Source organism: Gordionus sp. m RMFG-2023, chromosome 1 (genome assembly GCF_954871325.1).
Source record: "Gordionus sp. m RMFG-2023 chromosome 1, tfGorSpeb1-WG-v2, whole genome shotgun sequence".
NCBI classification, from domain to species: domain Eukaryota; kingdom Metazoa; phylum Nematomorpha; class Gordioida; order Chordodea; family Parachordodidae; genus Gordionus; species Gordionus sp. m RMFG-2023.
The window spans coordinates 28,296,492-28,349,981 of record NC_088775.1 but is presented as its reverse complement, the minus strand read 5'-3'; the positions used below and the strand labels follow the sequence as shown (position 1 = coordinate 28,349,981).

Below are 53,490 nucleotides of genomic sequence, written 5' to 3'. Positions count from 1 at the left end.
TATATATGAACAGGTAGATACAATAAGAATGAATGTAGAGGAATAATTTCATAATATTTATATGGACGTTGAATTGAAGGCTAAATTTTATGATATAACACTAATTAAACCTCGTCTAACACCTGGGCAATTATTTAGATGTAAAATAAATATTGGCTCAACTGAAGAATATTATAAAATATCCACTTTCATCCTATTCTTAGATACTTATTTATCGCAAATAAAAGTACGGTTTTTAGATAAAAAACAAGTCTTTAGCAATCTTCAAGTTTTAATACCCAAAGATCCATTTTCGTTTTCTAATGCCACTATTGGTAAAATTAAATATTTAGCAAAATTTTATTCCTATGATATTGATACTGAAATAAATTTAATCAGTGAATTCGAATTGTGGTATAAATATTTACTACGTTTAGCTATTTTACCTGAGCATGCTATTGATGCGCTAAATCGGTGTAAAAAAACCTTCTCAAATTCCTAATATTTTAAAGTTGTTTTATATTCTACCATGTTTGCCTATTATAACATGTACGAATGAAAGGACTTTCCAACTTAAGAAGGTTGAAAACATATTTATGAAGTACTACTTCCGAATCTCGGCTAAATGGGTTAGCTCTGTTAAATATCCACAGTGATTTGATTCCAAAGACAAACAAAATTCTTGATTAATTGGCAACATTCCCACGAAAATTTAAAAATCACATTATAATTATAGTATTTAATAAAAATTTTTGTATAATATTGTATTTGATAAGAAGTTTAAAAAAACTTGTTTTTTAAATTATTTTCTAGTCAATATTTTATAGTGTTGTTAAACGCCTCGTCTTGAGCCAATTTTTAAAAACGTTATCCAGAAAAATATTATGCAAGCCTGAAAATTTTGCTCATAGAAGGAGCAAAGGTCTAGACATAAGTATCGAAATTTCGAGGCTTAGTTAATATTTTTCTGGCGAAAATATTGAGTTAGCCGTTTTTAAAAATCGGCTCAAAACGAGCCGTTTAACAACATTAATATTTTATACACACTACTATTAGTATTTTCAATAAAAAAAATTATATTATACTTATATTGTATGAGAATTTAAGCTGAGGCTAGTTTTTAAAGCAAATTTTATAAAAAAAATGACATTGAACTTTATTTCAACTTTACATTTAAAAAACTTTAATAATATACCTAACTAAAAATAATAAAAAATAGGCTTGTAATATCCATTAGCACGTATTAGTAAATAATAGTTACAAATATAAATATAATTATTATTAAATTATGAATAATTTAATGGAATAGCTAAAACATAAGATGCGGCCGAAGGCCGGGGGAAAGCTGGTCGAAGGCCAGATAAAGAGGGTTTGGAGGCGAAGCCCCTCCCCCCCAACCCCTCAACCCCCCATTAGAAAATCCTGGATACGCCACTGCCAGATCACAAAGGTATAGATATACAACATATTTTGCATTCTAGATATTCTGCTTTGTTAATAATATATTGCCAAGGAAATGCAATAGAAATTGTAAATAATATTACAATCGAAAATTTCTACCATATTGATGAATTTACTAATTGTCAAATAAACCGGCATTTGTTATTTAGGTAAAATTGACATTGATCCTATTGGGGATGATCCTATTTTTAAATATTTAACTGGAATCGAAAAATGCAAAATTGGCCATACCTCACTGGATCATCTTAAATCCGTTGGGTTTTCTAAAATTTTTGCATAAAAATTAGATTTCTGTTATTAGTAGTGGTACCAGTGTCATGACAAGCAACACATCTGATGTAGCAAATGCGTCCCTTTGCAAGCAATTACCGACTATCATACTTTAGAATTGCTTAATTTATCATTATAAATTAGAGATATCCGATACAATAAAAATTGTTACAGGCGTTAATCATTTTAAAGTCTTTATTGATATAATATTTAGTTATATAGCTTGTCTTACAAAAATTTGGCTTTGGATCATATAGCATTTGAATTGGACATTAAGTTGCTGAAGATTAGAGGGGTACTTGATGTATGATAGGTATCTAGCATTTCGTAATGTTAAGGCAGTTGGAATAACTATGAGGCCTGTAAACGTATTTCAAAAATTCTAGCAACAGTACAAAATTTAAAGGGCAGCCTACTTGAGTAGAAAGTTGTAAATCTTCAGATCTAGCTTTACTGTATGATGTTCTGTTTGAATTATCCAATCCGGCTTCAGACAAGAACAATCATATAACGCTGAAAAATCAATAAAGTAAAGTGAAAGATAGGTTTTCTAAAATCGTTTAAGGATATGTCTAATAGGTTCTAAATTTTTTTTAAAATTTATAAATGAATGTTTATTTAAGATTTCTATAGGAGAACATGAAATATCTCATGAATCAGGGAAATAAATAAATTTGGATTAATAATATTAAACGAAACATAAGGCAGTCTGGTATAAATATAAATGGAAAATCAATTCATTACTGCTAATAGACAATATGCAAAATAGGTTATTAGATGCTATTGCCGATAATTCTAGTAATCAAAATTACTAAATTAAATAATGAAGTTTTAACGTTTTAGCTATCTTATATAATATAGTGTTGTTTAAAGGTTCGTTTTGAGCTGATTTTAAAAAACGGCTAACTAAATATTCCATCCATAAAAATATTACACAAGCCTGAAGATTTTGCTCATAGAAGGAACAAAGGTCTAGACATATATTATCAAAATCTCAAGGCTTAGACAATGTCTAAGCAATGATCCCTTATATTTAAAAAAAAAATTTGCTAAGTGGGTTGAGATCTTTCCTCCCCTTCTCTCACACGCCATCTACTCCTTAAAAATCAAAAAGAAATCATATAAGCAACCATATCTGATTTATTATACCAAAGTATACAGCTTCAGTTAATGTGTGAATAAGCATCTATATGAGAAAATAAACACTGGAGGCAACCGTTACCTCAAAGTTCTATAATTTCCTCCCTAAAAAATCTTTCACCACATTGGCAACGATATTCCCATGTTTAATTACAAGTTTTAACTATAATGGCAATCTCTTCATATATTTTAAATAGAGCAATACGCTATTACAAACTTTCAAAATAGCAAAGGACTTATTTTTTAGAATAGGAATTAAAAACTTCCCCTCATTTATCATGAATGCTAACCCTGTCATAAACTGTTGATCAATCATCTGTCAAATCTGAGGTTTGAAATCAGTAGTCTGAATTCAGTAAAAATAGTGTTCTATCCATGAATTTAGCATGGATAAAAATTTTTATGGTCATACTTTACAGATACCCATCTTTTGTCATTCCTAATCTTTACCCCATTAATGACTCTGTTTTACTTTTAGACAATACTAATTTTGATAGCGAAATAAATAACAAATCTTATGCTATGGTAATAAATTTCTATGCTAGTTGGTGTGGGCATTGTAAAGCATTTGCTCCAATTTACATATCATACTCTAAAAATGTAGCTCGTAAATATAAATTACATAATAATAAATTATATCATAACTTTAGGATGGAAAAAATGTGTGTATGTGGCTGCAATAGATTGTGCTCTTCCACAGCATAATGACATCTGTACCCAATATGAAATAATTGCATTTCCTACATTAAAGGTAAGCTTTTAAATTAAATTTTTTAAATTTTTACAAAGTTTTTTCCACCAAATGCAAATGGTTCTTATTATTCAATGTTAGCTTCTCATAATATTTCAGAGCTAATTGAAGAAACCCTTGTAAATTTTGGAAAAGTTCTTGTAAAACCATTGTCATGGCCAGATTATAGTCTCCATTCTTTGTAAAAATATAATTTAATGTTATATATAACCTAATATAGTGATGAAATTAAATATTTGATGAAACCTGCAAGTTCAATTAAAATTTTGGTAATTGCCCAAAAATACAAAGAAAACATTATAGGAATTCAGGTATTTTATTTGATGAATCATACATATTAAGACTTTATTATAGCTAATATTAGATTTTATGGATATACCATCTCTAAAAATTATAAGAATTCTTTATAGCAAATTAAATATTAAATTTGACAAAGAAGCAAATCTAACTTTATTTAAAATTTTAAGTCCCTTACAACTCACAACATTTTTTAGGTAATATATTTTATTACACTATATATTTTATAAATAAATTATCAGTCTAAACCCTATGTTTAAGAGATGCATAATTCTATATATTTTTTAATTTCATTCTTATTTGTTATTCTGATATTGCAATTCCTCTTATTTAATAAAAAGAAATGCTTTTTTATTTTTAAATTCAAGATTGATTTTAATTAATTGTAGAGTCCTATTTTATTGGGGTACATAATTTCTCAAAATGTCCATTTTAATAATAACATATTTTATCAATAATTAATTATGGGCATAACAGATAAAAAGAACCTTATAATAATTAAATCGACCACCGATTTGGCCGACCATCTCAAAAATGAATGAAACTTGGCATGTTAGTTATTTATGTTGTAAATGTTAATAAAATCAAAATTTAAGAGTTCTAGCACAACCAGATCCAAAGATAATCACCTTCAAAGTCGAAAATCACGAAGTGTGTGATTTCATTAAATCTTGTTGTTTTAAAAAATATTTAAGATAGAGTTACAAATTATATATCATTTTATAGCCCTTAAAATTTTATGTTGAAAAATATAAAAAAAATAATTAAAAAATTTCAAGTGTTTTCTAATTTCAGGTAAAAATATTATCATTGTTAGGAAGAAATTTTTTTTGGGTGTTAATATTCACTAAAAATGTTTATTACCTATATATTAAACGATTTAATAAAAAATCTCGATAATTATTTTTGTTTTTTAATTTTAATTTTTATTATTTTTTAAATAAAAAATGTAATATAGATGGCGTTATATTAAAAATTTTTATAATATATAATTTTTAATAAAAATATGAATAGTATTTTGATTAAAATTAAAAAATCAATTGAGTATAACCAAGAATGATGTACTGGGGCGATATAAACTAGTGCTGTAAAGTAATGTTAAAAACGAGTCTAATGTGTAACACGTTTCTTTTTTTTGAGTAACAGTAATACAAATCGTTACTTTTAATTTTTTCTTAAAAAATGGGATAAATAACCTCCATTTTTATTTTTATTAATTTTTTAAATTTTATAAATAATTTAAGTCAGATCAACCACTAAATTCCTTCTTTTATATTTTAAATTTTCAGTCAAGATTGTTGATCTTAATATTTATTTAATCAAGTTATGTTAATTTATATTCTTATTCACTTCTTCTTTTTCTTCGTTTTATGGTGATTTCCAGGTTTACCTGGGTAGGCCAGTTTTCCCTTTGATTTTTCTTTTCCATTTTTGACGGTCCTGAGCATCAATATTTGTAAGATTCATGCTTCTCATATCCTCCGCTATCACATTTGTCCACGTCATCTTGGGCCTTCCTCTAGGTCTTGATCCCCATACTCCCATCAAGGTGCATCTCTTTACCCAGTCATCTTTTGTCATACGTTCCACATGCTCAAACCATCTTAGTCTATTTTGTCGCATTACCACTCCAATCATTTCTATACCCAATCTTGCTTGCAATTCCTTGCTAGTTTTTCTCTCTCACAGAGATACCCCACACATTCATCTAATCATCCTCATCTCTGTTCTTTCTAATTTGGTTTCGTGAGTCGCTTTCATTGCCCATATTTTGCCGCCATAAACTAAGCAACTCCTCACACAGCTTACGTAAACTTTCCCCTTTAACTTTAGAGAGACTTTTTTTTTTGTAAGAATAGACGACATCTCTCTTAACTTCTTCTAAGCTTGTCTGACCCTTGCAACAATGGCAGAATCTACACCACTATCTGCGTTTAGCATATCACCCAAATAACAAAACTTATCCACTTTTTCTAGGGTTAACCCATTTTCAATATCTAGACCACCATTTTCTACATTATCGTTATTATGTATCAATTTCATATATGTTCTTTAAATAAATGTCATTTTTTCTAACATCAAACTTCCTTTTTTCCCGCTACATCTATTATGTACCCATTTTTGGCATCTGGTGCATTGGATTGAATTTCTAGCAACTCCTTTCCCACATACACCACAAGGCCCCTTACCGGATTCCTCCATCTTTAGATTTTCCCCACCAATCATCACCTTTGTCTTTGATGCATTCATTTTCAGACCCTTTGCTTCCATAGTCATCTTCCATATACTAATTTTATCCCTCAATTCTTCCTCAATGTTTGCCATTAATACAAGGTCATCTGCATATAATAGCTCCCAGGGAAGTCCTTCACACATTTCTCAAGCCACCACATCCATTATTAAGATAAATAATAATGGACTCAGCACGGATCCTTGATGAAGTTCTACTTTCACCTCAAAGCTTTCACTATCACCATAATCCGTCCGTACTGCTGTTAGTGCTCTTACTTACATTGCCATCACTGCGATAACCAACCATTCCTCCACACCTGATTTCCTCAAGGCCCATCTAGTAACTTCACGCGGCATCCTTTCAAATGTTTTCTCTAAATAAACAAACTCATAATAGAGGTTTTTTTCCCTCGCAAGATACTTCTCCTGTATTTGCCTCACCACAAAAATTGCATCTGTCGTGCCTTTTCCCGATGTAAAACCAAACTGCATTTCATCAATTTTCCCTTATGCGCTTCTCTAACACCCTCTCAAATACCTACATTGCATGTTCCAAGAGTTTAATAGCTCTGTAAGACTCGCTATCTAATGGATCACCCTTTTCCCTGTATACTGGGATAATTATACTTCTTCGCCAGTCCTCTGGAGGAATAGTTCCTTCTGTAACAATTTGATTTGCCAAATTCATAAACCATTCAATTGCTAAGTAATTAAGTCATCAGAACCTTTAAACATCTCTGATACCACCATCATTAAACCCGTTGCCTTCCATTTTTTTATCTTTTTCACTGCTTTCTTTATTTCATCCTTGCCAAATTTACATCCTGGACCTTCTACCTTTGCACAACTAACATTATTATCCCATTCATTTCTTCGTTCTAACCTCCTTCCATGTAGATTTTCCAGGTGTTCTTAATACCATTACTATCAATTACCATTTTTCCTTTCAAATTTTTCAAGCATTTAACACCTATCACATCTTGCCTCTTTTTTGCCATCTGCTTTGCCATTCGAACCACATTTCCCATTCCTTCAGCACATTCCATTTCTTTAGCAAACTCCTGCCTTTTTTCTTTTTGCGCCATCGCTATTAACTTCTTTTCGCCATCTTGTAAATATCGTTATCACTATTATCCTTACTATTATACCATTCTTTAAAACACCTGCGTTTCTCATCCACAGCTTTCGATATCTCCGGGTTCCACCACCAAGTCTCCTTATGTCTAGGCGACCCTTTTGTCCATCCACATACCTCCTCAGTTGTCATCACCCAGGCTTTCTTCATGACCTCCCACTTGTCATTTACCTCAGATGCTTGTGCCACCTCTGCCTCCTTTATCGCCAATGTCATATTGAATTGTCGTCTTGCACTCTCCTCCTTCAATTTCCAGACCTTCAGTCTTGGCACAAACTTTCTTTTAGTGATCCTGGCGCCTATAAAAGTAAGATCTCCTATAACTAGTCGATGCTGATTAATACATTCCTCTCCCGGTATCACTTTCACATTTTTTACTATACATCTATCACATCTTCTTAATAACATATAACCACCGCAATTTTGGTACTACCTAACTTATAAGTTACAAGCTTCTCTACTTCTTTCTTAAACATTGTATTACAGACAATCATATCCATAACATCACTAAAATCTAAAATCCTCTCCCCTTCCAGATTCCTCATGCTATACCAAAAACGAATTATTTGCTATTCGAAATTTGATTCGATTCGATTCGTATTTTACGAATACGAATAACACAATTATTCGATTCGAAATATATTATTCGTCGAATAATTTTTTATCTATTATTCGATCGAATTATTCGATTAAAATAATTTATATTAATAAATATCGAAAAATAATCAAATATTATTAGTAAGAATTATTAGCAATTATTTCTAGTTAATATAATTTCGTAGTGGAGTAATGAAGAAACATTTTATATTTCTAAATGTTGTTAACGGCTATTTTTATTCGAATAATTCATAATACAAAATTAACTTCCGAAAATTGTTTTATGATGGACGAAGAAAGTATTTATTTTTATTCGTAATTTATAACACATATACAATTATAAATAACTAGTAGCTATCCCGTCAAGAATGACGGGCGAATCAGATATTTCTCATTTGTTTGATGATGGAGAAATCATAAATTTGACTTTTTACAAAAACTTTGTGTTTAAAAAATTTGTTGTTGGTATATTTGTCTTCTACATGTTATGAATATTATATTGATTTTTCAACATTATATATAAATATATATGTATGCTTCTATATTATCTTACTAATAAAATTTGTTTGTCTTTTATCCATAGTTAAATTTACAAAATAAATTAAATATGCTATCTTTTTTAATTTACGATTAAATAAAATTTTCGAATTGAATCGAATATTCGACGAATCGAATCGAATAATCATTTTATTATTCGTACAAATAAGAATACTAAATTATTTGATTTAAACGAATACGAATAATTCCTTTTCGAATACGGATGCAATTATTTGATTCGATTCGTATTTTTGTAGGTATACTACATGCCATAACTGTACCCTCCATGTACTCCTTCATAACCTTCACTACTCGCTCCTACATGTCTATTCAGATCACCAGCCAGGATAATCCCCACTTTATTTGCCAGTCTCGATGTCACCCCCAATAGACTGTCCCAAAATATATCTTTCTCTTCTTCACTTCTTCCAACCTGAGGAACATATGCCGAGATAATATTATATAGCTTTCTACCAAAAATCATCTTTATAATAATTATCTGGTTATTTAGTCTTCTCACTTCGACTACTTTGTCTACCAATTTCTCCGCAACCAATACCCCGACTCCTGCCTTACCATCATTACTTCCTTGCCAAAAGAATTTATACTTTTCACTAGTCTTGCCAATCATTCTTGTCCCATTTCCTTTCCATCTGGTCTCCTGTATACAGCACACATCTATATGCCTTCTATGCAATACATCGACCACTTCTCCCGCTCTTCGCGTCATACTCTCAACATTCTATGTCGCGACCTTTACTCGATCCGCCTTAAACTGGTTTCTCCACTTTTTATCAGGTCGTTTATGGCCGTCATAAGTTTTATTTCATGAATTGCGGTTCCATCAGGTTTCCCATCCTTATTTTTGTCGTAGGCAGATGAGGAGGCCCTTGGGGTACTTTGGGCTGTACCCCGCCCACGCTTTGTTGTAACCATAGGGAAATTTTGTAGCAATGTTTTTACAATCGGATGCCCTTCCTGACATCAACACCTTTAAGTGGTTTTTACACCCCGTCAAGGAGACGGTGATCCTATTCTAGACCCAGATCACAGGGAACCTTTTAGACCTCCATTATTCACTAGTATTAGAATTTATTTTTATAAAAAATATCATGTCAATTAATGAATGAAGATTTCTTTGAAGATGATCTATGCTTTTTTCAAAATAAGGATTATTAATATTTAACAAATTCACCCAATTAAAATTTTTATTTTATTAAATATAATACAACCATTCCATCCTTTGTGTCAGTAGAACATGTGTTTAGCATGGCGAAAGATGTGTTGAACACTTGTTTATCTGATCAAAATTTTGAAAATCAATTGTTAAAAATCAATTAAAAATTATAAAAATATCTTATCTAATAACTTATTGTATAATTTTATTTATATATATATAGCAAATTTTTATATATAATATTTAATTTTTTAAGTAACTAGTAACATGTTCCCTTTTTTGACGTTATTAGCTTCTTTTTTGAGTAACGTTTACAGTACTATTATAAACATGTTTTTTTATCATATGATTTAAAAGTAAATGAAAATTCTGATCATTAAAAATAATAATAATATGGAACTATATACATAATTATTCTTTAATAACCTTTTAAAATAAGACATTATTAACTATATATCTTATAAATACAAACCTTTATCTATAAATTTAGAGTTATGATATATTTTGTTTAAAGCTTTGCCTTTTTTTTGATTTTTAAAAGCCAGAAGTGAATATTATGATTAAAACTCCTTTTTAAAACATTATACACTGATTTATTATTCCATTATCTTATATTATAAAAAATAATGTTATTATCAAATTTTAATTAAATTATCATTTAGGCTTATTTATTTAGTAACCCCGATTTTTAAAAAAAAAACAATTTTAAATCAAAAAATAAAATAGTGAAAGATAAGGACTTAGATAAGCAAAATCTAAATTAAATAACCAAATTGCACTAATAATCACCACTTGTTAGACAAAAAAATTAATTTTTTATTTCAATTTTTAATAAAGTAGAAAAATAACTGCTTATATTAATCGCAATAGTGAAAATAAAATTTAAAAATAACGTATAATAAAAATCACAAGTAATATCTACATCGTCGACATTTTCGATTTAATTGCTAAATAAAAAAACTAATTTTCCTGCCTTTTCTGTTCCTAACCGATTCTTTAGCTTCAAATGAATAACTCCAAACTACGAGAATACTCTCGACTGCAGCGCATAGTTTTTTTATATTATTTTTAGAATATTTACATCCTTCATCAAATATCCTCCCACCTGCCATTCAATTGTGTTTACTTTATTTACTATATAATCTGAAAACATAATTTTAGTAAATAGCTCTGATATTGCTTGAAGCTTTACTAGATAAAATGTCGGTGTTTGGTTACAGAAGCCTCCCGCATTCCATTGCTGTTTCCATTTCATTGGTTGTTAAATTTGAATGATATTTCGGATTTAAAAGGTAGAATAAGAAGTGTGCAGGAGTTAAAGCTTGATTGTATTACTTAGCAAAGGATGAGAGTTGATTACTACTACCTATTTTTTTATTAGCATGTAAGGTGGTGAAAAACTTTTGCGAATTCTTTCAACAATATACTCTGTCTGAATATTTGATTTATTTCTTTCTAAAATTTTTAAACATTTCTTAATTGGTCTTAAGATTTCAATCATATCTCCAGCAGCTCTTTTGAGTGTGATATTTTAAATTGCAATGTCGATTTTATTCGCATATTTTAGATAATTTTGCCCACTAAGTTATAGAGACATCTAAACTACAACTGAATTCCAACGAATATTTTGTGGAGTGTCAAGAGATGGCCTTTCCTCTTGTTTCAGTTTGAAACTTTTAAAATGATTATTTTTGAAATAGTTTACCGCACTAACTATTTGTTCCTGTACTTTTATTATCCAATTCTTTTATAGTAGATTTAAAAAATGGTTATTATATTTTTCATTATTTATTTTCAAATCATTCTTCATTTTTGTTATTAGCTGCATTGATCAACTCTTTATTTGAAAAAAATATCAAATTATTACATATATCATTACTTAATTTTTCAACAAATTCCTGACTTGTTCCCTTGAGCATTAGTTCTTTACTTGCAAGATAATATAACTGAAATTTAAAAAAACGATGTTTTACAATTTTAGTCTATAATTCTTTAATTAAAATTTATATTATTTTTATTTGGTAGATTTACAAACCCTATTATCTAGTTATATCTACTAATGTGAAAGTATGTCATTGATAAATCATTTATTTATATAGTAAAATCGTTTTAATATTTTTTGTTTCGAAAGTTATTCTATCATATAATAATTAGATTCCCATCTAGTTTATTCATGATAAATATAAATTGTTAGAACCTTTTTAAAATTATCTAAGCTTTAAAATTACAATAAATTGTCTAATTTAGACTCTTGATAATTCAAATAGTTCCTTAATTTGACCAAATTTTGAGTCTCAATTAAATTCCTATTGGCTAATATTAGAAAGTAAGTATTGATAAATTGGGTAACTCTCTAAGTTGGACCAAAATCTTTTCCAATAGTGCACAAATTAGACAGGTTTTGCTGTATGCTTAAAAACAAATTATATATTTTAATACATTTTTAACATATTTTCAAATATTCAATTAGTTTTTTTTAAATGATAACTTTAAAAGAATATTCCTAATATATATGTCGTATTGGGATATGGAATCATGTGGGATTCGGATATTCCGAATCCCTATAAAAATAAAATAATATAATTACTTTTTCTTCCCCTTTTTGCGGCTTTTTTTAAAATCTCTTTTTAAATCCCTTATTTTGGTCTTTTAATTATATAATGCCAGCTGCAAAAAGGGGAAGAAAAGTATTTATATTATTTTATTATTTTTTCATGGGGATTCGGAATATTTTTTATATATTTTTAAAAAATATATTTAAAAAAAAGAGTCCGAATAAAACGTGGGGATTCAAGATCTCGAATACCCACGTTGGGATTCCGAATCCCACATGATTCTATATCCCAATAAGACATATACATAAATATATTTTCTTAAATATTAATAAATTTAAAAAATTTTAAATTAAGACGCTATTTTATCGGATTTAAACGGTAAAAAAATGGGTCTGATTCGATAAAGAATATTGGTACTCCCTACTTAAAATATATGTCGAATGATTAATTAATTCTATTTCATGTGTTTGATATAGAAAGAAATTAAGATCCAATTTCAATATATCTATAATTATTTAAGAAAATCCAAAAACTTAGTTATATTATGAAAATTACAGAAGTAAATAAGTATAATTTCCAAATAAATTAATTGATATAATTTTGGTGCCAAATATAATCAATTGAGATGGAATTATTAAGATTGAAGATTTTCATAATATTATTTACTTGCTCAAATTTTCATAATATTATTTATTATGACATATTTTATTAACGTTTTCTTAAAACTTTTATTATATTCTGACTTATAATCGCCTACTGGCGGGAAAAAAATTATTCCTACTTTCATTTTTTTTTTAAATTTCGAAAATGAAACCCTGCCGGCCCAAATTTTTTAAAATAAATATAAAGGAGATGTTTATAATGAATAAATAAAATTATGTAATTTTAAGTTTAGCTTATTCAATAAATAAAATGACCGACAATTTTTAAAAAATTTTTCCTAAAATATAATATCTGAACGATTTTTTTAATAAGACTCGTTATTTTAAATCGTGTAGTTTTTACATGTGCCAATATTTTTTATCTGATCAGATGTTGGCTGATTATTCTTTTTTTTAAATATCGGTTTGGCTTATATTATTAGATTTTTCGATCCATTAAAATGGCAACTTAATTTAAATATTTTTTAGAATTGATGATTTCTACACGATAGAAAGACTTTTGGAACAAAAAAAATTACGATTTTACAACATGAATGATATAACCTAATATAAGTTAAAATATTAGACTAATTAAATTTGATAGTTATATATTATAACTGACTTATGTTATAGTTATGTTATACCTATAGATGGTAGTATACTATAAAACTAAATATGTATAACGATAACAAACAAAATCTGATTAGTGATATCGGATCTGTGGCCCATATCAATATATTGTCAAATCGGCCTCCAAAAAGTGGTAGTACACTAGTATTTTTAGTAATATTTAATTGAATGATGACCAATAATGATGAAAATAGGCCATTTTTCCCGCTTTGACTGCGAATATTTCCAAAAATATGTGTTTGAAGGCTAAAATTTAGCGTAGTATTGGCCTCATCGACCTTGCATTTTCTATCAAATTTTATGAAAAACTTAAGGGGTCGGTCGAAACGTTATTGATTTGACATGGAGTTACTCAAGGAAGCTTTGATGTACATTTGCGACGAAATGCCCGGCATCTCGTGGTTGTAAAAGTAATTCTTTCATACTCGATAACAGCTTTATTGGGAGAAGGAGAAAAAAAATGAAGCCTTATCAAATATTTCTTTCGAAAGATAGAATTACTCCTGTTTGAAATAAATAAAATGCACAAGTGCTATGTTTTAGACATTCTGTTATACTTATAATTACGTGATTTACCGTTGATAAGTCTTAAATAAATGAAGTGTCGACTGATTATTAGTCCAATGGAAACCCTGAGCTTGATCTTGACCTACAAAAGCGTAGTTCTCTGTAGTATACGATTATTCCCCATTTCGAATTAGATTAATGAATTAAGAAATCAAGATTGTGGAGACCCTGAGCTTGATCTTGAACTACAAAAGCGTAGTTCTCCGCAAAATACGATTATTCCCCATTTCAAATTAGATTTTAATGAATTAAGAAATCAAGATTGTGAAGAAAATAAATCAGAGAAATTATTTCAATTAACAAAGTCGTTGGCAGACTTCTCGAGAATAACGTTTTGCCATCTACAACATAGATATCAAACAAAAAATTAAGTATTTCTTTAAGTTCCGAGGTGGGACGGTAAATTTTTCATTCCATTAAATACGAATAACACCGTGGTCGAGTTGGATTACAAAGATTTAAGGCAATAATGTTTATTTATACGCTTTTATGAAAATATGCGGATAGTTAATATCGTTCGCTATCAATTGGTTCAATTTTCCACCAATTTTAATGAATTAAAATTTTTTATTAGGCCTAAGGAATGTAACTTGCTAAAACTCATGTTTATATCACTTTATTTAAAATGAGTAAATGATTCCCATAAAATTATTCTTTTTTTCGCTCCATTTTGAATTTTGAATAATTATCATATTAAATATTATTTGTACATTTAAATACATGAATCATGCATTTCTAGAAGCCGTCCTGGGTCACTTTTTTAATGCGGCGTTTAAAACGCTTTTAATATTAAGGTCACGTGGTTACCTTAATTTAATATAAGGTGTGGCATTTTTCTTTCAGCCGGGAATTTAATTTTCAAAATCTACATTAATTATAGACCTGAAAAAGTATCTTAATATAAATCTGCTTTACTCTACCTACCAATATATTTTATGTGGGCTTTTTAAAAACTTAAATTAAAATTATTTTTAGCATAAATTCCTGCCGTTCTTACGAGGACATATTAAGCCTGCACTCGGCAATCATCAAAGAATTTCGGCTCGAAAATGTGAATGTTGATCAATATCGCATCAAAATATCGGAACGGGAAAGAAATTATCGCCTCAGCCAATCACTTAGTCGCCATTCCTATTCGGACATTTACAACGTCATTTTTATCGAGTAAATAAAACTACCCAAGTCTCATGTAATTTTATAGTGCGCGTTTTCTATTTTTGAAACCTTTATAGAATCAGCTGTGTTTAAACTTCGTCCACTTGTTAGCAAATTTTGATTCACACGGGTCAAAACTTTGTTAGAGCTTTATTTAATTCTTTGTTTATGGTTAACTTTTTATATTATATTCAGAGATTGGTAATTTTTATGTTGGTTATTAATTTCTGGCACTAAATTATAGATTATTATACTATATTGCTACAATATTATATGTCATAAAGACTTCCCTCATTATTGGCCTAGGGCTCGAGATAGAAGCTATGGATAAAACGCTTAAAATGTTTCGTCTGATTAAATTTGTAAAAAGGAAATGTTGAAAAATTTTTTAAGGAAAAAAGGAACATTAATAAATAGTTTATTATATGTAATGATTTTTTTAAAAAATAGGCATGACATCTAAGATATACCTAAATTAGGAAAATTCAAAATTTACTACATAATTGATCATAATAGCTCCTACAGTACAACAAGTAGTTAGTTACACTCAGTGGCGTATCCAGGATTTTCTGGAGGGGGGAATTTTTCTGGCTGGTCGCCCTCCAAACCCCACTTAGGGGTCATATCTTTGAGCTATTCAATTAAATTATTCATAATTCAATAATACTTATATTAATATTTTTAGCTTTTATTTACTAATTCGCACTTATGGATATTTAAAGAAGAAATAGTTATACCCCAATTTTTTATTATTTTATAAGTTAGGTATATTACATTTAATGAATTTGTTTTTAAATATAAAATTGAAATAAAGTTTAATATAATTTTTTTTATAAAATTGGCTTTAAAAACTAGCCTCAGTTTAAATTCTCATACAATATAAATAGAATAAATATTGAAAATACTAATTGTAGTGTGTATAAAATATTGACTAGAAAATAATTTAAAAAGCAAGTTTTTATAACTTATCAATTATAATATTATACAAAAAATTTATTAAATACTATAATTATAATGTGATTTTTAATTTTCATGGAAAATTTGCCAATTTATCAAAAATTAGGAAAATCCTGTATATGTTACTGACTGGAAAGGAAATTTTAATAAAATTTATTATAAAAAATAAGTTTTATATTGGAAAATTGATATTCAAATTAGAGATCTGCAAAAGTATTGGGCTCGGGCCTAATTTTTTAAAAAAAATTGCGTTCGGGCCGGGTCGTGCCTAATATTTTTAAAAAAGATTCGGGCCGGGTCTTGGAAATTTTTTAAAATATATTTAGATTTATCAATTTTATATTGAATTTTTTATGTAAAAGAAAAATATTTGATTTTATTTATAGAACGTGACGCCATATAACATATGTCTTTTATTTTGAGTAATTATTAAAATTAATATCTATATTTATATAATGTCGAGTAATTTTTTAAAAAAATTTCAGGTTCGGGCCGGGGCCGGCATAACTTTTTTTTAAAAAAATTTCGGACCGGGCTGGGCTTGAAAAATTAGGCCCGATGCAGATCACTAATTCAAATATTTGCAAAATTTTGATTGGGGGGGGGGGGGGTAAAATTTTTATTAACTTAAATTGATATTTAAGAAAACAGTCAAATTTTTCGATGGAGGGATTCCCCCCCCCATTGGTTACGCGCCTGGTTGCACTTTAAAAAAAATAGATTTATAGTTCTGTTCTTGTTTTGGTTATAAATAAATTTAGAGTAAAAATGCAAAATAACTGTCTACTCCGCTTTCTCCTACAGTACACGCAAAAGTAAAGTAATTATTAAGTACGAAAACGTACATAAATATATTTTCTTAACTAAATTTTTGACTTTTTCTCCTATTTTTCTATTTCCTTTATAAAAAAAATAGATTTAAAAAATACGTACATTTTTACTATGAATATATTTTTCAAATTAAGAAACATTTGAATAAATAAATAACCAGACAAAACGTATCTTACATACTCGATATTGATCTATCAGAGACCTGCAGAGGTACCATTTGTACGACCCAGCCCAAATTAAAAAATTTCGGCCCGGCCCAGATTTTTTTTCAAAAATTTTTTACGGCCTGGCCCGGATATTTAAAAAAAAAATTTTGGGGCCCGGCCTGGCCTGGATTTTTTTAAAAAAAATTTTTTAAGCCCGGCTCGGAATTTTTTAAAATTATATTCGACCTGTTATATATAAAAAATGATTATTTCATATTTTATCATATTTTTCGGCTAGTATTATCATTTAGTAAGCAAGTATATAAGCTAATGTTGTTAAACGGCTCGTTTTGAGCCGATTTTTAAAAACGGCTAACTCAATATTTTCGCCATGGCTAAGCCTCGAAATTTAGATACTATATGTCTAGACCTTTGCTCCTTCTATGAGCAAAATTTTCAGGCTTGCATAATATTTTTCTGGATAAAAAACTGAGTTAGCCGTTTTTAAAAATCGGCTCAAAACGAGCCGTTTAACAACACTATCATATTTTTATTCTAAACAGATATTTAGTATATTACAAATTGATACTATAAAAAATTTGTGTAAATAATATATTGATATAAAAAAAATAAAAATGATATTTTAATTAATAATGTATTTAATCCTTTGCGTATTTATTCCATGGCAGGAAAACTATAATTTTATTATGTAAGAGATACTACGAGTCTTAGCTAGTGTTAACTTTCACCAAACATTATATTAATCATAACTATATATAATCATTATAACCATATCTAATTGACGAATATAATAATTCTAGGGGAAATGTGCCATAAACGGCCATGGTTGAAGACTGGACTCCACCCTTTAACTTTTTATCTATTAGACCAATTTCTCTCAAAAGTGGTCAAAATGTGTATATTTATGATATGTACCTTACCTAAGTTCATTTATTGAATATAGCAATTCAATAAAAAAATATTTCAAATAAACTGTTTTTAGTACCTCTTTCTGGAAAAATCACCTTACACATTTTTTTTTGTGAAAAAATTACTAATTTAGATTATTGATATTTTATTGAAATATTATCATTAGGCATTTAACATTATTCACACAAAAAATTAGACTTTAAAAGCTTTATTTAATAGACATATGAGACGCTTAATAATAATAGAGAGGTGGGTATTGACTGGCCATGTATTGATTGGCCACAATTCGCTCATTCACATACTCATATTAAAATTAAAAGCTCTTGCAAAACAACATTTGGTGATATAAAATGATGAACAAGCTTAAGAATGTTTAGTAAAATGATAATTAAGATATTAATTTATAATATTATCATTAAATAGATGTGGTAATAAATTGAGATTTTAATACTAATTAAATTAGTGTATAATTAATTTTTTATATAACTAAAAAATGTAGAAATATCAATATAAGTCTTTTACAAGTATTTCATATTGTATTATTTTATATTTATAATAAAATTCTTAAATAATATTTTATGGCCAATTAACACATAGTATATGGCCAGTCAATACATACTATGTTTTGACTGGTCAGAAAAACAACTTTCACATAACCTCATTTAGCTCATAAACTATTATACATAGAGCTTTGATTCTAATTTTATTTTAAAGATTAATATTTAGGCTACACATTGATATAAAATTTGTTTGGTTAAACATAAATTTTAATACTTTTTTTTCAAAAAGCAAAAACATGGCCATTCATGCCACATTTCCCCTATAAATTTTTAAAAAAAATACGGCCCGGCCCGGGTATTTTAAAAAAAAAATTTTCAGGCCCGGCCCGGGTTTTTTTAAAAAAAATTTTCAGGCCCGACCCGGGTTTATTTTAAAAATTTAAAATACGGCCCGCCCTGGTACCCGGGCTTAGGGCCGGGCCTGCAGGTTTCTGATATCTATAATATCACATTATATGATATTTATGAAAAACTTGACACTACTATAATATCACTAAGAAAATGGCTTAAAATGAAAGAATACTTAAATTGACGAACAAAGGACTCTACTCAATTAACCCTAATTTCCTCTATCTCCGAAGACCCTCTGGGCTAATTGTTCAAGTTCTAAAAGAAGATTGTTATAATATTTGACGATAAAAATAAATAATGTTATTAAAGAAAATTTACATAGAATGTGAGTCAAGGATCAATTATTTTTAGAAAATTAAGATAGAAATAATTTATTTTGACTTAGATACTGCGATATGAAAAAATAAATATTTAATTATATCTTTTAAAAATGACGATAACAAATACACGAAACAAATGGATTAAAATGTTGAATAAGATTAATTATAATCGATAGTTAATGCAGGTAAACATTCAGTGGCGTAGCCAGGATTTTATCATGGGGGGGGGGGTTTAAAAAAAACCTTCAATTTTTTTTGAACACTTAATTGCTTATATTTTTGGATTTGTTAAAATTGTTTTATTTTCATATAACAAAATTTTAGGGTATTTTATTATATATTTTACATTCCTTTATTTAATCATGTATATATTTTTATTAATTAAAATATTTTCAAAATGTTGATATTTTATATAATACAGATTTTAATATTAAAAATTATAATGTATAAATACTATTTAAAAAAATGTAATTTTTTACAATTATATAAAATATGTGTAATTCTTATGCAAATAATAGTATTTAAAAAAATATGATGATATTATCTTATAAATAATACTTTTTTTACAAAAAAAAATTGATTATATATTAAAACTAATAAAATTTTATTGCTATTTTTTGATTTGAATTTAAAAAGAGAGATCTACTTTTCTCTGAGATTTTGCTAATTCATCTAGAATCAAATTTTTATCTAAAATAATCTCCTTATAAATATTCAATAGGGCTAATCCATTTAAACGTTTTTCACCAGTTGTGTTTCTTAAATAGGTTTTTAACCTTTTTAAAGTTGAAAAAGACCTTTCATTAGTGCAGGTACTAATTGGCAAGGTAGCTAGAATAATTAATAATGTTTTGATAATAGGCAGGGAATCTAAAATTCAATTACACATGGAAAGGGCCTGCAGAGCATTTTTTGGTCTCAAAGAATACCCTATTCTGTCAAGATTTTTATACAAATTCGACATCACAAAGTAACTTATCATATGAACCTACTAAATCATCAGCATAAAACTGAGATTTTTTAATATCCTTTCGTGTTTCAAGTGTAATCAACAGTTTAGACTCAACCGGCAAAAGAAAATAAAAGCTTTTTAAAATATAATTATGACTAATAAATTTTTCTTTTAATTGAAATAAAAATGCATCAATAAGGGGAATAAAAATGTTTATTTTATAAAAATCCTCTATCGTAGATGCATCAATATTTGATCGATTGGATTGTCTAGAGACTACTCTAGGTTTAAAAATTTCAATTCCAAACATATTAGCAATCTCCTTTACTTTTTCATATATTTCATGAAATTTTTCATCCACATTCTTTCTGATATTTGTTAATAATTCAACAATATCCTTTTCTCTATTCATAATCTCCCTTAAATCCAAATCAATTTTTTATAGCATTTTGCTAAAATCATATGTATAATTAAATAAAAAATAAACACATTGAATTGAAATTAAAAACTGTGGCTTAATAATAGCCTGCAAAAGATTTTCGACATCTGCTGAATCTTTTTCTTGCTTGATATATAAAATTCTAGTGCTGCAAAGACAACATCATATAGTTCAATAAAGAGTTTCACCGACTCTTGTCTTTCGATGAATCTGGTCGGACAAAATCTTTTTAGTTTTTTTTTTGATTTTTTGAATCAATATCATGATACGTTTGATAAATAACTCTTGGGTGGTGTGAAATAGCTGCAAACCAAAAATAAAAATAATCAAATGTGTATATCTATTATTATTTATAATAAATTTAAAACATAAAAATCAGGGATCCAAACCGAAACGAATATCGGTTCAGGTTCAGGTTTGGATAAAAATAATGGTTTAAGGTTCAGGTTCGGTTCGCAAAAAATAAAAATATCCGTTCGGTTCGAACCTCTAAAAACCGGTTTGAACACATTTGTATTCAAACCTACATTAGGATTATGTATCAGGAAAATTTTTTTTTTATTTCATAATTAAAATAAAAACCATCATTTTTATTAATTGCACATTATAAAATAATATTTACTTTAATAACGAATAAATATATCAATGATTAATTTAAATATGAACAATTACTTAATTTTTTTTTATTAAGCTGCACAATTAATATATTTTCAAAATTCGTCTCACTCAAATTACATCTATAAGGAGATAATATAAATTTAATTGTTGAAAAACATCCTTCCACACTAACTTGGGTAGCTGGCATTGCCAGTATGATATCAGATTTAATGTGTCATTTATAATACTATATGTAAATAATTTATATATTAGATTTAATTTTTTTCATTATAATTTATAAGCTTAAAATATTTAAAAAATATTGCAAAATGGCAATACACTAAAGTTTATAAAAATTATGACTGACGTTTACCAATCAAATGTGATTGATAGTAATTTTTAAAACAATTTGAATATAATTAAAATATTTGCAATATACTACTAGTAATAACTTACACATTATTTTATAAGCATAAAATTATGAGACTCGAACCGGTTCAGAGGCATTTTAGCGGTTCGGTTCAGGTTCGGCTAGAAATTTTTTAGAGGTTTAGGTTCAGTTTAGGTTCGATAAAAAATACAGGTTTTTTAGCGGTTTAACGGTTCGGTTCAGGTTCGGTTTGGATCCCTGATAAAAATCAAGCGTTTATTAAGAATTTATTAAATTAAAATTAAAAAATTTTTTAAAAAAAATTAAAAATAAAATTTAAAAAAAATAAAATTAAAAAAAATTTTTTTTTTCCATTTTTCATGGGGGGGGGGGGGGGGAGGGTTGAACCCCCAAAACCCTCCCCATGCCTACGCCATGTAAACATTCCTTAAAATCATTACTTACTAATATGTAATGTTAGTAATTCTTGAAATATAATTTTATTTATTCTTTATCAAAATGCATTTTTATTTGCTATTCAAATTCAAATAATAATATAATAAATAAAATAAACATTTTACAAAAAATACAAAAATAACAATTCAATAACAACCTCTTAACGTTTAAAAAATAGAAGCATCGACCGTGTAGTCATTACAAAAAATATATAAATAAAAATTATAAATTTATGTAGGTTTATAAATTATACGGGTTATGAATTATATTCGGAGTTTGGAACCAAAACCTGGAAATCCCTTCATTAAATTTATAGGAGCCGGAAATCCAGAACCCGTTAAAAAAATTTCCAGCAACTAGTTCCAGAACTGGTTATAACAAAAGTGCAAGTAATTTATATATAGTATAATAAAAAATAGAGTTATACACATATAATAAGTAAACTTATTTAAAATATAGAAATAAATGATTTGGAATTCACCAAACAGACGATAAAATTTATTTAGATATATTTCAAAATAGTATAGCTAAATTACTCAGCATCGTTATTGGACCGGGTTTGAAGCCGATAACTCCAGCCCGCCGCGGAAGCCTACCCGAGTCCTCCAATTTTCGTCGTCTACAGGCCACAGAATTATTTATATTTTTATCATTATTTTGTTTTTACTATATATATATATATATATATAGTATAATTAAATTACTCAGCCGAATCGACTTAACCGTTATTGGACCGGGTTTGAAGCCGATAACTCAGCCCGCCTCGGAAGCCTACCCGAGTCTTCCAATGGGTCGGCTTATTTGTTTCATCGTCTTCAGACCACAGAATTATTTATATTTATCATTATTTTGTTTTTACTAAATATATATATTTATATCTTGGCGTCAATGTGTTTCTTACGGCAATGTGTTCACGTTTAGAATACCTATCTTATGAATTGTAGAAAATTATCTCAGTCTTTGAGACATTTATAATGTATATAATATGTATGGAAAAATTAATTTAAATAATATTAAGTTTAAAAGTTCATGGCTAATTTGTCTGAAATTCACAAGGTAAGTATTCCAGACTAGATGGAATACTTCTGATAAAATCAGATATATATTTAAAAAAAGCACTTAAATAATGAATGAAGAAATAACACTTTTCCAAAAAAAATATATTAACGCTAGAATATATAGTATATTTTTCGAATGAATAAAAAATATATAGGCAACATATATAGTATATTTTTTAAAATTAATAATAAATATAGCCATGCCAAATGTTAATTTGAATTCTTTTTTTATAAAACTTAAATTTGAAATTATTATTATAAAAATAATATATTAAACAAATAAAAGCGAAATAAATAAAATTAATATTTTATATTTCGCTTCATTAGCGATAATGTTGAATTTAATAATAAAAAAGGATTCCTTAGGTTTTGTAGTGGGCTAAAAACTTCTCCTAAGCCTAATTAGGCTTAGTCTGAAAATCGACTAAACCAATATTAGGCTTAGCTGAAAAATCGGTCAGCTTTACGCAACACTAAACCTAGTCTTAATGATTATTTATAGTAACGCAGATTATTAGCCGATTATTAATTTTTGACTAATTAGTTTTATCCGATTTTCCTGCTAAGTCTAATTAGGTATTGGTTATATTAAATTTGCAATAAAATATTGGCAAATTTCCTTAGGATTATGGTAGTAACAATGATACTACTAAATGGCCGATTCATGCATTAAAGACATTTAAAGATGTGCATACATAGGAGTCCGCTGTAGCTCATTCTATGTTATGCATACGTGCCTAATGACGTTAATTTGCATTGATCACTTTTATAGTAATTAGTTTTTAAAAATACATTTCCTTTTATGTTTTTCAACTCGTCCAAACGCTAGAGCGCCTCGAGTATGACCTTAGCGAGCTAATATTTTTCGATTTTTTTAAAAAAAAATTCATACTAACTTTTATTTTAAAGAAAAATTGATGGAAGAAAAAATGCAACTTTTCAAAGAAAGCGAAAACATTATTCATTTAAAAAAAAATTTTTTTGTCGAGGTCCGGCCATTCTGTGCCATCATAATTTTATATATCCGTTTTTACGGGGAAAAAAATGGCCCAGAATTTATCTAGGAAATGGGGTCTTTTCCCCTTTGTTATACCTTTTTAAATTAACATTTCCAAAATTCTCTTTTTTTAAATCTAAAGTTTACCTGACCTATTTTTGTTATTTTTTTTATTTATACAAATGACTGAAAGTCTTTTTTATGAATAAAATCGTTAAGATTTCTGAAAGATTGTATGCAAATGACATAGACCATACCGGTTCCAAAGTTTTGAGCTAAAGAGTTTATATGGTCCAAACCAGGAGGAATGTAAATCTTCCACTTATTAAAAAATCACAAAATTGATTATTTTTTATTGTAACTATTTTTTTAAAAAATATTTTTAAGTATCTATTATAAAACATTGAAAATCCGATTAATTAATTTGTAGGAACGATTATATTCACTATTTTAATTTTATTTAAATGAAGAATATAAAAAAGAAAGCGGGACTTTGTGCATGAACCCTAAGGTCCGGTAAAACTATAAGAGTAGGAAATGTTCACAGTTTTTCGCCTTTTTTGTTATTAATTTTAGGTTTGGTGATATTTAATTAAGAAAATATGACTATCTATCTATTAAAGGGGACACTGACATGTCAGCTAAGTTCATAAAACTTTTTTTGATCATCTAATAAATAAGATGAGATAGAATGTCGTCTAGATAATGGATAGATCTAGGCTATAGGTATGCCATCGAAAACACGAAATGTAAAAAAAGCGAATATCTGAATATTTCTTTTATATTATCGAAAATAATATACTTATAGATGACAGGGAATGTATTTCTTAATTTCCTTTGAAAGGCTGTTGACTGGGTAAATAATAAATAATCTATTTTGGGGAACTCAATCGAAGACATTCCCTATCATTTTTTATATATAAGAAATATTTATTCTTTTTTTTTCTAATATGATATTTAAATTCAAAATCTATAAATGATTACAATTAGGAAAGAAAAATATATTATCCTTTTTGTCGACGACGCCGATAATATGGGAAGTCATTATATACTCTTTTCAATAATTATCAAGCTAATTTTTATAATTATATCTTTGATTGTTCAGCTTCATAATTTCTTTAAATAAATTTAATTCATTTTAAACAATCTCACCATTTAAATCAATTCGATTTTTATTCTATCCGGATCCAAACTATAGAACCGCACCAATAATATCACACCTTTAATATTATTTCACTTTTCGGCGCGCCTTATCGCCTGCCCCTATAATATTTCGACTACCTCAAATTTCATAGACACCTGAAGCGGGTATACATGGAAGACTTGGAGTCAACTCTCTACCACTTCTTCCGAGAACTTCCGCGTCACGCCTCGCTCAATTTTACTCAAGCTCTCGCTTTACAAAACTTTGTCGGGGCATTACTGGAATATTTGCCCAAGCATTTCATTGTGGACGGGAAAGAGTCTCAAGCCGGATCCTTTTTATCCAAATTTCAAGCGTCGTTTAGAAAAGAGTTTCGCTCCAAAAAAATGGTCTCCGGCAAACGCATATCTCAATTTTATATTGCTCAAGTTTTGTTTTCTATAACTTTATTTTATAGCCTTTTTTTGTTAAAATTTAATATTTTTCGATTATAATTTTCCAAATTATTGCGAAAATAAAATATATGAATTTAAGTATTCAAAAATCTTAAAATACAACTAAAATACACGATAAAGGGAAATACCTAGAGGGGGTATATAATATTGTTTAAAACTTTTGTTTTTGATTATTTAATTTATAAAAACGAATGCCAATTAAATCAATCAGGAGGTGAGATATTAACTAATAGTTTATCGTTTTTAGCGAAAAGCAAGCCCATAGCCACAGAGGGGGGGGGGAGTCACACCCAAAAATTTTAGGCCCCAAAACATGACATCCAAATTTGTTTCTAGTGATTTATGCAAAAAAATGATACCCCAAATAGTATACCCCCGCCCCCAATAAACTAACACATTATGGCTAAGGGCCTGGAATAGATTTGTACAATCAACCCATTTTATATATTTGTTAATGCTACTTTTCAATAAATTTTTTTTTAATTTATAACAAATTTACCATAAAAAATTAATTTTCCGTGGACATGAACCAAGATGTAGGGTTACAAGTTTCTGGAAACTATACCCCCCCCCCCCCCACCCTAATAATCTCGATTTGCTCTTCTTGGCATATGAGCTGGGGCTTGTTATTGGACTACGGGTTAACTGCGAAATTTTTTTGCCTTACCAATGCGAACATTGTGAAACCAGTGTTGATAGCAAGGCTAGGCATTGCCTCCACTATTAACTTTGTCGAAGCTTCCTACGGATTACCAAATTCTATGATCTAATTTAGCGAGCTATTAAACCAGTGGCTATCCGCTTTAGACTCTAACTAACCGGAATCTTTAGACCGATGGAAAATATCCAGACGAATTGTCTTAAATTACATGATCAAAGGGCCAGCTTCTAGCTTATGATTTCATTTGCATTGATTCAAATGTTCCATCCAACCAAAACGCCTATGCTTTCGCATTTGCCGAATTTCGGAAAATAACCAAAGATCCTTACTCATTAATGCCCATTGTCTGCTCTACTACTTTAACCTATTTTAGTAGCATAGTTTTTTTAGAGAATTTGGAAGACGGATCATCCAAAAACCAATCAATCTAAATAATCTCTTCCCTTACGACAAAGGCATTACCACAATATCTAACCCTTCTTATCTCTTCCATCGGATGATCTTTCTTATTTATTTAATCACCTTCTCCTCTTCCCAAGATTCTCTTTGCCATTACTTTTTAGACCTCTTATATTAATTTTATTCTCCTCATTTTTTAATTTTATATTCAATAAAATATGTACATTCACTTAAATAGAGAAAGAATGCACGGGAAAAAATTTTTTCTTTATTTGACCTTTAGTTATTTACTAAACTTTTTTTTAGTTTAATAGCATATTCATATATTAATAATAAAAACATCCTTTGTTTACCTCCTTTTATATTAAATTAAAAATAATTGGTGGTTAAGAGTTGATGTTCGCATTCTTGACATTTCGATTGCCAGTTATTTTGATTATATCTAGATGCACCAGATAGGATTCCAATTTGAAAAAGAGTTACCCTACATGCGAGCGACAAAATTTGTTCCCCATAACGAAGAGGAAAAAATCATATTTTTTGCACGATATTTGACATAATTTTTATATCTATATTTGTAGGAAATTTAAAAAAAAACAATTTTTGGTTGCAGCTTCTCTCGGGGGGCTTATTTTTTTTATATTACTTTAAAAATATTCATTTAAAAAAAGAGAAAATAATATTAAGTTATGGAAGGAATCATATTATATATACATAATCTAATAATTATCGAAACTAAGAATTATTTTTAAAAAATTTATAGGCAAAATTCTCCTACTCTCCCCCCTCCCATATATAAATGCTGTATACAAATTTTAGAAAAAACTATAAAATATCTTAAATAATAAAAGATATATTAATTTAAAAATAAAATAAAAAAAGTAATCAATCACAAAAAGAACCAACAATATTAATATAAAAAAATAAACAGAAAAAACATTCCCCCCCCCCCCCGAGAGAGGGAGCAACCCAATTTTTTTATGACCACTAAAATCAAAATTCACTTTTTTGCCTAAGGTTAATAACATGATGGGCCCAAGTTTATTTGAAATTTTGCATTTTTTTAAAAAAGGGGGATATAATTGAAAGAACAAGAAAAAAGTTAAAAGAAAGTAGAGATCTGCAAAAGTAGGCCCGAACGGGCTTTGGGCCGGGCCTAATAATTTTTTAAGAAAATTCGGGCCAGGTCGGGCCTTAGAAATTTTTTAAAATACATCTAAATTTATAAATTTTATGTTGAATTTTATATGTAAATTATATAAATTTTATGTTGAATTTTTTATGTAAAATAAAAATATGTGATTTTATTTATAGAAATAGACGCCAAATAACATAAAGTTATTATAAAAATTAATTTATATATTTAAATAAATTTGGGCCGGGCCGGGCTTGAAAAATTAGGCCCGATGCAGATCACTAAAAGAAAGTATAAATATATTTTAAAAAACTAAAGTGTTAATAAATTGAAAACAAGAAATTAATATTAATTATAAAATTTAATTAACCTACTATATCTTATAGCATATTATATTATCACAAAATTTATTTATGCAATTATTAATCAATTAATTAGGCCAGAGTTCAAAGTTGAATTTTTTTTAAAATTTAGTCGATATAATAAATAAAAATATTTGTCAGGCGTATAAAAAGTTGTATTAATTATTATTTTTTAAATAACGAATAATAAAGGAATGGAATTTAGAAAAGAAACATTTCAAATATGTTACCCGCAAAGTATGTGCCTGATTAATATTCAGTCATTCCGTGTTTTTATAATTTCTAAAAACAAGTTCATAATCAAATTGTCGGAAACTTATAGGATAGACATTTTAATTTTACTTTACAAAATGCATTTTTCGAAAAAATTAGATCTTCATATTTTAAAATGCGCTCAACAAATTATTTTCCATGAAATCATTTACTTGACGCGTTTTTTAAATTGAAAAAAAATCTAGTTTTGCCAGACATTTATTTCAGCATAGTAAAATGTAGAACTTTGAGTAACATCGTTGTTACGTTGATATATATATATATTAGGTTATTGTTAAAGGTGCAAATAACATCTTTTGTATTTTATATTTTTTTTTTATCATCATTTTTTTTTACTGGAAGGTTATATTTACTTAAATGTTTATTCAAAATGTAATTTTTTTTAGTTAACTTAATTTTCGTAAAAAATGTAAAGTTTCTTTTTGCCTTAAAATCATTTGTTTAACTAAAAGAAGAGACTTCTATATTTTTTGAGCTATTATAAAAAATATATATAAACTCAAAAATTTTGAGTTAAAACAGAAATAAATTATTAAAAAATAAAATCATTTTATAATATAATTTTCCAAATTAAAATATTCTTTTTGCCCTGCCTTCATCTTTTATAGTTATAAATATAATTATAATTAGTTTTAACGATTTTGATAGGTTTTTTTCATTAATTTTAAGATAGTTTATCTCATTCTTAACACCACATTTGCTCCATTTAATAGGTGTTGAGGATGGCAGGTTTGTATTATATTTTTAAACGGAATCAATATTTAAAAATTATTACGGTTTTCTCTTCCATTTCGAAAGTTCGTCATCCGAGTCATCAATCCTTTTTAAAAGAAACTTGAAATTAAAGAGTCTCTCCGTTCCTATTTAGAAGTCTTATCATTGTAAGGCATTTTTGGTGTGATAGTAGGTATATTTATATTTGGAATTTGTTTCCAACTAATCAATTTATTTTTTAGTTCTCCATCTCTTTTTAATTTATCAATTCCCAATTTAATTTAAATGAGTGAGTTAAAGCAGCAATAATATCATAATTAAGAACACTTGAAAAATCTGCAAAAAAGTTATTTTTAAATATATAATTTATTTTTATCAAATTATAAAGAGTTTAAAAACCCATATCCATGTGAAGCTGATTTTCAAGGGTTTTGCAAGAGCTCAACTTGAAATTTATTTATTATCGCAAAATTAACGATTATATTGATATTAACTCGATTTTTAATAAATTTACATTGCTGAGAATTAAAGCTCATATAAGCTGTGTGTCATCACATAAATGATAAATATTTCGTATTTTATCTAACAATGTCATGGATTCATAATATAAATTCAATCCTGTGTTTGGTCTTATTCCCAATGTTTTAATTAATTTTCCACCATATTTATAGACATATTTCGTTTATTCACAAGATTGACATTTTTGAAAGGAGTTTTAGGATATTATTTAAAAGTTGCGATTTTCTAAAGCTTTCTCTACATCAATTGTGGCCACTAAAATTAATATTATAGCAATATATTTTTTATTCTGTGGTAGAAAATCTTAACTTTTTATTCTGTTAGTCAGGAATCAGGATTTCATTGATATCCACACCTTGCAAATCTTCATCCGTTTTAGAACTTATATCCTCAAACATTCTAAATGAAAAGAAATATGTATAAATTATAAATAATTAAATTAGATAACCTGAAAAGCCTTCACAAAGTTTTACCATTGTCTATTGATTTTTTATTACTTTATTCTTAAATTATATCATGGTCAAGACATCAAAAGTGTGTGTACCTTCAACATGTTTTGAGACTAAGACTACAGGATTTTTTTGCATCGAATCGTTGCTGTTACACTCAGTAAGATTATTTTATTAAGATCAACCGCTTTTAGAAGAAAAAAATATTTGTAAGATGGAAATGGAAATTTTATACATTCAAATAAGTATCTTCTACATCTGATAACACTATATCATCTTCTGTGTTTCATGATTTGAAAAGGAGAATAAAAAAATAATAAAATAAAATTAATAACTTAGCTCAACATTTAATTTTATGATTATTTTTTTAAGCAATTTATGCAATCTCTATCCCAAAGAGGAGCTAGCTCCCAAATGTAGCCGTCACTCTTTTACAACTGCAAATAAGCGTTTTTTTCTTATTTTGGGAATGAGCCTTGGTACTAATTTTCTCCATAAATACATCCTAGTTTTATCTATATTTTTACAAGATAAACCAAATACTGTTCCTTTCAGTGGAGTAGCTACGGGGGTGGTTTTCGGGTTTGGACCCCTCCCAGAGCAATTTTTTTTTTGAGATTATACGTTCAAAAGACTTAAAAGTGATTTTATATGAATTATATTTTTCTGATTTTGATGTTTGTGGAAGGATATTATATTATAAAGTCATTGAGAATAATCTACTAAATTATAATAACATATTATTGATGCATTTAAAAAATATATTTATTATATATTATCGAAGATATGGTTATGATTTGTAAGATAAACCCGGCCGAAAACCGGTAAAAGGGCCGAAGGCCCGTTAAAGGGGGTCTGGGGGGGGGCGAAGTCTCCCAGATTTTATATGTATGGACCCCCTCTAAGGAAAATTCCTAGCTACGCCACTGGTTCCTTTTATTCATTTGATTTTTAAGGTAATGATGAGGATACTTCACATGATATATTATCCCTACTAACATTACTCGAAGACACCCAATAGACCAATAAAAATAACTACTGAAATAATAATGCTAGATTAGATATAACTTGTTTTAATAACTGGATTTTATCCAGGGATCTAAACCGAGCCGCTAAAAATGCCTGTGAACTGGTTCGAACCTCATAATTTTATACTTATAAATTGCTAAAATTCTAATTTATATTCCAATTGTTTTAAAAATTATTATAAATCAATTTTGATTGATAAGTTTTAGTCACAATTTTTATAAATTTTTATATTGCTATTAAAAGCATTTTTTAAATATTTTTAACTTAAATTTTTTTTATATTAGTTTAATAAATAAAAATGTGCTTCTTTATATAATTCTAATTTGAGTTTGTATACAAAAGATCATATCGGTTTTTAGTGGTTCGAATATAACCGATATTTTTATCTTTTAAGAACCGAACCTGAACCCTAAACTGTTATTTTTATCTTAACTTGAACGGATATTCGGTTCGGATCTCTGATTTTGTCTTTGTTTTTTTTAATGATTAAAATTAAAATTTAATAATAAAATTTAAAGTAACGCTAACTTTTAACTTAAAAAGTAACACATTACATTTTATAATAGCAACCTTGCTATTTGATTGTTTGGGGGAATAGTAACTTATTCTTTTAAAAGATATATGATTAATGGTAGTCTGTATTATTAATTCTTGTCTATATATACTGTTTGAATAATAAAATTTAATAGTTTAATTCAATTGGCCTTTTAAGTTTATAATATTCAAATAATATCTTATTACGAATACGATACATAATATTCAAATAATATTGTATTACAATTATGATAACCTATTTGGATTTAACAGTAACGACATTACCTTTCTAACTAACGCGTTACTATGCAGCACTAAAATACATATTCTAAATGTTGGTCCCTTTTTACAATAAGAATATTACATAGATTATGCACAGCATTTATCTTAAGATATAAACTTTTCTCAAATTACCATATCTTTGTTTTGGTCAAAAATTAGAGTTTCGAAAATCTTTTCAAATACAAGGAGCATTGGATCGGGTGTAAAGGAAGTGCTCCATCTTTGCGCGGCTACCCTTGCGGTCTTTGGACGTTGTTTCATACTCTTACGGCTGGATTATACCTGAAACTTAATAATTCTAAAATTTCACCCGGTAATTTTTTGTTTTATTTTTGAATTTCATACATTCTCGCTTTCACTCTTTTTCCAATTTATTTTTTCCTATTCACAGGGCATAGTTTAAAAAAAAATATTTGACCATAGTTTTAATTTTACACAAACTAGCTACGATGAAACATTGAAAGACTGACAATATGACTAACAATTGATCGTCGTTTAAAGGAATGTTAGCCATCTCACTTTGATTGAGAAACCCAATTTTTTGGTCTGGTATTATTTTAAAAGTCTTGTCCAGGTTTTTAAAATTTTGAATATTTTAAGTTGCTAACAGATGCAATTTAAATTAGTTTTTATTTTAAAATCGTTCTGATCTTTGGTTTTTTTTGTTGGTAGAGATGAATTGGTATTTTTTTTTAAAAAAAAATTTGTTTATTTCATGAATAGGAAATATTATTCAACCATTTAAGTCAAGTTGAATAACTTTTCGAATTTGATGAAATATTTAAACAAAAAAATTTATATTTTCTTGCTAAGTAGATTAAATTTTTTATAATTTATCGGGTAAAAATTTCCTTTTCCTTAAAGAAGTTTCTTAGGTTATTAAAAAGCTCGATTCTGGTCGATTTTTAATAACGACCCGATTAAAATTTTAGCCAAAATATTACTATGTAAGCCTCAATATTTGGCAAGTAGAGGTCTAAATCTTTCTGCCATCTATGAGCAAAATCTCCAGGTTTACATAATATTATTTTGGCTAAAATCTTAATCCGGTCACTTTTTAAAAATCGACCCAAATCGGGCTTTTTAACAGCATCTACTCAGGTTTTTCCTATTTTTTTCAGACTAATATTTAATTTTTTATTATCTTTTCGTTCTCTCCCGAGAAAGAAAATTTCGATTATATTTTATAATTTACGTTTGGTTTCGCGCCTAACTAAGCACATTCAAGAAATATTTTGAATTCATAATTTTTACTTCATCATTTGCGTTATTTTTGAAGTTTTTAGGCAGGGAACCATCTCGTTAGCATCTATGATTATGGCCTTAACGTTCAACAATTTTCACCAATTTATATTTTCTTAAGTTTATCCTTAAATTGAAGGCTATTAGTATGACAAAGGGGAGATAAAGATTAAACCAGTTCTCCAAAAATATAACCAAAATTAAAATATCGTTTAAGTATGTTAATATTTTTTTGTAGTCTGGCCGTTGCTATATCAGTGATCCTTTGGAAAATCATGGATGCTGTGGATATCCATATTGGACGACGATAAGAACGGCCTCAGGTCTGTGCTGATGGTTAGGGATGTAAAATTTCCCGGAAACTATTATTTGGGAAAATTTAGGGGAAGCAAGAAATTTTCTTTGAAAAATATATTTTACAGGTCTATATTGATTTTTCTTCTTTATATTTTATTGAAAACATGTAGACATTAATATATTATTTAAATAAATATCAAATTTTGATTATTTTATTCGTTATCTTCATTTGAAAATGAAAACGATTCTAGATAAGAGCTTGAATATCGGAATCTAGTAATTTGTCATTTGTTGCTTTCCCTATCCCATAAACTGAAAATTTGTTCGTATAATAACCAGTTTCCTGACCTTACCAATTTTTTCTGCACTATTTCAAGATTCCCAATTATCATTAATAATGCAAAGTACTATTTATATCCAGCTAAATGTTGTTATTTTTTAACAAGTTATTAATCATCTACCTGCCCAGCAAGTTGGGCTAGGTATCTTTGAGGTAGCTACTCTATTTTTTATCTCTAAATAGTTGTTTTTCTTTAAATATGGATAACAATATTGTCCGATTTTATAAATTTAATGAATGTTTTATTGGTTTTCGATTAAAATTTGAATTAGCAATATTTTATTTGATATATCCTTTAAAAGCAAATCAACCCAATGCATTCGATATCTTACAAGTGTCCTTGCTCTCTTCTTATTACGTGCATCATCAATTATTATGGTGTTAATTTTTGTATTTCCTATTTCCTCAATTACTTTAATAAATTTATTAGATATACCCCCCCCCTTCCTATGTAATGCTGTTAATCGGCTCGATTTGAGCCGATTTTTAAAAACGGTTAACTCAATATTTCATTTAGAAAAATATTACGCAAGCCTGAAGATTTTGGTCTTAGCAAAATCTCGAGGTTTAGGCAATATATTTCTGATTAAAATATTGAGTTTCCATTTTGAAAATCGGCCCAAATCGAGCTGCTTAACAACACTTTTTGTATGTATATTGGTCACTGTTTAATTAATTTATAGAATTTGGGGCTGAGGTTGCTATGAAGAAATTTTTAATATATTCCCCTCTTATATTTGTCTACCCATCACTAAAAAGATAAAAAAAATTTTTTCTAATCTTACTATTTCTATATTTTTAATTCTTTAATTTTCATTGTTTAACAATTTTTACTGAGTAAATATCTAGAAGGTAATATAAATGTAGGTTTTATTTTCTACCAATACACACATTGAGTTATGGAAAATAGGCATTTGCAATTTCAGTATCTAGTATACTTTGATTTTCAGATGATTAGGGCCATAGCCAGGAATTTCTAGCTGGGAAGCCAATTGCTTACTGGGGGGGGGGGCACCATTCTTTTAAAATAAAATAAATAATTTAGCATTCATATAAATTTTTTGCTATTTTTATTAAAAAATTTGCAAATGTAATATGAATACAAAATAATACTATAATATGAATATAAAAAATAATAATATAATATTATACGGCGAATTTTATTTTTATTTTAACATAAATGAATCAAAGGATAAATTTTGTGTTATTTTTTTTTCATAATCCATTATTACTAAATTTTGTTTACGTTGATCTGTCATCGATTCTCTGGTGCTTGTTAGAACTTTCTTTAGTGTAGAGAATGAGGCCTCACGTGATGCTGTTGATACCCCAATGATAATGTCTGCTAAGCAGCATTTATACAATTCTTTAAATGCAAAATATTTTTTTATGCATAATATTTAGGATATTTTCAAAATTATGTGTTTCTTTAAATTCTGCAGCTAATAACCCTTTTGCTTCTTTTCATGATGTAATGTTTCCACATTTAAGTTTAATAATGAATCTAATGGGGTCATTTTATCTGATATAAAATAATCCGGGTCAAGGGGGGGGGCACTGTATTAAAACATGATAGAAAATTATAATCATCTTGTGTAAATCTAGATCAACAAAGTAATAAATAATTTCATAATAATTCTTTTCTTTTCACAATCAAATTGTAATTTGGTCTCGACTAAAAAATCTTGAAAATTTGTAGGCGTTTTACGTACTCTTGATGATTTTTGGGGGATGAGATTAAATTTTGTTAAAAGTTTTTGAGCCTTAAATCAAAAGAATTATCTCTTCTTTCATTTTTTAATATATTGATCATGGAATCAATACATTTTTTAGCGTCCACTAGATTTACCTACTGACTGTAGATACTTATTTAGTAGATCTATTGTTATTAATATCTCAAATCATAATGGCTAATATAAAGTAATTTATATTAACACGTTAAGTTAAAGTCTTAATTCTAATCAAATCAAAAGAATTATCGCTTCTTTAATTTTTTAATATTTTGATCGTGCAATCAATACAATTTTAGCATCCACTAGATTAGTACCTACTGACTAATTACTTATTTAGTGGATCTATTGTTATTAATATCTCAAATTATAATGGCTAATATAAGGTAATTTATATTAACGCATTGAGATAAGACCAGAGACTTTGACTGAATCATGAGTGGAAACCTCTGAGTTAAAATTCTATTAGTATAGTAAAATAATACTTCACCAATAGCCTCAAAATTCTCATAAATGAAGCCAGATATGGCCAGTTCATCTCTGGTCTAAAAGTCTCTTAAGAGTATGGCCTGTATATTCACAAGATACATTAAAATACTTATAAAAATTATACAATGGGATAAATTAAAAAAAATTAGAAATGATAACAATATTATTATATCAATTTTAAACCACAAGATGCATTGTAGTTGTAGCAATGTATAAAAGGAACTTTTTTTCAAATTTTTTTTTGAAGTAGGGTTTACACTTCTACATTTGGGACAGACATGACGTTTGCACCATCATATCTATATTTATTGAATTAATATTTAATTCATTAAGTTGCTTTAAAATGCAATCAGTAATGCTTTCACCAGAAAGACAATGTAAATTAATAATTGCAATTTAAAAAAATATAGCGAATAATTAAGCTCAGGTTTTCACAACCTGATGCATCTTTTGTCTCAACAGCCTTAAGACAAAAAAAGACTTTTCACTTTTGTTAAATTTATCTGAGATATATTCAAGCACCAAATCTACTATAATAGATATTACCTCGTTTTGAATCTGGGGCGATGTATATTGGGCATTTTTGGGTATTAATTTCTTAATTTTATTTAATTCAGGATCTTTTGGGATGGTGTATGAAAACATTGCTATAAATAATCCAAAGTAATAAATTATGTTTTCATCTTTTGCAGCGTACGTAATTTTTGTTGAACCAGTCCCACTAAAAGGTCTGTATGCTAATCAAATATTGATTTAAGATAATAACGATTACGTTTAATTTGTTTATCTCAGTATTCTTATTATATTAAGACTTTTACCATGCTAATTTGTTATTGAATTTTAATGAGCTTTCATGTTTTAACACTCCCTTCTTTGCAGCTGACGCATTTTCCCAATTGCTAAATCCCTTATGTTCAAATTCATCACTTGGGCTACACAAATATTTCCTACATCATTTAGTTAGGTAAACTTAAGTAAAAAAAGTTGTAAATATAAATAAATAGACTTTAACAAACGTATTTGCCTTCAACTTCTTCCTTCCAAGTCCACATAATGGTGTGTACTCTCCGCCATGTTTAATAAGAGGTTTGTCTTTTTAACGAGGAATAAAAATGTGGAAATAACTTGCTGTTTTTTCATGAAACGAGTGATTGGATATTTTTTATTAAATATTTTTATAGGTATGTTCTTGTTTATTAATTTGTATAAATTAAATAAATAATATTTTTCTAAAAAATGTGTGTATTATCATTTAGATTTAATATAATGGTAACTAAAATTAAATAATTAATAATTTTTTTAAATTTGGAGGCCGGAATAATTTTTGGGGGCCAGGTTTGGAAGCCAAAAAAAAAGTTTTTGGGGGAGCGGCTCCTAGCTACTGCCCTGCAGATGATACACTATCAATAAAATGCATTGTTTTCTTATAGATTTAGCATAATATATTCTATACTAAAAATTATCTTTAAAATTTCTTATATTATGTATAAATTTTACTTATTGATTTTAAATATATTTGCTAGGCTGGGTAATTAATTAAGACGATGTATTTTGTAAAATTTTTATCCAAAATTGCAAATGAGATAGAATAATAATTAATTTAGAAGAGTATTATGTTGTAAAGTTTTACAACAAAAATTAAGAAATTTACTTTCAACTCAGGGAAATAGCCATTACCTCATTAAAATTTATAATAGTCTGTCTATAATCACATGACCTGTCATATTTGTTTATCAAAAAAATGAATTTACCCTATCTAATCCATATCTATTTAGTCTATAATCCTACTCCTTATACCTCAGTCATGTTTTAACCTGCGGAATATTTCTCTAGGATACTAAGTTGGTTCCGCGCCGCAATCTCGAATTTTGGGAATATGAGGGTAGCATTTTTGAAGGTTTGTGGATTGGGGCCTTTTGTCGGTGCCAAGGTTTTGGATATCCCATGTGCGTAAAAGTGTTTAGATATTAGCAAATGGGAATCACCAATCATATCTATACAAAACTTAGACAATTTTTCCAAACTGAGGATTTAGAAGGATACAAGAAGGAAATATTTTTGGTAATCGACTTCAAAAAGGCATATACTCAAATTCCCGTCATCCAAGTAACCAATGAGATATAAAATAATAAGTAGGGGTAACACAAGGGAAATTTCCGGGAAAAGTTAGAAATTTCCCCAATTTTTACAATGTGTTTTTTTAGTTGATAAATCATAATTGTGTATTGTTTCCATATATGTATAAGTTCATTCTCAACCACGTAAAACCTTCAAAAATGCTACCCTCAGATTCCCAAAATTCGAGATTGCGACACGGAACCAATTAGTATCCTATAATAATATTCCGCATACCATCACCTAAACAGGGTCCCCTTGTACCAGACCCGGATATCCTATCCCCGGAATATCTAAGAGTCGATTACTTCTACCTACCGTTCGTTACGCCCGTGCCTTTGGCCTTGAACATAAAAACTTTGAGGAGCTACGGGCAATGAACCTAGCTAAATGGCAAGCTAACTCAGTAAAGTATTTACCAAATCTAATTTTGTTTAAAATTTATGATGATACCTATTTTAATTTTTTTTGTTAGAATTTTGTGGTTAGGGTAAAAGTAAAAGTAGCTTAAAATTAAAATTATATATACTTGTGCATTAATTTATTACACTCCGATCCAAAATATTTGTCTAAAGATTGGCAGATATTTTATCTTGTTTATAGGGTCACTGTATGTAACAAACCAAGCACGTGTTTTTTTATATGCACAGATAAAGTAACTATTTTATTTCCATAGGAATTTTATATCCCCAAAAAATTCTAGGATTTAACGCAGCACAAGAAGTTATTTATAATAATTAAATTAGCTATGCATCATAACTTTTATGCAAAATATAGTTAAATGTGAATAAAAAAATTATTTGAATAAATAAACTAATAATGATTTAAAATACCGACAAAAGAATTTGATTTAAATCTCGATTTTAATCACTTGATTTAATCATGGCAAACCCTATTTATTAATTTTAAAATTTTAAGTATTATATAGTCATACTCTTATTAGAGTCTAAATTGCAACTGGCATTATGCTTAACGCAAAATTATCATTACCTTGATCCCCAAAATTTAAAGCATTATCAGCTCTCCAAAAACTCGAACCGTATAACTTGCTTGTAACCATTCGCGAATTCGTTCGACACTACTTTAGTTGCCATGAGTGTTCAATGAATTTTGCCCGGGCTGCCTCTCACCTAGCTCCCCCGCTCACTTCGGCCAATCATGTTACCTCTTTAACGAATGAAAAAGATGATACAAACAACGTCGAGGACGTCATTTCGGACGCAGAATCCGCCGTACTTTGGCTTTGGAGCACTCACAACGCTGTCAACGAGCGGCTTGCGCGGGATGCCTCCGAAGACCCGCTCTATCCTAAAGGGCGATATCCACCACGCGTGCTCTGCCCGGATTGTGTAGCGGTCGACGCTGAATCTTTGTCCAATCGAGCTGGCCTCGGTGAAAAAGTGGGCCCACTTGACAAAGGTCAGTAGTCTTTTTAAAAACAATTTATTTCGCGACTATTCGATTCATTTAACCCTATGTCCAGAACTGTTTTTTTGAATATTTTATTTTCCTTAATTTTAATCTATTTTAGATGGAACTGTTCAGAAAAGTAAAAGCAAAAAAAAACACAATTTGAAGTTGAACATAATATAAAATATTTAATAAAGATTTTATGATATTTAAAATCAGGCGGGGTGGGTTACAGAAATGTTTTAAGAAAGAAAAGACGAGAGCGTTAATTTTTATGATATTAAAAGTAGAGATCTGCAAAGTTAGGTCCGGCCCGGCCTCGGGTCGGGCTAAGGCCTAAATCTACTTAAAATAATCGGGTTCGGGCCGGGCCTAATATTTTTAAAAAAATTTCGGGCCGGGTCGGGTCGGACCTTGGAAATTTTTTTTAATATATCTAAATTTATCAATTTTATATTGAATTTTTTATGTAAAATAAAAAATTTTGATTTAATTTATTGAAACTAAACGCCATATAACATATGTCTTTTATTTTGAGTAATTATAAAGATTGGTTCGAGCCGGGGAAAAATTAGTCCAGCAAATCACTAATTGGAACTATTTTAAAATTATATAATCAATTAATTTCTATATTTAAATAAATTCGGGCCGGTAAATTTTTTTAAAATAAATTTCGGGTTCGGGCTGGGCTGGCAAAATTTTTTTGAAAATAATTTCGGGCCGGGCTTGAAAAATTAGGCCCGATGCTGATCACTAATTAAAAGTATGAATGCACAAAATTATGGTAGGCTTAAGTTTCTTTTATCCTTTAAGAAACACAAAGAATCACTATATGATACTTTTTAGATTTTTTTACTCAGATAAAAAAAAGAATAATCATGTAAATTTACAAATTTTTCACCCATTATACTTGATAATTCAATACAATCTCAAATAATGTAAATCTTATTATATAAATAAAAAAACAACAATAACATAAACATGATAATCTAAATCTGCATCGGGCCTAATTTTTCAAGCCCGGCCCGAAATTTATTTTATAAATTTTTGCCCAGCCCGGCCTGAACCCGAAATTTTTTTAAAAAATTTTGCTAGCCCGGCCTGAATTTATTTAAATATAGAAATTAATTTTTATAATTACCCAAAATAAAAGATATATGTTATTCGGCGTCTACTTTCTATAAATAAATTACATATTTTTATTTTACATAAAAAATTCAACATAAAATTGATAAATTTAGATATATTTTAAAAAATTTCTAAGGCCCGGCCCGAATTTTCTTAAAAAATATTAGACCCGGCCCAAAGTACGGGCCGGGCCTACTTTTGCAGATCTCTAAATCTAATACAAAAGAAAGAGCGACTCACAATGAGTCTCATAATTGCGCCAATGATAAATTAAATCTGAAAATACAACTATGCGAAGGTAAAACTACATATCAATGAATAATCCATTTCTCTCTCATATCATGCTTCTTAGATAGCTCTTTAATTTTTTTTAAGAGCTGCAAACGCTTGGCCTCAACACTGGTTGGTCATAGGAATAATGGCAAAGGTGTGCAGAAGATAATCTTATTTGATTGACACATTTTGATTAATTTGAGATTTTTTAAAACATTTGGCCCTTAAAAGCTTTAAAATTTGCCACGAGCTCAATTACTTTGATGACCTAAAGATTGAATGGTTAACGAATTTATGCAATCTAATTGCCACACAAAGAACTAATCCTGGCGAAAAATTGTAATTATTCCAATATGCAAAAGGAAAGGTGATATTTTAGATTGAAGGTCTTATAGAGCTTTTAAACTCTTTGAACATTTCAAAGTAAGGGAGACCAGGGCTAGTCGGCGCAAGGGACTTGTTATAGAATTCTATAATATCCATAATTGGGGATGAAAATAATTTATAATATTTAGCTATTTAAATTTTTATCCGTTATGACATGTTTTTGACGTAAAAATTACAATATTTTCACTTAATATTATTAGGTTGTATTAAAAAATTAAAAGTTTAAACATAACAAAATGAACATTATATGAAAGTTTAATATCTATTTTAATATTTGGAAAAGTTTCAGATTGATATATAATGCTTAAATATATGTAAACAGGATTTTAAAAGTTTTTATAATTTTGAAGATTGGTTTCAATGTAGAGTGGTTCTCTGTCAAAAAGATTGTTATTTTATTTGTTATAATTGTAAATAGAATATTATATAAATAAAGTATCATAGTTATATATTTAAACCTGAAAATTTTTTTTTGTCCCATAAGAAGCCTAATACCACTTGATTCGACTAGCCCCATCGATTATTCGACTAACCACGGGTTTGGGGCTACTAGATTCAAAAAATGACTTATACTAAAACCTTTCTAGAGAAATAATTATTAAATATTTAAAAAATATAACAGTATATATTTATAAGTAGATGTTTAAGGTATCTATTGGTATTTTGTAAGATCTTATATGATCATTATTTTTGGAGCTATGATGATTTTGACAAAAATTGCTCCCACTAGCCCTGGTCTCCCCTATTTGAGAGGGTGTTAGAGAAGTGGATAAGGGAACAAATGAAAATTGATGAAATGTAATTTGGTTATGCATTTTTGTGGTGAGACAAATACAGGAGAAAAATCTTGCAAACAGGCGCGTAACCAATGGGGGGAAAAGAGGGAAATCCCCTCCCCCATCGCAAATTTGACTGTTTTCATAAATATCATTTTAAGCTAATTATAATTTACCCCACCCCCCCCCCCCCCCCGCAATCACAATTTTACAAATATTTGAATATCATTTTCCAACATAAAACTTATTTTTTATAAATAATTAATAAAATGGAAAATTTTTTAGTCAAAGAGATTGAAATCAAACGGTAATTTATTTTATTATTATATATAATTATTTTATTAAATTCAAAATTATTAGTGAGTTAGAATTAATAAGTATTTTTAACAGAAGAAATAGAAATACAAAAGTTAAATAAGGCTGAGCATGAAAAAAAGAAATGTGTCGTCAGAAGCTATATCATTATTGAATTCAATTGATCAATCAGAGTTTATAATTGCTGCTAGTTGCATCAATAAATTATTTTCCTATAGCTCACTACTTTGTAGAAATTTACAAAAACCAAATTTAGATTTGGTTCAGGTTATTGATTTGGCGGAAAATATATATGAACAGGTAGATACAATAAGGATGAATATTTTCATAATATTTATCTAGACGTTGAATCGAAGGCTAAATTTTATGATATAACACTAATTAAACCTCGTCTAGCACCTAGGCAATTATTAAGATGTAAAATAAATATTGGCTCAACTGAAGAATATTATAAAATATCTATTTTCATCCCATTCTTAAATACTTTTTTATCGCAAATAAAAGTACGGTTTGTAGATAAAAAACAAGTCTTTAGCAATCTTCAAGTTTTATTACCCAAAGATCCTTCTTCGTTTTCTAATGCGACTATTGGTAAAATTAAATATTTAGCAAAATTTTATTCCTATGATATTGATACTGAAATAAATTTAATCAGTGAATTCGAATTGTGGTATAAATATTTACTACGTTTAGCTATCTTACCTGAGCATGCTATTGATGCGCTCAATCGGTGTAAAGAAACCTTGGCTCAATTTCCTAATATTTTGAAGTTGTTTTATATTCTTGCATGTTTGCCTATTACAACATGTACGAATGAAAGGACTTTTTCCAACTTGAGAAGGTTGAAAACATATTTACGAAGTACTACTTCCGAACCTCGGCTAAATGGGGCTCTGTTAAATATCCACTGAGATTTGGTTCCAACGACAAACGAAATTCTTGATGAATTGGCAACATTCCCACGAAAATTAAAAATCACATTATAATAGTATTTAATAAAAAAATTTGTATAACATTGTATTTGATAAGAAGTTAAAAAAAACTTGTTTTTTAAATTATTTTCTAGTCAAAATTTTATACACACTACTATTAGTATTTTCAATAAAAAAAATTATATTCTACTTTTATTGTATGAGAATTTAAGCTGAGGCTAGTTTTTAAAGTAAATTTTATTTAAAAAAAATGACATTAAACTTTATTTCAACTTTACATTTAAAAAAAACTTTATTAAATATAATATACCTAACTTAAAATAATAAAAAATAGGCTTGTAATATCCATAAGCACGAATTATTAAATAATAGATTAAAATAGAAATATAATTATTATTAAATTATGAATAATTTAATAGAATAGCTAAAATAAGCCCGCCGAAGGGCAGGTAAGGGAGGATTGGGGGCGAAGCCCCCAAAATTTTTACCCCATAAGAAAATCCTGGATACGCCACTGTGACAATGTATGTGTGAGCACATATTGCGGTACAGACGGATGATATAGATAATGTAAGCTTTGAAGCGAAGGTAGGATTCATCAGGGATCCGTGCCTAGTCCATTATTATTTATCTTAATAATGGTGTGGTGGCTTGAGAGATGGGTGAAAAATTTCCATAGAAGCTATTATATGCACATGACCTTGTATTAATGGCGAATAGTGAGGAAGAATTGAGGGATAAAATTACTAGACAGAAACTATCTATCGAAACAAAAGGTTTGAAAATGAATGCAATAAAGACAAAGGTGATGGTTGGTGGAGATAATCTGTGGAGGAATCCGGCAACTGTCCTTTTGGTGTGGAAGGAATTTGCTAGAAATTCATTCCAATGCACCAGACGCCAGAAATGGGTGCAAAGATGTAGTTAGAAAAATAAGTCTCTTACTATTGACTTTTGTTTGTTGAATATGCAAAAAAGGCGTACATAATGTTATCGTAGAAAATGGTGGTTTGGATATTGGCAATGGGTTAACCCTGGGAAAGATAGAGTTTTGCTATTTGGGTCCGATGGAGGTGTAGATTCTGCTGTTGTTGCATGGGTCAGACAAGCATGGAAGAAGTTTAGAGCGATGTCCTCTATTCTAACAAAGAAAAACGTCTCTCTAAAGTTAAAGGGAAGGTTTACATTAGTTGGGTGATGAGTTGCTTATATTATGGCTATGAAACATGGTCAATGAAAATGGCTCACGAAGCTAAATATGAGAGAACGGAAATGAGTATGATGGATAGAGCGGGGTATCTCTGAGAGTTAGAAAAAAGATGGGAATAGAAGCGATTGGAGTGGTAATGAGAAAAAACAGACTAAGATGGTTTAGGCATGTATAATGTAAACCAAAACATGACTGGGTAAAGAGATGCACCTTGATGGAAATTGGAAGATCAAAACATCGAGGAAGGCCTAAGATCTGGATAAATGTACCGGCGAATGTGAGGAAAATGAATCCTCCATGATGCTCAAGACCGCCTAAAATTAGAGGGGAAAATGGCTTACCTGACTAAACCTGGATTGCCATTAAGCTGAGAATGCAGTATTTAGATACAAGTGATCGAAAAAATACTTGAATTATTTTTGCTTTTTCTGAAAATTTTAAATTGATTATTTGCAAATTTATTCTTGTCATTTTAATTATGTGCAGTCATTTTTTCTTAGTAATAGTAATTTTATAACTATATCTATTAAAAATAGTATATTATCATTTGCTCCAATCTTTTCTGCAATAATTGTACCTCTTGGTATGCAGCAAGTGTTTGTCTATAAAATATGGAAATGGGGTTTACAAACCTCGAGACCCTTCTAAATCCATCACTGAATATCTATTAATTTTGGTGTTGGATATTTTTATATTCCTCTCAACGCTTTTATGTATCACATCATTTTATCAATCCTTTTCACCTTAATTAACTTTACTCTTTTTTTTAAACAGAATTTGTTTACTCGAACCGCGAAGCTATTCTCCGTTACCTGATATTTCATTATGGCCCTACCAATGTCGTAGCTGTGGCATCCCAAGAGCTAAATCTTCTCAACAACATTCCGCCTTTTTCTGATCGATTGATACCTACGGTTGCTAACATTAAATCTGTCCGCTATGAACCGTATGCCCTCACCATGGAAAACTTTTACTTTTGTGGTCTGGCCGCCTCGTTATCCCTCCTAGGCTGCTTGTTAATCCTCATTCTATATTTATCGCGTCGGTTCGGACTAATTAACTCTAAACGGGCCCGTTTTCCGTTAAATCTACACCGACCGCTAAATCCTTTATACCAATATCATCGTCATTCCTCGCTGTCAAATTTGTTCAATCTTGTATCTGTCCGCCACTTCTGTCAAATGTTACACATTCAAAAAATCAAAATTTGAACGGTGGAACAAGGGGTAATACTAGAAGAGAATCAGAAAATGTTTTTTTTTCATTTTTATTATTAACCTCGTTTACAAATTAAGATTTTTTTAATCACTTTCTATAGGAGCCTAAAATTGACAAATTGATTTTGATATGAAATTTTTAAATTAATTAATCTCATAATATCTTGTATGATTTCAGTATTTAATAATTCATCATGCATGTTACATTTTAATTAGTTTAATTATTGTATTTATAATTTGATTGAATTTTATTTATTGTTATATTTTATTCAAAATTAAAGTTATTTTTGTTAAATATGTTTTTTTTATTTATAAGTAAATTAATATATATTTTAAAGATTTATAAAAAATTCAGAAATATAATAATTTACTTTAAATATGAAATTGTATTATGGAAATAAGCTTAATTCGAAAAAGGGCAGGAGAAAAAGAGATTAACAGTTTCGCTACGCTGTTTCAAAAAAAAGTAGCACGTTACGGTAAAGCTACCTTTTAAAAATAGCGCTCTGCAATACTGGAGATAGCGCAACTTAGGGTCTACCCTCAAATTTTTTTAACACCGCTGCATAAATATAAATGATATAATTTTAGAAAATATCTTAATACTATATAGTATAAAAATAGATATTTTTTAAGAGCGCATTGAAACATGGAGCCTGAATAATCTTTTTAACCGGGACAAGATAGAAATTCCTGTAGTAAGCTGTGTTACTATTGTTAATTAATGTCGAATTAGTGGGAGAGACATATAATTATTTAATAATTTCAATACTAAATTTACTAATTTTACTCTTTATTCCAATTCTATCTAATAAAAATAATAATGATCATGATTATATAAAATCTTTCCATTATATACGATTTTTTAATATGCAAATACATTTAAAATTCATAAAATATATTGAAAAATATAATTACATATGAGTATTCATAAAAATATATTGAAAAAATATAATTAAATATAAGTATTCATAAAAATATAACAATTATTCTCTATTCAAATTAATATTCAAATATAACAATTCCAATACCTTCGGAGTTGATTTTTTTACAGGTTAAGTGGGTTTTTAGTATTATTTAAGGTAAACTTGACTATCACTAAATAACTTATAAAAAATATAAAGCATAATGTATGAACCTTTTCTAATACAAAAAAAAATTCTTATCAAGGTTTAAATCTCATATTCTTTTTCTTTTAGGAAACACTAAAATAATATCGTATAGACTACAGTTAACCACGAAAAAGAGAGATACCAGTAAAACTGCTTGATTAAGTAATAATTATTCTATAAAAAAATTACTTAAAAATATAATGTAATACAATATTTATCCCTTTTCATTACTATTTCGATTCTTTTTCAAGATGCACTTCTCCAATATTTCAATAAGAAAATCATAAAGATTTGAAGAAATCTTAATTATATTCAAAAAGGAATTCCTATGTTCTGAACAGGCTGATTCGATCCGATTTTCCTTCAATGCATTAAAGTGGCAGGTGAGCTCTCCGTCACATCTCGTGAAACTCGCTTATCAAGTGTGCTTTAAATTTAACTTAGATTTCTTCTACGGCAGAATCCACTGGTTTGTTTCTGACAATAGAAGACCGGATGGAATCATTAGGTTACCTTGGGATGATGACAAATTTATAGGTTGGGATTTTTCTTGCATCAACCCTTTAGCTCAATTAAAAGATTTAGTAGTTACAGAAAAATTAAAATGTGATAAATATATGGACATGTCTGATCTATATTATTTCGTTTCAGCCATCATGACCGCTGTTACAACCTTTGGTCCTCAACTCCAAGACCTAATAAAAATATTTGGGCAGACGAATTTCGGTCAAAAAAGAGGGCCCAAAATAAGGATTTTATCTTCGTCGAAGACTTGTAATCCAGGTCATTAAATTAAATTCTGTTGCCTTATTAACCCTTCAATACTCCGGTGAAAAAAATGACGTTAGTACTCGGGTGGGGTTTAATAGACCCCAATTTCAAATGTATATATCCAATTATATTCATTAATTGATATTTGGATATAAGATAGATCTAACCTTAAGCTTGATAAAATATTTTAATTTCATAAGCCAAGATTGAAGATGATGAGGATTAGTGTTGCGTAATCGGCTAAAAACTACGCCTAAGCCTAATAAGGCTAAGCCTAAAAATCGGCTAAGCCTAATTAGGCTAAGCCTAAAAATCGGCTAAAACTAAAAATCGGCTAAGCCTAATTAGGTTAAGCCTAAAAATCGGCTAAGCCTATATAAATCTGCTAAAATTAAATTAGTCAAAATTCTGCATCGATGCTTAGTATTAATTATTATTTATTTATTTTAGTAAAATAATTTATTTTATTTATATTTAATGTAAATATTTTAATATTATCAACAAATAAAATTGATATGATTTAATATTTTTTATTTATATTATTATATTTTGAAATGAAAATAAATTTATTTATTTGATGTTATTTTAATAAAAAAAATAATATGCTGCTATATTGTAAAATTGTAATATTCTTTTTAATATAATTTATTAGTGATTTTCACAATCTTCTTTATAAATACATATTTTATTGAGGAATTATATTGTAAATTTTATTAGATAAATAAACAATCTTTTAGGTGAAATCTTTTATAATTTTTTTATCATTTTTTTAAAATTATCTATTTTTTATTAAATGAGATGGATTTTATGAAACTTTTTTGATGATTTTATATGATCTTTTTAAGGATAATATTTTAATTTGACAATTGTCATAATCGTTATTTTATAAGTTTTTTGAATTTTTTTGAAGAAAATAGGTTAAAATAAGTATTAATAACATGTGTAAATATAAATTTAGTGAAGATGTACCAAAGAAAAGTGACAATTGTCATAATCGCTATTTTTAAAGTTTTTTGATTTTTTTTGACGACAATATGTTAAAATAAGTATTAATAACATGTTTAAATAAAAATTTAGTGAAGATGTACCATAGAAAATTGACAATTGTCATAATAGTTATTTTTAAAGTATTTTGTATTTTTTTGAAGAAAATATGTTAAAATAAGTATTAAAAACATGTTTAAATAAAAATTTAGTGAAGATGTACCATAGAAAAGTGACAATTGTCATAATCGTTATTTTATACGTTTTTTGAATTTTTTTGAAAAAAATATGTTAAAATAAGTAGTAAAAACATGTTTAAATAAAAATTTAGTGAAGATGTACCATAGAAAAGTGACAATTATCATAATCGTTATTTTATAGGTTTTTGGAATTTTTTTGAAGAAAATTTGTTAAAATAAGTATTAATAACATGTGTAAATATAAATTTAGTGAAGATGTACCATAGAAAAGTGACAATTGTCATAATCGTTATTTTATAAGTTTTTTGAATTTTTTTGAAGAAAATATGTTAAAATAAGTATTGATAACATGTTTAAATAAAATTTAGTGAAGATGTACCATAGAAAATTGACATTGTCATAATGGTTATTTTTAAAGTTTTTTGAATTTTTTGACGAAAATATGTTAAAATAAGTATTAATAACATGTGTAAATATAAATTTAGTGAAGACAATGAAAAGTGACAATTGTCATAATCGTTATTTTTAAAATTTCTTTGATGTAAATGGGTAAAAATATAGATTGTAAAATTAAAATTGCCTAAGTATATGCCATAGAAACACATATGGTAATAATAGATTCTTCCCCAAAAACAGGAGCAAATTGGCATTTTATTACATTTGTTCATCGGGTCAGAAATTAATATGCAAAATTTATATCATAATATCTAATCCTAAGTTAGAAATTATTATTTTTTTTACCAATTTTCATCAGACAATCTTGTTTAAAATTTGGGTAAACCTTTTTTTCTATTTTAAAATCAATATCGATGCAGGTTAACTATTTTCGTCAAAAAAAATCAAAAAACTTTAAAAATAACGATTATGACAATTGTCGCTTATCTAGAGTACATTTTCACTAAATTTTTATTTAAACATGTTATCAATACTTATTTTAAAATATCTTTGTCAATAAAATTCAAAAAATTTTAAAAATAACGATTATGACAATTGTCCCTTTTCATTGGTACATCTTCACTAAATTTATATTTACACATGTTATTAATACTTATTTTAACATATTTTCGTCAAAAAAATTCAAAAAACTTTAAAGATAACGATTATGACAATTGTCACTTTTCTATGGTACATCTTCACTAAATTTTTATTTAAACATGTTTTTAATATTTATTTTAACATATTTTCTTCAAAAAAATTCAAAAAACATTAAAAATAACAATAATGACAAATGTCATTTTTCATTGGTACATCTTCACTAAATTTATATTTACACATGTTATTAATACTTATTTTAACATATTTTCTTCAAAAAAAATCAAAAAACTTTAAAATTAACGATTATGACAAATGTCACTATCTTCACTAAATTTATATTTACACATGTTATTAATACTTATTTTGACATATTTTCGTCAAAAAAATTTAAAAAACTTTAAAATTAACCATTATGACAATTGTCACTTTTCATTGGTACATCTTCACTAAATTTATATTTACACATGTTATTAATTCTTATTTTAACATATTTTCGTCAAAAAAATTCGAAAAACTTTAAAAATAACGATTATGACAATTGTCACTTTTCTATGGTACATCTTCAATAAATTTATATTTACACATGTTATTAATACTTATTTTAACAAATTTTCGTCAAAAAAATTCAAAAAACTTTAAAATTAACCATTATGACAATTGTCACTTTTCATTGGTACATCTTCACTAAATTTATATTTACACATGTTATTAATTCTTATTTTAACATATTTTCGTAAAAAAAATTCGAAAAACTTTAAAAATAATGATTATGACAATTGTCACTTTTCTATGGTACATCTTCACTAAATTTATATTTACACATGTTATTAGTACTTATTTTAACAAATTTTCGTCAAAAAAATTCAAAAAACTTTAAAATTAACCATTATGACAATTGTCACTTTTCATTGGTACATCTTCACTAAATTTATATTTACACATGTTATTAATTCTTATTTTAACATATTTTCGTCAAAAAAATTCGAAAAACTTAAAAAATAACGATTATGACAATTGTCACTTTTCTATGGTACATCTTCACTAAATTTATATTTACACATGTTATTAATACTTATTTTAACAAATTTTCGTCAAAAAACTTTAAAATTAACCATTATGACAATTGTCACTTCATTGGTACATCTTCACTAAATTTATATTTACACATGTTATTAATTCTTATTTTAACATATTTTCGTCAAAAAAATTCGAAAAACTTTAAAAATAACGATTATGACAATTCACTAAATTTATATTTACACATGTTATTAATACTTATTTTAACAAATTTTCGTCAAAAAAATTCAAAAAACTTTAAAATTAACCATTATGACAATTGTCACTTTTCATTGGTACATCTTCACTAAATTTATATTTACACATGTTATTAATTCTTATTTTAACATATTTTCGTCAAAAAAATTCGAAAAACTTTAAAAATAACGATTATGACAATTGTCACTTTTCATTGGTACATCATCACTAAATTTGTATTTGCACATGTTATTAATACTTATTTTAACATACTTTCTTCAAAAAAATTCAAAAAACTTATAAAAGAACGATTATGACAATTATCACATTAAAATATTATCCTTAAAAAGATCATATAAAATAACATCAAAAAAGTTTCATAAAATCCACCTCATTTAATAATAAATAGATAATTTAAAAAAAATGATATAAGATTTCACCTAAAAGATTGTTTATTTATCTAATAAAATTTACAATATAATTCCTCAAAAGATGTATTTACAAAGAAGATTGTGAAAATCACTAATAAATTATATTTAAAGAATATTACATTTTTACAATATAGCAGCATATTATTTTTTTTTATTAAAAAAACATCAAATAAATAAATTTATTTTTATTTCAAAATATAATAATATAAATAAAAAATATTAAATCATATCATGTTTATTTGTTGATAATAATAAAATATTTACATTAAATATAAATAAAATAAATTATTTTACTAAAATAAATAAATAATAATTAATGCTAAGCATCGATGCAGAATTTTGAATAATTTATTTTAGTCTATTTTTAGGCTTAGCCCATTTTTAGGCTTAGCCAATTTTTAGGCTTAGCCGATTTTTAGGCTTAGCCAATTTTTAGGCTTAGCCGATTTTTAGACTTAGCCTAATTAGGTTTAGCCGATTTTTAGGTTTAGCCGATTTTTAGGCTTAGCCTAATTAGGTTTAGCCGATTTTTAGGCTTAGCCTAATTTCGTTTAGCCGATTTTTAGGCTTAGCCTAATTAGGTTTAGCCGATTTTAGGCTTAGCCTAATTTCGTTTAGCCGATTTTTAGGCTTAGCCTAATTAGGCTTAGCCGATTTTTAGGCTATACCTAATTAGGCTTAGCCGATTTTTCCACCTAAAATCTCGGCTAAGCCGTTTTTAGTCGGCTAAAATTAGCCGATTACGCAACACTAATGAGGATAATAATAATTTGTGCCAAAATATTTTAAATAGCTTACTTTTTTAAGTTTCAAATATAAAATTTAAAAAAATAACTTATCCATCATATAATCATGATAATTCATAATATGGATCTTTATTCTTCAATATAAAAAAAAATTACACTAATACATTCTAATATATAAAAAATATAGAGCATTGAAATATGCTAAATTTGACATGCAAAACATTTATTACATAAAATATTAATGTGTTCTAAACATAAATTTATTTATATATTTGACAAAAATATTTTGATTATTTATAAGGAGTATAGTTTTATACCATATTTTGATGGTTTATTTGCAGCGTCTACATGACAGGATTTTCACTGGATGCAAACCCCATTCAAAAACCCTTGCCTACCCCCTTAAAAAATTACCCCCACCGGTGGTGTTTCCCTATTGTTATTTTTACCTTTTTAATTTATTGATACTCTTCAGAGAATTTATAAAGGATAACTAAATTAATCAATCTCTACTACCAACTATCGATATTTTGTGAATATAAATAATTTATTTTTTAGATAATAAATTCTTTTAAAACTTCCATTATTTACAATGAATTAATTATTATGGCATTATGAGCTTGCTGAAATATCTAAACCTTTTAAATTACATTTAAACGGATCGCAGAAAGTTTTATTTGGAAAACAATGTGTATGATTGTTTGCAATATATAAATTTGGTCGATGAATTGTATTACTATTACAGCAATAATTTTATCCTATTTCATCTCAAAATTTAATAGATAACCCCCCAAAAAATCTCTCCTACCCCATTAAAGCAGCCCCCCCCCCATCTCAAAAAACAGAATGTACTGTTCCTACCCCTCCCGCTCATGTAGACGCTGTTTATTTGGCATGTATTGCCTGAATGGGAATTTACCATGAAATGCTGAGGTTACATATTCTGATATTGTATAAGATTTGTAGCAGTTATCAACAAATTCTTGAAAAATATTTTTAATGTGAGTTGCTTTGTCTACCATTTTTCTCTCTTCTCTTGTTAAATGTCATCA

At 27.7% G+C, this 53,490-nt stretch overlaps 1 protein-coding gene across 1 annotated transcript; it reads left to right on the top strand.

Moving 5' to 3' along the window:
- Positions 1-3,225: 3,225 nt before the first annotated feature.
- Positions 3,226-46,004, top strand: LOC135923805 (sulfhydryl oxidase 1-like). Its single transcript, XM_065458756.1, has 10 exons — positions 3,226-3,457; positions 3,501-3,601; positions 3,640-3,782; positions 3,822-3,912; positions 3,956-4,095; positions 14,945-15,133; positions 25,384-25,660; positions 32,204-32,357; positions 39,269-39,676; positions 45,463-46,004. Exons 1-10 carry the CDS (start codon positions 3,226-3,228, stop codon positions 45,897-45,899), a joined length of 2,172 nt encoding a protein of 723 aa, XP_065314828.1. The 3' UTR covers positions 45,900-46,004.
- The last annotated feature ends 7,486 nt before the right edge of the window (positions 46,005-53,490 follow it).

Excerpts from the sequence above, each read along its gene's own strand:
- LOC135923805 (XM_065458756.1), top strand. The coding sequence starts at position 3,226 with ATGAATTTAGCATGGATAAAAATTTTTATGGTCATACTTTACAGATAC. Across the intron at positions 3,458-3,500 it reads ATACTCTAAAAATGTAGCTC|GATGGAAAAAATGTGTGTAT; the intron begins GTAAATATAAAT and ends TCATAACTTTAG. Across the intron at positions 15,134-25,383 it reads TACAACGTCATTTTTATCGA|ACACCTGAAGCGGGTATACA; the intron begins GTAAATAAAACT and ends CAAATTTCATAG.